We start from the raw sequence: 71191 nt of genomic DNA, 5'->3' as shown, positions 1-71191 counted from the left end.
CTCCATTTTCGTTTTTCTTTGCTTCCTTTAAGTTCGAGAATTGAAACCCAAGGCTAGTGGGTGAGAAAGATCAAGTTTTCAACTCCTTTCTTCTTCCCGGATTCAAAAACGGAGTTATGGATTTCAAAACCGTCAAACACAAACCTCCCTAGTTTCATCTAGATCTAAGATTCGTTTCACGAAGAGATAGAAGGGAAAGTTGCTCACTACCATGCTACGGTGCTAGGGAACTAACTTTGGAAGCGACGTTGCGAGCGGAGATTTTACCGGATTTACTCGCGGTACCATAATCGAACGTAAAAGCTAACGTGAAGGTAAGGGCTCCTTCCAAACTTTTAGTTTGCATTTAGGGACTTATATGTGGTTGTGTGGAAAGGAATTTGTTAGGGTTGAAGTTTTGATTTGGGGGAAAATGAATCTAATGCTTTATGGGTAAAATCTTAGAGTTAGGTTTTGGTTATATTGATGAATGTTTCGTGGAAAACGAATTTAAACTCATTTATGTATGATTTTGAGTAAATGAAACTTGTTGTGTTTGAGTGGTGGATTGTGTTGATTTGTGTTCGTCGTATTTGACGTGTTCTTAATTAATACTGATGAAATTTGATGTGTGTATGGTTGGATTCTGTGGAGGAATGAATTGATGTGTTTTGGTGTGGATCGTGGATTGAATTTGATAATATGTTGAGTTTGTTTTGTGTGGAATTTGAAAACCATTAGAGTTAAACGAGTATTAAGAATGGGGAATCTCTTAATGTCTTGTTTACTTAATGTTCGTTTTGAAAATCGTTTAAGTTAAATGAGTATTAAGAATGGGGAATCTCTTAATGTCTTGTTTACTTAATGTTCGTTTTGGAAATCGTTTAAGTTAAAAGAGTATTAAGAACAAGGAATCTCTTAATACTTCTGTTTGCTTAATGTTTGTTGTGAAAATCGTTTAAGTTAAAAGAGTATTAAGAATGGGGAATCTCTTAATATTTATGTTTGCTTAATGTTTGTTGTGAAAATCGTTTAAGTTAAAAGAGTATTAAGAATGAGGAATCTCTTAATATTTCTGTTTGCATAATGTTTGTCGTGAAAAATCGTTTAAGTTAAATGAGTATTAAAGATGGGGAATCTTTTAATATCTGCCTTTACTAAATTGTGTTTGTCCATGAGAGACTGCACTGGTGTTTGTCCGTGAGAGACTACACCCTGGTAAATTGTGTTTGTCCGTGCGAGACTGCACTGGTGTTTGTCCGTGCGAGACTGCACTGGTGTTTGTCCGTGAGAGACTACACCCTGGTAAATTGTGTTTGTCCGTGAGAGACTGCACAGGTGTTTGTCCGTGAGAGACTACACCCTAGTAAATTGTGTTTGTCCGTGAGAGACTGCACATGTGTTTGTCCGTGAGAGACTACACCCTGGTAAATTGTGTTTGTACGTGAGAGACTGCACACGTGTTTGTCCGTGAGAGACTACACCCTGGTAAATTGTGTTTGTCCGTGAGAGACTGCACAGGTGTTTGTCCGTGAGAGACTACACCCTAGTAAATTGTGTTTGTCCGTGAGAGACTGCACATGTGTTTGTCCGTGAGAGACTACACCCTGGTAAATTGTGTTTGTACGTGAGAGACTGCACACGTGTTTGTCCGTGAGAGACTACACCCTGGTAAATTGTGTTTGTCCGCGAGAGACTGCACAGGTGTTTGTCCGTGAGAGACTACACCCTAGTAAATGGTGTTTGTCCATGAGAGACTGCACTTGTGTTCGTTCGTGAGAAACTGTACGTCTAGGATTTACGCCTCTCGCAGAGGGTTATGTTTGGTTTGGAATTGTGTGATAGCATGTTTGATTGCAAAACAATTTCGGAGCTCATGATGTTTTGGTGATTGTGTTATAAGTGCTAAGTGTTATGTTTTGGGAATTGAGTGGCTTCTGTTTGGAATTTTCTCAGGTTGTAAGCAAAAGCCCCCGTCATAAAAAACCCAGTGAACGCAACCTAGTTACGTGTTTATGGTGTTAGCTGAAGATTTTAAGCCTACGGACGAAATACTCTTAAATTGTGGTGTGCCCTATTCTTAGTTTGGATCTTGATGGTCGTTCATGGTCCACCGATCGTGGCTCGAATTTTGGTTCTGGAAAATCCACCACAAATTCCAGTTGTTTTTTTTGGAATTTCCTCTGGTTGTATTTTTATTCGATTTCTTATTGATATAGGTGTTTGTGCATGAGTTGTTTTATTACTTATATAGTGAATATGGATTATGTACATCTCGATTTTCTACATAGATTATGTACATGTATTATGAATATGGACTATGTACATGTATTATGTATTTGTATTACTTATATTATAAATAAGGATTATGTACATACATTATGTATATGGATTATTAACATTGAATATGTACATGGATTATGTATATAAATTATGTAAATGTATTATGTACATGTATTATGAATATAAATCATGTATATGAATTATGAATATGTATTATATCTATTACGGCGCGAATTTTCAAATCGCCGAATACCTACAATTTTCGAGTGGCTTCTGTTTGGAATTTTCTCAGGTTGTAAGCAAAATCCCCCGTCATAATAAACCCAGTGAACGCAACCTAGTTACGTGTTTATGGTGTTACCTGAAGATTTTAAGTCTACGGACGAAATACTCTTAAATTGTGGTGGCCCTATTCTTAGTTTGGATCTTTATGTTCGTTCATGGTCCACCGATCGTGGCTCGAATTTTGGTTCTGGAAAATCCACCACAAATTCCAGTTGTTTTTTTTTTTTGGAATTTCCTCTGGTTGTATTTTTATTCGATTTCTTATTGATATAGGTGTTTGTGCATGAGTTGTTTTATTACTTATATAGTGAATATGGATTATGTACATCTCGATTATGTACATATATTATGTACATGTATTATGAATAAGGACTATGTACATGTATTATGTATTTGTATTACTTATATTATAAATAAGAATTATGTACATACATTATGTATATGGATTATGTACATTGAATATGTACATGAATTATGTATATAAATTATGTAAATGTATTATGTACATGTATTATGAATATAAATCATGTATATGAATTATGAATATGTATTATATCTATTACGGCGCAAATTTTCAAATCGTCGTATACCTACAATTTTCAAGTGGCTTCTGTTTGGAATTTTCTCAGGTTGTAAGCAAAAGCCCCCGTCACAATAAACCCAGTGAACGCAACCTTGTTACGTGTTCCTTCTTCCCCGCTACTGTACTTCTTCTTCCTTCATCTCTCCGCGTTGTACTTTTTTTTTTCCCTCTTAGTACTTCCTTATTCCCTCTTCTCTCCTTCATAACAATCTTCTTCCTTAATCATAACCATAAACTCCAACTTCACACCACCACCTTGTGTGATGACGAGGAACACAAATGTATACTTTGTTTGTGTTGCATTGTTTGTGTTTATGGTGTTAGCTGAAGATTTTATCATACGGACGAAATACTCTTAAATTTTGGTGGCCCTATTCTTAGTTTGGATCTTGATGGTCGTTCATGGTTCACCGATCGTGGCTCGAATTTTGGTTATGGAAAATCCACCACAAATTCCAGTTATTTTTTTTGGAATTTCCTCTGGTTGTATTTTTATTCGATTTCTTATTGATATAGGTGTTTGTGCATGAGTTGTTTTATTACTTATATAGTGAATATGGATTATGTACATCTCGATTATGTACATGTATTATGAATATTGACTATGTACATGTATTATGTATTTGTATTACTTATTTTATAAATAAGAATTATGTACATACATTATGTATATGGATTATCTACATTGAATATGTACATGGATTATGTATATAAATTATGTAAATGTATTATGTACATGTATTATGAATATAAATCATGTATATGAATTATATATATGTATTATATCTATTATGGGGCGAATTTTCAAATCGTCGTATACCTACAATTTTCGAGTGGCTTCTGTTTGGAATTTTCTCAGGTTGTAAGCAAAAAGCCCCCGTCATAATAAACTCAGTGAACGCAACCTTGTTACGTGTTCCTTCTTCCCCGCGCAGTACTGTAGTTCTTCTTCCTTCATCTCTCCGCGTTGTACTTTCTTCTTCCCTCTTCTTAGTACTTCCTTCTTCCCTCTTCTCTCTTTCATAACAATCTTCTTCCCTAATCATAACCATAAACTCCTACTTCACACCACCACCTTATGTGATGACGAGAAACAAAAATGTATACTTTGTTTGTGTTGCATTGTTTGTGTTTATGGTGTTAGCTGAAGATTTTAAGCCTACAGAAGAAATACTCTTAAATTGTGGTGGCCCTATTCTTAGTTTGGATCTTGATGGTCGTTCATGGTCCACTGATCGTGGCTCGAATTTTGGTTCTGGAAAATCCACCATGTCAAAGGTTGCAACTAATGATCATGCAGTCCCTCAAGTTCCCTTCATGACGGCGCGGATTTTCGAATCAGCATATACCTATAGTTTTCTGGTGGCTTCTGGTTGGATTTTCCTCAGGTTATATTTTTATCCGGTTGCATTGTTTGTGTTTATGGTGTTAGCTGAAGATTTTAAGCCTACAGAAGAAATACTCTTAAATTGTGGTGGCCCTATTCTTAGTTTGGATCTTGATGGTCGTTCATGGTCCACCGATCGTGGCTCGAGTTTTGGTTATGGAAAATCCACCACAAATTCAAGTTGTTTTTTTTGGAATTTCCTCTGGTTGTATTTTTATTTGATTTCTTATTGATACAGGTGTTTGTGCATGAGTTGTTTTATTACTTATATAGTGAATATGGATTATGTACATCTCGATTTTCTACATGTATTATGAACATGGACTATATACATGCATTATGTATTTGTATTACTTATATTATAAATAAGGATTATGTAGATACATTATGTATATGGATTATGTACATTGAATATGTACATGGATTATGTATATAAATTATGTAAATGTATTATGTACATGTGTTATAAATATAAATCATGTATATGAATTATGAATATGTATTATATCAATTACGGCGCGAATTTTCAAATCGTCGTATACCTACAATTTTTGAGTAGCTTCTGTTTGGAATTTTCTCAGGTTGTAAGCAAAAGCCCCCGTCATAATAAATCCAGTGAACGCAACCTTGTTACGTGTTCCTTCTTCCCCGCGCAGTACTATACTTCTTCTTCCTTCATCTCTTCCCGTTGTACTTTCTTCTTCCCTCTTCTTAGTACTTTCTTCTTCCCTCTTCTCTCCTTCATAACAATCTTCTTCCCTAATCATAACCATAAACTCCTACTTCACACCACCACCTTGTGTGATGACGAGGAACATAAATGTATACTTTGTTTGTGTTGCATTGTTTGTGTTTATGGTGTTAGCTGAAGATTTTAAGCCTACGGACGAAATACTCTTAAATTGTGGTGGCCCTATTCTTAGTTTGGATCTTGATGGTCGTTCATGGTCCACCGATCGTGGCTCGAATTTTGGTTCTGTGACCTCATAGATTTTCTAATTATTCATCATGGTTTTTAAATGTACTAATGTCATTGTTGGGTTCATATCCACGTCAAACCATGCTACAATTTATAGTTCATCTTTTGTTATATGTACTCAAATATTATTTCTAGTTATTTAATGTCAACCATATTTCCAAACATTTTCGTTTAATCCATATTAAACAAGCAAATGTATTTTTTATTTTTCCAAGTTGAAAAACTATCAATAAATATAAGGTGATCATATTCAGATTTAAAGACAACATTAAATCATTTTGAATAAATAATGCAAACATGTTATAAACATATTAAACCACAAACGTCATTCAATACTTCATAAATTCTTAACTTGAAAAAAGTTTACGTCATAATGAGTTTTTGTTCAAACTTGGAAATAACATAAAATAGTGAAGGTAGCATTGTAGCTTAAGTAATTACAGAGATGAAGAATCAAAGATAAAAACACAATTTTTATGCAGCAACTATGACAACCCCTCCTTCAACTTTGTTGCAAGTTTCCTTCTTTGAGCAAAAATCCTTCATACAAAAGCTTCAATGATGGATGATGGTAGCAAAATAGAAATGAAGGTTAGGATTCTCATTTTTAGGTCTGATCCACTTTGCCCTTCATTTAGTGCTTGTCTCCTTTTTATAACACAATTGGCTTTCTCTCTCATCCTTGTACCTCTAGTTTTGTCTTTTAGCTCACAATGTATCTTTTTGACCTAATAAAGCAAAAGTAGTCCAATTGTTCTTCCTTTTAGAACCTCCTAATACTAGGAGTATCTTAGAACCTTTGAATAAATGTTGGATGTATTTGGGACCCACACAATCTGCTTGCTTTGTTGCTCACAAGTATGGGCATCTTGCTATAACAACTTCTTGTAGCATTTTAATTTTGGAACACTTCTTCAAATCTTTCACCTACAAAATCACACATCAAGCATCAATTTTTCTAAAAGAGAAAATAAATGACATAAAAAGTAAAAGAACATAAATTCTAAATTCTAATCACTTTTACTTAAAAGACAAACATATTATTATTAAAATTTGGTAGATATCTCTTATGTCTATGAGTTGTCACTTGCAATTCAACAATACATGTAGATCCACTTATCGCGTTCTACCATTGACTTTTAGTCCTAGGTTGATCATAACTTCATCATCAATTGGACCAAGTCGGCTCCTAGTGTAATCAAATGTAATTTAGACTTTGTTACGTTCATGGGCCTATATAAGATTGATTTTGGAATCTGCTTTCGCAATAACTCAAGAGCTTTTTTCTTTGGCTACACTTCTTGGACAAGTTCTCACTTTCAAGTAGTTGAAGGTGAAGCATATGCCTTCTTTAGGGATATCAACCTGCATCTGTAAGTAGAGATTCTTGTAGGGTACTTCCCCATAGGCAGATAATTTTTTCCAATAGGGATGAGGGATGACATCTTTCCAAGGGTAGTGTGGAGATTGAAACGGGAATTATATCTACCGCCCTTGTGGAAAACCCGTCTCCAAACAAATTACCTAAATACTAATATATATACAAATATTTTATGTTATATTTATTCATCTTTTCATACCATATGTGTATAAATTATTTTCATTTTTAAAATTCACAATAATGTCTTAATATTACATTTTATTTTATGGTTGAATTTCAACTTATTTACTCTAAATTTGATTGAAAATAATAAGATTTTATTTATTCTTTTTATGTTAATGAGATCCGACTGTGAAAATCTACTAGAACAAGAAGAGATTTAAAAACTCTTCGAGTCGGAGAATAAAATAACAGGAGAGTAATGGAGAGTAATCCTTGCACCCACCCTATTGCCCTCTAGTTATCACACAATTTGGATTTTTCAAAATAGTAGATTTTGAGACAAATCCCCACACTAATCCTTGCATTATGCAATCTAAATTTGCCATCGAGTTGACGAGTGTCTTTTGTATGTAGGCAAGTCAATAGGGTTGTTTACTTAATTTATGATTTTGGTACCTTCATTTTTTTTCTTTAGTAAAAGGGAATTCAATTCAATTCATTTCATTGTTAAGTAAAATAGAGAAATTAAAATTACATTTAAAAAAAAATATAATAATTAAAATTTGATTAAAACATAAAATTTAAAGACCAATACTATATTGAGAAAGAGTAATAGATTTCAAAATTATAAAACAGATAAAAGTGTAATTTAGACTTGTTTTACAAGTATACTTAAAATATGTCTCTTTATTAATATATTGTATGGCACCGGGTCGGCAGTAGCAGCCTAGCAGGAATATAAAAATCAGAAAAATTAGTCAAAAATAATTCTGAATTAATTCTCAAAAAGTAAACGTCTAATCCTAAATCACAAATACAAAAATAGTGTAACAATAATCTTCTATGCCGCCAAATACAATGAATCTTTCCTTTCTATTTTCCTTTTTATTTATCATTTTACAATTTCCTTTCATATCAACAACGTACCTAAATTTTAAATTTAAATTAGAAAAAAATTGAAAAAAAAAAAAAAGAAAACTGAAACCGATCGGAACATCGAAGAAACTCAAAATGTAGCACAGATCCACAACCGAAACTTCTCGATTCCCTAAGTTGAGTAAACGACGCCGTTTCCAACGTTTTCCGAAGGCGAGAACGCGAGAAACACGAGCGCCGCCATAATCCCGACGGGAAAGAAAAGAAGCACCAAAGGCGGCGGAGGAAGCGGCGGAAGCATCAACGGAAGAACAACCATCGACGCCGCAATCGCAATCAGAATCAAAACGGAACCTAAGCTGAAACAACGCACCATACTCTTTTTAATTTTTGATTAATCGTCGTTATCCTCACGATCATGTTCCGCCGTCGGCGATGAATTTTGCGGTTACGGCGAGGGCAAAATCGGAATTTCGAGGTTGTTCCGTTTGAGTACTGTTCGAGTTTTGGAATAAAATTGAAGAGAAAAGAGAAAAGTGAAAAGGGTGAAGAAGTTGGGTTAGTATTTATAAGGGCATGTGGCGCGTGTGATTCATTGGATTGGGTCTAAATCAGTTTTCAATGAACACAAGTGGTGTGGGACCCACGGTTATTATGATTTTTTAATATTATATATTTTTTTTTAAATTAGGAGTTTAATCGTTAAGTAATGTAAAACGAAATTTATTTAAATTATAATTATTAAACTGTTGTTTACAATTGTGTGTATATCGATAAATTCTTAAAGAAATAAATTTGATTTCCGACGGAAAAGAAATCTTGTGTACAGTGTGTGCTGGTCCTGCTACGAATCTACAGAATCCGAACAGAAGATCCCAATATATACACTCTTTGATACGATTTGTGATATTTTTCTTTAAAGTAAATCTTGTGGTCCGAACATTAAATGTATATGTATAGTGTTTAGATATAAATAAGAAATATCATTTTTAAACATTAATAAAAAACTAAATTTCTTTATTATTAGATACATTTGTCTTTTTCGTGTGTCACTGTTTGGAGAATTTGATATTTATTTGGATTTCCAAATAAAAAATATTTGAGTGCAGACATGCATAAAAAATAAATAAATGATATTTTAATTATTTCTCTTTTAATTTTTTTATTTGTTTCTGAGTCTAATATTTTTAATATGAGGTTTTGTTCATGTTAGAAAATCAATTTTTCTCATTTGTGCTGACTTTACTATTAATCAATATATAAAAATTGTTTAAAATTCTAAAGTAAAATTTTTTAAAAAATTTGTAACTTTTAATAAAAGTCATCATTTTTACTTATAAATGAAATAATTTTTTTTTAAAATTTCTTTTATAATTAAGATTCAACATTGGATTCAATTATAAATAAAATCAATCAATTGCAAATATATAAAGAATATTTATTAACAACATTTAATTTATTTGATGCAATAAAAAAAAATTATCGTTCCTAAACTATTCTTACTTTTATTTAATTTTGTTCACAAATTTGTTATGTTCAAGAATATATTAATATAGATAATAATGATATTAAAATAAAATCAAATTAATTAAATTTTATTTATCAATTACAACTATTTTACGTATGTTTGAGTTTGGAAAGAGTATTTTATAAAGAAAAACTAAAAATTAACAAGAATAGAAATAAAAAAGAATGATAAATTTAAAAGTAAATTCTTTAATATGTTAAAGTTTTGTTAGATACCCGTATCAAAAAAATATTAATTTAATTTGAAATAATTTAGTATAAAAAATTAACATGACAAATACATAATTGAATGTTGAATAAACATCAGCCGGTATTGAATTATATGCAAAATTTCTATAGAGTTTTTCGTCGATTTCAATTCATTTTTGAAGTAAAATAATTTATCATACAATTTTTGGTTAATTACTAGTAAGTTGTTTTTCAAAATGATCTATAGTAGAAGCGAGAGAATTTTGAATAATTAAAAGGCATCTAATAATGCGAATTATAAAAACTAAAATAAAATAAAAACCAAGTAACTGAAATTATATCTATATACCTAAATTCTAATCGGTCAAATTCGATTATACACGTCCAAATTTTGTAAACTTATATGAACCCACCAAATTTAAAATTAAGTGCCGAAATTCTTTGAGAATCAAATCCGACAAACAAAGACTCATAATATCAAATAAGAGCCACTTGTTGGCTAAATAAAATCAAATAAGTGCCACTTGTGACTACAAATTTTTTGACACTCTGTTGCATGAACCCTTTTTCCTTCAAAGTTAGTGTCTTTTGTCTTAGCTCCTCCTTCTCCTACTTTATGTAACTGCCCAAGAGATTGTTGCAACCAGCAAATCAATAAAATATAAGTAAATAAATTACATGTCTACTTAAAAATGATATCATGCATAATCCAATTGCATACTTAATTAACTATGTCTATACCTAATATATATTAAAAAAAATGCCACCTAATTAAACTCCACAACAATAGGAAGGACAGAAAAACTCAAAACTCAAAAAACTACAATACGTAATAAACATATCAAAAGGAGCTTAACACCAAAAGGAATCTCAATTATCTGATTATTAAAATGATTTGTCCCTCATGTAGGCATTTCAATTGATAATACAATTCCAACAACTTCATAGATAGAGTCCCAAGAGTTCAAAAGAGTCCACATAATTAAACAATAATTAAGCACGAACTTCCACGTCCGGTGGAGATTTCTCCGTCGACCTTAAATTCCATTTAACACAAATTTTGTGGGCATGGGTATGCTAACATCGATTAGGATTTTTTAATTTATTTTTTTATATATAAATATTAATATATTAGTAGTTAAATTAATTTTCTTAAATTTGAATACATGATTTATTTCTTATGATTTGTTTGACATCTCTTAACTTATCAACTGAACTATCTTCGCAAGATAGTTATTAAATAACAATTATTATATTACACAATTGTTGATCTAGACATTATAATATCAAATTATTGAAAAAAAAGCAAAAAATTGAAAGAGTAAAGAATCATTTTTTTTATATCAAAATCACTTTCGACTTTGAAAGTGTTGGACGCATGGTCTCAACTGAAGTAACAATGTCGATTTACAAGAAAGGGGGATTTGAATTGTAAATGGACCTTTTAAAAATTCCTGTTGAAACTTAAGAAAAATACTCAAGATTGATCTTGGTTATAAAAACAGAAAACGGAGAACGTTCTTGGTTTTTGATGTAAAACAAAGAACATTCCTTGATTAGCTTAAAACAGAAAATCAGTTTATGTTTTATCTTGGTTAGTCAATTCAGTATGATAAATAAAGAGATAGGATAGAAAATACCACTCAAGAATTTTATCCTGGTTCAGCCAACGTGGGTTACGTCCAGTCCTCACACTGTGAGATTTTCCACTATGTGTTTAAAAACAAAGTACCTTCTTGATCTTACAACACCTAGTCTAGATCAACCTTGATCTATTTCAATCTCTATTACTTTCCATCCAGAAAGCAATAACAAAACCTATCTAACCTTGATAGAATGTAATCTTAAACAAACTATGAAGAAACTCTTATAGTTTGAGTTTTTACAATTTGATTGTTTTGACAAAATCTGAGATTTCTCAACTCTTGTTTGAGAATTGATTCTTTACAAAGGATCTAATGATAATTGCGCAAACTAATATATGAATATTGTTGAGACAAAATCTCAATTTAATGTTTTGATGAAAACAAACAAAAAGTTAATTAAGAATTCTAATTATGATTCTAAGTGTTTTGATATTTAACATGTGCATTTGAGTGTGTTAAAACAAGATAGGAATCAAACATCACAAATCAGATCAAAGAAAGCAGTTCTGGAAAATGCAGATTGATCTTGAAGCAATTCTGGAAAAACGCAGATTGATCTTGAAGCAGTTCTGGAAAACGCAGATTGATCTTGAAGCAGTTCTGGAAAACAAAGATCAATCCTGGAAACAATATTCATCCTATACTCTCATATAATCAACAAAAGATCCATCCAAGTCATATATGTTCCAGAATTTGAAGAATCAAATGTATGCTTCAATAAAGGCATATCACAAAGATCATTCTTCCTATAAAGCAAATGCAAGTACAAGACTACAAGTAGCAAAGTACACTACTGATTTGAACTATTATAAAGCCTGTGCACATAACAGAAAAGCATGTACTCAAGGCTGACATACTGACACAAATCACAGAGTTCAAGTCCAGTTCATCACAAACCAGAAGATCAATCTTGGATCGATCTTCTGATGCAGCTCATCAATCTTGCTTTTGGCAGAATTTATCCAACAACTCTTTTATGACAGCTGGTTCCTTTCCAACAGTCACATGAGCTGTCATAAGCCTTCTTGGAGTCTATAAATGCAGCTGCAAGTTGAAGAACAAAACACAACAATCAACACCAAGCAAAAGATCAATATTTTCAATCATACTCAAGTGTCTCAAAATCTTTCTTATAGTTTGTTGTTTTGTTTTAATCTTTGTGTTGTAATCATTTACAACTGAGGTCTATTTACAGAATATATTTCTCAAACAAGAGTTGAGTAAATATCAAGATTCTAAATAGTCTCAAATCCATCACTTTGTAACTCAAGGTTGTTTTGTCAAATCTTGAGTAAATTGTAAAAATCCTTTCATGTTTTGAAAGGTAACTTGTTAAAGCCTTTCCAAAACAGTAAGGTAGAATTGAAGAAATCCTTTCTAGGTAGAAGGGTAGGAATTGTGTAAAGATCAAGATTGATCCATGAAAACCAAGAACGATCTTGGTTTGAACATTTAGTGAAAAATCTCACGGTTGTGAGGACTGGACGTAACCCGGGTTGGGTGAACCAGGATATATCCTTGTGTGATCTCTCTTTCTATCTCTATCTCTATTTATTTTATGCTTTACAATCATATTTTATATTGATAAAATTGATATTGTTGTTTCAACAAAACCAAGATCGATCTTCATCACTGCCAAGATCAATCTTGGATTGAGATCTTATTTTTTTTACCTTCAATTGGCATCAGAGCTCGGTCTCAAAAGTTCAACACCTAACAAGTGTTAGAGAAAAGATCTAGAAAAATGTCAAAAGATATGTACATTGCTGAAGGAGGGTCATCATATAGACCACCTTACTTTGGTGGCATAGACTACTATTTCTGGAAAAGAAAAATGCAGTTGTTTCTGAAATCTCAAGATACAGGAATGTGGCGCATCATTACAGATGGAGATTTCGTACCAAGAGTCGACCAAAATGATTCAACCTCTGCTGAAAAGAAAGAAGCAGATTGGACAACAGAAGAAAAATCTAAGGTACTCCTAAACTCTAAAGCTCATTTATTCTTATCGTGCGCTTTGAGCAGAGAAGAATGCGAAAGAGTTGATGAATGCAAAACTGCTAAAGAAGTATGGGACACATTACAAACTCATCACGAAGGAACAAGCCATGTAAAAGAAACAAGGATTGATATAGGCATAAGAAAGTTTGAACTCTTTGAAATGAATGAAGGAGAAACCATTGATGAGATGTACTCAAGATTCACAACCATTGTAAATGAAATGCGCTCTTTAGGGAAAGCATACTCAGTACAAGACAGAGTCAGAAAGATCATGAGATGTCTTCCAATAATATGGAGACCAATGGTGACAGCCATAAGTCAGGCCAAGAATCTTGACGTACTCGGACTGGAGGAACTAATTGGAACATTACGAGCACATGAAGTGCTGCTACAAGAAGACAAACCAATCAAAAAGGTCAAAACAATAGCTTTGAAAGCATCTCAAGAAAGTACACCAGTACAAACAGATGAGGACTCAGAAGAAATCGAACAAGAAGATGTTGATAAAGAGATAGTTCGTCTTACAAGAAAGATACAAAGAATGTTGATAAGAAGGGATCAAATCAAAAAGGGATTTCTAGATAAAAAGGAATTCAAAACTGAAATAGATAAAAGCAAAATCATTTGTTTTGGCTGCAACAAACAAGGACATTACAAAACTGAATGTCCATTAAACAAAAAGGTGCCAAAGAAATTTCCTTTCAAAAAGAAGTCAATGATGGCAACCTGGGATGAATCTGATGAATCAGAAACAGAGAAACCTGAAAAAGCCAATCTGTGTTTAATGGCAGATATTGAAGAAACAGAGGTAAATTCTGAACCATGTCTTATATGCAAACAAATGGAAATCGAATTTGATAATTTATTAAATGATTCAAACTTTCTCATTCAAAAATGTAGTTCTTTTAAAGAAAGATTTCACAAAGAAAAAGAAGAGAAAGAGAAAATTCAGGCTATGAATGATAAACTTAAAGAGATCATTCAAAATCTGAAAGAATCTCAGCTCAAAAATCTTGAATTTGAAAAACCAGAAAACCAAGATCAATCTTCACCTCAAACGAAGAACGATCTTCTCAAGGCTGAAGTTGAAACTCTTAAAAATGATTTGAAAAATTTTATTAAGGCAACTGAGACATTTCAGAAAATCATGGGATCTCAAGTAGGGATTTTTGATAAAGCTGGGCTCGGTTTTGACAAAACTCAAAAAACCAAAATGTATGAAACTTTCTTTGTTCCTGAACTAAGAGAAGAAAAATGCAAAATCAAATGCTCATATTGTGACAAAATTGGACATTTAGAATTTGCATGTTACTTTAAAAAAAGGGATAACAAAAACAAGAATAGGAGAATCTTCAAAAGGGAAGAACATTTGACAGTAAAAACAGATTTTTCTGAAAAACTGAAAAAGCAAGAACGATCTTCAGATCGATCTGGAGGCTTATCAGAAACAACTAATGCCCAGTTTTTTAAACCAGTTTCAAAAAGAGATTCTTCTCAGTCTAAGATTGATCATTCTGAGAAATCATTTAACAATATGAAACCAGATTTCAAGGCTAACTCCCAAGGACCCAAACAAATATGGGTACCAAAATCATTACAAACTTGTGATGTAGGAACATCATCCAACAATCAAGAAAGAACATTGATACATGACCAAGGCATTCTCAATACACATGAATGGAAAAGTATGATGCCTCATCTCATTACAAAAATTTGGAGTGTCTATAACCCTTGGAAACATTAACAAATCAAAGGTACATGTATCATCTTATTTCGCTTCCATGTATGCGCTTATTATCATGTTCAAAATTAAAATGTTGTCTCTTGTAAAAGATAACAAAGAGCATAATGGCATTTTCCTTGTATTCTGATTTTTTTTAAGGGGGATATTAATTCTTTAAAATTCAGGGGGAGTTTTTCATCTAAAAACTGGAGTCTACTCATTGTTTTCAATGTGTAGTATACATTTCCTTTGTAAAATCCAAACCTTTTTGTGTTGACAAAGGGGGAGAATTATTTTAGATTTTATGTTTAGATTTTATGTTGGTTCAAAAATCTGAAGCATATTCTGAGGGGGAGCTTTTAAAGCTCTCTATGATTAAAATTAGAATCAAAATTAAAATCTAAATTAACATGTTTGTCATCATCAAAAAGGGGGAGATTGTTGAGACAAAATCTCAATTTAATGTTTTGATGAAAACAAACAAAAAGTTAATTAAGAATTCTAATTATGATTCTAAGTGTTTTGATATTTAACATGTGCATTTGAGTGTGTTAAAACAAGATAGGAATCAAACATCACAAATCAGATCAAAGAAAGCAATTCTGGAAAACGCAGAATGATCTTGAAGCAGTTCTGGAAAACGCAGATTGATCTTAAAGCAGTTCTGGAAAATGCAGATTGATCTTGAAGCAGTTCTGGAAAACGCAGATTGATCTTGAAGCAGTTCTGGAAAACAAACATCAATCCTGGAAATAATTTTCATCCTATACTCTCATATAATCAACAAAAGATCCATCCAAGTCATATATATTCCAGAATTTGAAGAATCAAAGGCATGCTTCAATAAAGGCATATCACAAAGATCATTCCTCTTGAAAAGCAAATGCAAGTACAAGACTACAAGTAGCAAAGTACACTACTGATTTGAACTATTCTAAAGCCTGCACAAGTAACAGAAAAGCAGTACTCAAGGCTGACATACTGACACAAATCACAAAGTACAAGGCCAGTTCATCACAAACCAAAAGATCAATCTTGGATCGATCTTTTGATACAGCTCATCAATCTTGCTTTTGGCAGAATTTATCCAACAACTCTTTTATGACAGCTGGTTCCTTTCCAACAGTCACATGAGCTGTCATAAGCCTTCTTGGAGTCTATAAATGCAGCTGCAAGTTGAAGAACAACACACAACAATCAACACCAAGCAAAAGATCAATATTTTCGATCATACTCAAGTGTCTCAAAACCTTTCTTATAGTTTGCTGTTTTGTTTTAATCTTTGTGTTGTAATCATTTACAACTGAGGTCTATTTACAGAATATATTTCTCAAACAAGAGTTGAGTAAATATCAAGATTCTAAATAGTCTCAAATCCATCACTTTGTAACTCAAGGTTGTTTTGTCAAATCTTGAGTAAATTGTAAAAATCCTTTCATGTTTTGAAAGGTAACTTGTTAAAGCCTTTCCAAAACAGTAAGGTAGAATTGAAGAAATCCTTTCTAGGTAGAAGGGTAGGAATTGTGTAAAGATCAAGATTGATCCATGAAAACCAAGAACGATCTTGGTTTGAACATTTAGTGAAAAATCTCACGGTTGTGAGGACTGGACGTAACCCGGGTTGGGTGAACCAGGATATATCCTTGTGTGATCTCTCTATCTCTATCTCTATCTCTATTTATTTTATGCATTACAATCAAATCATATTTTGATAAAATTGATTTTACTATTTTTAAAGCAAACCAAGATTGATATTGTTGTTTCAACAAAACCAAGATCGATCTTCATCACTGCCAAGATCAATCTTGAATTGAGATCTTATTTTTTTTACCTTCAATGAATATGAATCAGTAGTTGTTTCGCAAAAAGCAGAATGTATGATTGTCTCTGTTTTGCCGAATTTCAAGTATGTATGTGATTGATTTATGGATTTCTTAGCACTTGAATTTCTTGTCTTGATTCTGGATATTGGCCTTCTATTTATAGGCTGTAAAGGCACTGAATGAAGGTACACAAGAGCTATTGGAGAGGCTATGCTTTTTGACTAAAACATTATTTCAGAATAAAAATAATCCTTCTTTGAAATAACTTTTTGACTTTTTGACTTCTTGACGTTTCTTCATTGATCTTGGATGGTACATTCTCTGTCTTGAGTCTTGAGTGTAGCTAGAGAAGTTTGGAGAGGAATTACATGCTATTTCATATGAGATGCAGTGCTGCTGTTATTGTGCAGAAAACGGAGAATGATTAACGTTCTTGGTTTGTCAGTTTGAACTTTCTTGAGCTTCAATAATCATTCTGGAGTTCCCGTTTTAATCATTCTGGATTTCCTTTGCAATTGTCTTGTCATATGTCAAGATTGATCGAACTTTCTTGACATTTGATTTTTGGAGTTTGCAAACTGTCAGACTTTTGTCTGTCTTTGAGTCCTTTTATTTTTGAGATAAATAGCCTTTTTGAGCTTGGATGAATCCTGCTTGTTACTTGCCATGTACTGATTAGTTATGAATAAATTTCCAGGGCAGACTCTTTGTTAAAGAGATAGAAAAAATTTGACCAATATGCTGTGATGGACAATTTTTGAAGCTGGAGATCATTCTCTGTTTTGATGCAGAATGATCTTGTTGCTGTCTTTTCTGTTTTGCTTGATTTTGTTCTTAATTAAATCCACTCAAAAACACATGTTAAATTAACATAACATTTTAGAATCATAATTAACTTTCTTAATTAACTTTTGTTTATTTTTATCAAAACTTTAAATATAGAATTTGTCTCGACATCAACATTAATGAATTTTTTTACTCTCTCAATTAATTCTCCGTTAATCAACATATTCCTTAACAATGAATGCGAATTTCTTTTTTGTTTCTTGTGAAGACGTGACATAATTTTTGACACATGATACTCATATGTTGCATCGTTTAATGATAAGAGACCAAATTGACACGAAAACTAAACTACAATTTTTCAATTTCATTCAAATCGAAGAAATCCTAATCACTATAAATATCCTCCTACAAACACTTTATTCCTTCTATATATTGTAAGTCATTATCACCAAACCAATTGAAACATCCACCATGGTGAAGGATTAAAGTTAACTCATAATCCATACTAAAAATAGAAACACTTAGATAAAAACTCTCGCATAGCCAAAACAAACAAAACCACAACGATGAAAATAATTACACTCATATAACAAAGAGCAAAATAAATGGCAATTATTTGACAAGTGTATCGAGAAAATCGTCTCCATATAAACTTTTATTAATTTAACTACGTAACAAATTGTAAACACTTAACTGAGTAAAAAAATTGGTAAATGATTGTTTGAGTATAACAAAATAAAATTTAACAAGATAGAAATTACGAGGAAAACTATTAGGAATTTAAATCACCTTATTGTTATTATGTAATTATTAATTCACTGTTTTTAACAATCTAACTTATTTGATTACGTCAATTTAGATTAAGACAATTTTCTTGACTCAAAATACATTTCTTGAACCAAATGCAATAAAGGTGATTCTTGCAAAACCCTAACCCTACTTGATATTCTTCCTCAGGAATGTGAATTGTCAATCAATCGCTTTTAATGCATTGTTTGGGAAACTCAGATAAGGAATCTCACATATTTTTTGTAAAACTTGTGCAAAAGAAAAAGACTAGACCTTATCATCAACCGAATTTGAACGCGATTGATTCAACATAGATTGATCTTGCAATGTATTATTTGTCTTATCATATCTTGTAAGTTTGTTTAGAGTAGATGGACATCTTATGGAGAATTAAGAGATAGTCCTTTTTTTAAAAAAATTAAAATAATTCTCAAGAGAGAAAAATTTCCTTTTGTCAAGATCACTTAGAATTACAAGATTCGTTGTAAGATCATGTGTTTACCTCTTAAAGCGTCAATGTGATGATCAACAATGCCACAAAAGCGCAACACCTCTACTAAATCCACGTGAAAGATCACCATTAAAGAGCATCGTGCTAATTGACATCTATATATAGGTAGAGACACAATAATGTATATCTTCGTAACTAAATTAAGGAAGGCACAACAACTCACTCTTTTATGCCCTTTATCTTCTGTTTCACTTAGCCTTATTATGCCTCATATATTACAAACTCAATTCACTGATTATTTAATTAAATATCAATTCTATGATTAATCGCTCTATGTGTTTGACACTATAAGTTTCCACTAAACTAGCAATAATTTAAAATATTAAATATTATAAACAATGAGGTGATACTTAATTTAGTTACGAAGTGATGATACTTAATTAATGAAAAAAGTGATGATCCGAATTTAACTTTATCATGACCATAATTTATTGTGTTGTAATTGTCTATCGTCTAAATATCTTATTGAATGCAAATTATAATGTGTTTCACCCTTGTAATGTCCAATTATCTATTTCGCATCCTATAGTAGATGCATAAATAATAATGGACTCAATATCACATATTGGTTCATTCTAGCACGTCCATGCATTTCCACAGTCTTACACTATCTCGAGACACAAGACATAACTCCTATTATGTAGAAGAGACATATTTGATCTATACCATTCACACCCCTTCACATGGTTTGTTGCATACTCAATAACCACCTTTATGATTGTCTTGCTACAAATAATGTTTGATGGTCTTAAAATCTTCAACTCCCTATGTATGAATCGTAGTGATTTCAAGTCGAAACATTACTCACTATGATCGCATGAGAATCAATAATGACACTTACACAAAAATTATACAACATTCTCATTGTGGGTCAATCTAGTACAAATATTACTCATAATATTTAAATCTATGCGAAAATTTGATATCTCATATTCATCAAACGTGAGATATTCATCAGTTTACTCACATCATAGTTTGTATGTACTATTATCGTCATAATTAACAATAATATTTTGACAATAGATATTTTAAAAATATAATTTTACGATCAAATAACGTATGATTTTCTATTGAACAAATTATCTATTATAAGAATATTATTATATTCCAGATAATAACATAATAAGTGATAATAACTGATGTATATATATAAACAAAATTAGATATATAATCTAAAGTCATAATAAATAATCATTTATACAAAATATATTGACACTAGAGTTTATAGCCAACATGTTTGATAATTAATAGACACAATAGGATTTGGTTGTAGCACCACACACCTAAATAGTAGAAAGTGCATGAAAACCGAATGAACTAGAACACAGCAAAACATGACCGATTTCCAAGCATGTACTTCTTTGACAACGACACGAGCCATGAGGGACACGTACTTCTTTGATCGATTTCCTTCTCTTGTCTGATTTTTTTTAGTTCTTGTTCGATCAACACCCAAACCAACCACTAAATTTTGTAAAAAAAAAAAAGGGAAATATGTTTAAATCTCTATAAAATTGTGGAACTTTTAAAGTTAGATCATATACAAAATAGTAAAATGAAAAAACGAAAAACAATCAGGTTATATGATAAATTATTTTAATATATATTAATTCAGGATTTTTTTTAAATTCAGAATTGATTTTTTAATTAATATTTATAATAAGATAAAATATTATTCTTTTTATTTCTTTTAAAAATCATTTGTATAATTTAGAATCACTCTAAAAATATTTCCATCTAATCCACACTTTTTATTAAAAAAAAGGTGTTTTTAGTACTTCTCTGTGAGAACATAAATATCACGAATTGTCATAAGCACCTATTTTTATAAAAGGTGGGATTAAAAATTGATAAAATGCAGTGATGAATAATAATATTTTAAAAAGCATTTATTTAAAAAATTCAAATTACAAAAAAAAATTAAAAAATAAAACTTTAAATGAATTTATAAAGAAAGACACTCTCATTTTATAAATTAATTTTGTAAGAATATAAATTAAATTCATTATAAAAATTTAATGTAGTATCAAAAATCAATATAATTGACTTGAGTTACCTACAATTTATACACATTTATCAAATTCAGTAATACTGAACATGACAAATTGTATTGAAAAAACTCAAAATCCCCATTGTTAAGATAAGGTCCCAAAAAATATTTATAAAATAAAAAAACATTAAAAAAAAATATGTGGACGCTATTGCGAGTTCTGATTTAGGGCGTAATAAAGAGGCCATTTGTTACCGCTCATTTCATAAGCAAAAATATATTTTTTAACAAAATAATTATTTTCAAAAGTTAGCATATGTTTGTTATAACTTTTTGAAAAAACAATGCGAATTTGAAGAATTATTTTTTCAATTATATCTAAAACAAAATTTGTATTTAATAGTTTATAAAAAAATTCATAATTTATTTTTTAAAATAGTGATTTTTATTATAAAAATAAACAAACTCAATATAACTTCCTTTTAAAAAAAAAAATCTCTAAAAAATAATATAAAATAGTGAGAGAGGTGCCAGACAAAACTAAAATAAGAATATAGACAAAATTATTTAATTACTTGTAACAACATAAATAAGTAAGAGGGATACATGACGCTGGATTATGTCCGTTAATATAATCTTATTTTTCAAAGTAAATATATAATTACATCTCATAATATAATTCTAAAACAATATTGAGTCCATTTGTTACAATCTTTTTAGAAACTTAATTTTTATAATATTCTATTTTTTTTTTTGTTATAATGCTTTTAAAATAAAGTTTTAAATAAAAAATTAATTTAAATAATTTATTATAAAATATCTTTTTAATTATTGCATCTATTTGTTATAATTTTTTTTAATAATAAAATTTCAAACAATATTTAAAATAAGAAGCTTTTTATAATAATCATTTTTTAGAAATACGTTTTTTACTAAAAAAAATATGTTATTTTTATATATCATTAATATTAAAATCTCTATTAATAAATATATAGGATATTGAATGTTAAAATGAATTGTTTTAATACATAAAAACGAATTAAAAATAACTTCTACTATTTAAATAAGTTATAATATAAATAAATTATAATAAAAAATAACATTATATTGACATTCATCCTCTTTTACTATACTGGAAGACAACGTAGGATATTTTTTTCAAAAATGGTTCAATTACTGATTTGTTCTTTGAACATATATTTAATATGGTAAAATTTTATGTATATATCTTTAAGTTTTAACTCAATTAAAAAATATCAATTTTATTAAATAAATATTTTATTTATAGTTTGAATTAAAAACTTCGTAAATAAATTATATGTAATTTTTATGGTAGTATTTATCATAATTTTTATATATAAAAAATTACTATACTTAGATTTGGCTAAAAATGTTGTAACTAAATCACTTTGCAAGTAATTAGCTAGTTTCGGCTAATGTGATGAGTCATAAGACTACATCCTCTTGCAATTTAATTACTCCATCTTCCAGTAGGAATGTCTTAAATTCAAAATAAAGACTCTCTTTTAGATTCAATGTATGTTAGAGTCAAAAACAAATTAGTACAAGTTTTTTTTTTAGACAAACAAATTAGTACAAGTTGTACAACATTGTTACTGTGCAAAATTTGAATTTTATCATACGGTTCAATGCTCTTACCTATTTAATAATTACTGCTTTTCACCTACTTGCCTAAAAAGCAAAACTAGAAAAAGCAAGCTTGCAGAGCTTGTGCTTTTATGTTCAGTACTTCTATCTCAAATAGAAAATATTCTTGAAATAAAAAATGTGATTTTGAATACGGTGTACTTTAATTTTGTTTGTATTTTAAAAATGGTGTTTGAGCTCACACAAATAAAAATAATTAAAAGAGAAATAATTTAGTTTTATTATTTAATTTTTTTTATTTGTGTGAGGGTATCTAAATATTTTTAATTTAAGATTGTGCTCAATTAAGTATATCTCTTTAAAATTTTATTAGTTTTAGAAAATGAAAAATAGAATAAATTCATATGGTGTTAGAAATAATACAAGTGATACTCAAAATGGTGCATTCATCTTTCCAAATAAGTAAATGTCCATTGCTATGACTTTTGTGGACTACGTGTCTTTAACTGCATCTAAAAATATCAGTAGTACTTTTTATCTGCTTGCTCAAATGCGTTCAATGCGTTCAATGTGTTCACATTTCACAATTTCATATTGATATTTTGAGTTTTTGAAAAATAAATAAATTTGATACAAATATTACTTCTATGAATTTGTTCTGTTTCAAAATTATTATTATTATTATTATTATTATTATTATTATTATTATTATTATTATTATTATTATTATTATTATCTCCATTTTATATCTTCTTTCATATTTTATTTAATTTCAACGTCATTCTCAAATCAATGAGAGTCACATTTAAAAAAAAAAAATCACAATGAATGTCACTTTTAAATTTTAATATAATATTAATTTTTTTCCTTCACTTTTTACCCTCTAGTTAATAGGATAAACTACATTTTTAATTCTTTAAATTATTTTTTGATTTTTTTTTTAAATTTATTTTATTTTGATTCTCTTAAATTAAAAACATAAGAAACAATTAGTTTATATATCTATCAACAAAATGATCAATGGAAATTTTGTTCCTCCACCAAATAGACCTTGTATGAAAGTCTCTCCATGGAATACAGCTTGTATGAGTATAACTCAACTCAAAACTCCTAATATTTTGAAGATCCTTAATCCCCTAATTATCCTCTAAGATGCTTGGAAGGCATACGGTTAGGTTTGATTGAAATTAAGAATTTGAAAAAGTTTTAAATTGTTTAGAATCATAAAGAAAGAGGGAATTTAATATTATATATATGGTTCTATTTTATTTTTCTCTCTAACTCGCATTATTCAAAAATACTTTAAGCATGTATCTGACTTTTTTCTTTTATTTTCTATTCTTGTATTAAAATGTTGTGAGATATAGTTCAAATATTTACTTTGAAGAGTGCGAGAAGTCTATATACTATAATAATTTTCACACAGTGTTATTCTCTAGTTGTCGTTTAACAACAGTCGTGATTTTAGAACTTCCATGTTAATTTTTTTTTTATGTTTTAATAGTTATTTAAATTTCTCTAATTCTTTATTTTCCGAACACATATATTTTTCATCAAACTCAACTAACTTCTTTGAGTCCAGCCCTCCACTCAATACAAAAATTCATTATAATTTTTTTAATAGCATTGATTATCTTTTTTGGGGCTTATATTAAAAAAGAAAACTTCACTTCCTAAAATTGTAACTGTATGTAGAAAAACTCCTTGAAATTTACGCTTCATGAAAAAACTTTTCAATTTTGTCTAACACCAAATAAAATATTCCCTCTATCAATGAGCAAATGTTAGAGGTGTTGATGTGTTATGTTAAGTGACATTGTGACACATAAACATGGATGACACATCACAAAGAATATTTTAAGAGTAAATAGGAACATTAAAGAGGCTAGCGGCTAATTCTTCTTCTCTATTTTTTTTCTTCTTATTCTTAAACTCTCAAATCTTAAAATCATCAAATCCCCAAATTCTCAAATTATTACTGTCACAAATGATAAAACTTTGAAATCATCAATACAAATTGTTAAATGAGCAAAATGCAAACTTCAAATGCATCAACCAATGATACAAATGTCAATTTTGAATGCATTATACGAAGACAAAGAAAACTTACCTCAAATGATGATGATTTCGAAGGTAACGTCTGGAGATTTTGAAGACAAAAGCGATGGCCGGAGACTTTGAAGCAAACCATAGTGGCCGGAAAAAGATACGGACAAAGAAGATAGAAGGGATAATAAGGGTTTTTTTTTTAGGAAATGTTAGGGTTAACTGAATGAAAGAGTATTTTTTTTCTTCTTCTAGATTTTAATTTTAGATTATACGTTGTATTTTGTGCGTTTAGTGCTTTTATAGTGTGGCATACACGTTTATGTGTCACGGTGTCACTTAACGTGACACATTTAATGATGATCATTAACCGATAAGGCATTTTGCTTAACATTAGCCAAAATGAAAGAGTTGTTTGACGAAATATAAATTTCAGTAGACGAAGTGGTGATTTACGATCTTAAACAAAGTTAATTAGAGTGATTTTACTTTCCAATCATAAATGATGTTCTTTTCAACGAAATTAATATTTCTTTCCAACTTATTGTATCAGTAATGTAGCATTTATTAAATAAATTATTACACTATTATAAATAAAAGATTTTAAATATTCACAAACTAGGGACACATTACTCTTTCAGATTCTACAAAACTTTGAGGTTTACCTTTATCAGTAAGGTTGATATATTTGATTTTGGCTTCTACGACTTTATATTTGGTTATTATCATAAAAAAGAATGATAGGATGTCACAATAAAATGACAAATATTTTCCAGCTCATATTGAATTAAGATGTGAGTTCAAAATTTTCTATTGATGTGAGAAACTCATTTATTGGTCATTTTGTAACTATTTTAGTAAATGCTCTTTGAATTTTAAATTCTAAATGACTTGATGATTACTCCAATATCCATAATGACCTACAAAAATTTAGTAAAAAAATACAAATATGTAGGGATTGTTCCTCTAAAATGATAGTGATCACTCAAGTGATTGTCGAAGTCATGCCTAAAATAAATTTCATATAAACAAAATTATTTACTTTATTTTGTAATTATTTTAATTAAAAGAATCTTAGAAAAATAATGATGTAGCAATAAAAGTCAAAAGAAAAGGGGATGCATTATGACTCCTTTTTGTTTTTTAATCCCCACACTTAATTATATAAACTCAAGAATAATCTTGCTAATAAGAGTTCAATGAGCATAAAGTTTTAGATGAGTTAAGTTTAGAAATAAAATAACTAAGTACAATAATAAGTGAAATGCGATATGTGAATACAAAATAATTAAAAAAGAAGAGATAGAAAGATCACACAAGAGATTTATATTAGTTCACTCAACACATGTTACATAATCTATGAGATTTCTACTAATGTGTTTGGTACAAAACATTCCGCCTTTGCACTTTCTTGATCATACTTTGATCAATTAAGACTTTCACATTTCAATAGTGAAAAAGATATTTACATGCACCTTTCAAACTAAAAATGATTTTTACAAACACACTCAGTCCATCATAGAAGAAAGACCTGTGTTATAAATAATGTGTATGATAAAAAAAAAGTGTTTGTGATCTAATGATTTTCAACTCTTTGTTTGATATTAATTAAAAGAAACAATTCAATAAGAATGATCCACAAATATAGTGAAGAGAGCTTGGTGTTTTGCTTTAGAGAAGAGTTTTAGAACTTGTGCTTAGACGAACAAATGTAGATCGATTGCAAATTGACTCTTGCATTCATCTTTTAATTGATATTCTTTTTATAGATGAAGATAGACTTTGAATTTTTAGTTTAAACTAAATATAGTCTGTCGCAGCCTAAAATTTCGAGTGTTCCTCGAATTCAATGAAGTCACCACCAAAATTTATTTAAAATAGGGAAAATATTGAGAAACTCTTTAAAAAAATGGTGTTTGAAACCAAATTTCAAGTTCGTGAGATGATTATGCGTAGGAAAGCTATTAACACCATACACATCCGTTAAAATACGATTATCTACAATTAATTGTTCAAAATTAATATTAAATTAAATAACCCGTGTCTTGAAAATTCAAGGATTAAAAAGATGTCACATCTAGTTAATCCGTTTAAGAATAGTTTTATTACTTTGGTTATAAAAATGAGCATTAAACCCCCAAGTTGTACCACTTGTATTATAACCACTCAAAGATTTAAAAAATGTCACATCTAATTAATCACGTTAAAATAATTTTTGTATAATTATTAATTTATTAAAAATAAAAACAAGTTTTAGAAATATTCTGATATAACAATTTATGTAAACATATAACTTGAAACACGATTTTATTTTTGGCAAGATTTTTTGTAAAATTTATTGATTTAATAAAATATAAATGCAAGCTTTGCAAACTGTCTACTCCGCCCAAACTAAAAAACTGAAACCTACTCTATTTAACGTGATAGATACATGTTTCTCCGATACATGTTTCAATTTTCTATAACTCAATTTTCAATAGATTAGTTTAACAATAATCTCATTTTTAAACAAATAAAAGGCATCATTCTTAAGCATTATTTTAAAGAGATAGAGAACAAGACAAACATGAGAGACGCATATCTATGTATGACAACGAAGAAGAAGAAGACGGTGGTCTGATAAAAGGCATCATTCTTAAGCATTATATTAAACATACTATTACTTATTTTTTGGAATTATTTTTAATTAGACTGATAAAATTGAGGTACTACATAGTCGTTGGTCAATCTTGTCATCTACAATTGCTTTCTATGAAACAATATTCTTGTGTGTACTTATATTCAAAACGTTCTTCTTCAAACCAATAATGTTCTTCCTTAAGTCTTGAAGGAAATTTGGACATGAAGGATGAATATATCCATTGAAAAACTGACCGGTTAGAAGCATGTGAAAATGTGACATCAACAATGCCTTTTCGGTTTTCTTGAGTTCTTTTGTACTAGCTTCTATGTCATCAATCTGGAGATTAATCATGCAGATCAATCTGCATGTGTTTTTTGCGATTGGACCTTCAATATTTGTCTTCTAAAAGTTCATTCTCTTTTGAGTTGCCCATGTGCCAATCTTATCATTCTTGGACATGCATTTAGTTTTCTCAAACTCTTACATTTTATCTTTTAATAAGAAAACTAGAATGTTATGCATTTATTTTGTCATCAATATCTTATTTGACATTACTTTACGAAATATTCGAAATCATTATATACTACATAAAAGTGTATTCTTATCTTGTTATATACTTGAAAAGACCACTTGATCTTGCATGAATATACATGCTTCAACAATCCATATAATAATTTGTATTCGTTTTATGTCTAAAAGAATACACTACAAAAATACAAATTAATAATTAATAAGAACAAAATTATAATTAATAAATATAATTAAATATTTTATTATTTTCAAAAAATTAATTAAGGTATTGCCTCAACAAATATTTGTATAGAAATTTTAGAATACTAATTTAGAAATTCAATATAATATTGGTCGACATGACTTAATGCTCCAATTTGTTATAGATTATTTTATACAAAAATAACATTTTTTAATTGAAAAATAATATTTAATGGTTTTGATTGTGCTTGCTTAAGCTTTTTAAATAATTAAAATTAAAAAAAAAAACTATTTTTTAATTGAAAAATCATCTTTAATGGTTTTGATTGTATTTGTTTAAGCTTTTTAAATTAATAAGAAGTAAAATAAGTTAAAATGAGAATCTATTTTTAGTAGCTTTTGAAAAATGTAGTAAATAGGAGTAAAAATTGGATTTTCACTATTATTATAAATACAAAAAACTCTAAAAACAACTCTCTTAAATGATTTTATTTAATATCACTGTTATTTAATCTAAAATAAATGAGCCAAATGTTTTATTTATGAATAGTAATAGTAAATATATAATACTTTCATGATCCATTTTACAAGAAAGTCACAATCGACTGTTTTACATAAATTAAACAATATAATAAATAAAAGAAAAAATGTGATTGAATTGAATTTAATTACTTTTATTAATTATTGATGTATTTTCATTATCATAAAAATTTAAAATGAAAACATAATAAATTAAAAGTGATGTATTTAATAATAATTAAATGGTATATTAAAAAAAATTAAAAGTTACATAACAAACTAAAAATAACACTCTTTTTATTTAAATTATTATAACAAATGTGACAATTATAATAGGACTCAAGAGAGTAAAATTTTTGACGAAAATATACCTAATTATTCATACTATTTTTAAAAGTTATATGTGCCTCACTTTCTGCGACAGAATTTTCCAACTCTTCAAACTTGAAATTGATAAAAAATTTAAAATGACCGATAAATCCTCGCTAATAAGCACGTGTAAATCAAGCCAATCAAATTAAGTCTTACCCGTCTTTAGGTAGACTTTTACCAAATAATTGTCAATTTCCATTAACTTTTTAAGATCAATTTGTGACATATGCTCCTAATTTGCGCAGCCGTAACCAACTTGTGACTTGTCACTTGTGCTTACAAAAATGGCAAGTGTTATACGAACATAGTTTAAACACAAAAGTAAAAGAAAATGTCACAACAAAATTTGATATCCCTTTGTATATGTAGTATAAATTATTTATACATATATTAAGATTTAAGAGAATATCAAAGTTTACATTTCATTTAAACTATCTTTGTTTTAAATTTTATCTTTTATTTATGTAATTAATTAAAATTTTCAAATATTTTTATATCTTTATTATATAAAAATACTAAAATTCATATAAAGTTTTATAGTTTTTGTTATTTTTATTGATAAAAAGAGGCCCAATATCCTTGCTTATACAACTACATGCCTAGGGCTTTTTATTTTATTTTGATAGTCCAATTATTTTTAAAAATTACTAATATATTTCATTTTAAAAATTATATATTAAACTATCTCTTTTATTAACTTAGTTAAAAGTAGCAATTTACAAAAACGATTTTTTAAGGAAACTCGAGTTTGTAACGATGATTTTTTTAATAATTTTTTTTCTTTTTAATTATCTGGAAATCATAATTCCAAAAGGTAACTTTGATGTACCTTTGAAAAATCACTATCTCAAAAGACATGCTATTAAAAAAAATGTTTAGGAGAGTTCTCATTGCAAACTCAATCTTTTTTAAGGAAGTTGTATTTGTAAATGACAACTTTTAACTTAAAAAAAAAATATTTTAGTATATAATTTTTAAAATAAATTAAAAATTGGAGTATTAAAAAAAATGTCCACAAGCCTACAACAAACTCCTCCTATTATTAGAAAAAAAAATCACACAATGTTTTGTGAAAGAGACGACAAAGGCACGGGTCATCAAATTTGACGAAAGATTCAATGTAAAAAAAAACAAAAGGATAATTCCCATTGTGTGAAAATGACATTTATAGAAATCAACCATCTGATCGATTACAAACCTACTCTTCGGAACTCATTATAATTAGACAACGTTTTAATCCTGGGACGTAAGGGCTTTTATATGATATGTGGTGGGTAAAATATTGCATAGGTTGGTTCACATTTCAATCCCCTAATCTCTATATATATATTAGGCTAAATTACATTTGTAGTCCTTTAACTTAATTTCAGGTAACGTTTTAGTCTTTTATCTTTTTTTTTCCCGATTTAGTCCTTTATTCCTAACAATATCAAATAAAGTATGAAAATATGAGTTTATTTGAAGATTTGCGTTACGAATTTGATGAAATTTGTATTATATTGAAGAATATAATTAATTTTATGAGTTTTGATTGAATTTTTTTTTTTTGAATTTTTGTATAAAAAGGATAACATTGTTGAAATTTTAAAACATAAAATATCAAATTGTCACTTAAAATTAAAATAAAGGACCAAGTCGGGAAAAAAAAAGATAAAGGACTAAAACGTTACCTGGGATTAAGTTAAAGGACCACAAATGTAATTTAGCCTATATATTAATAAGGGTGAGGATATGTTACAACATTGAGAGTACATTATTATGTAAATTTAAATATTGTTTAAGTATTACATTGGAGAGCTTTCACACACGTTGATTAACTTTCAATTCTATAAATATTAAATTCTCAGATTGGATAATAGTTTAATTATGAAATAACTTCAATCAATTTAAAGAGTTTCAAACTCTTGTTAAAAGTACATTAAAGTTGAATATAATTCTCAACTCTCTCTCATCTCATTTTATTGTTCGACGCACTTCTAAACTATTTTCTCCCTTTCTTTTTGTCCCTTTGATATTTTGAGTGATCTTAATACTATTGACCATTCGGTCTCAAAGTAATTCTAATATCATCGCCCCTTCGATTTCTGAGCAGTATATGTGTTGTAGTCTATTCGATTTACGAGTGGTCTTAATATCATACTTTTAGAGTGACAATTATGGTTATATTAAGAGTGCACTTCTAGAACGATTTTCTACAATACAGTAGAATATCGATACAACTTGTAATCGAATTAAGTAGTGCCGTAAAACGTTTTAAAGAAAGCGATATAGTTCACAACTCTATCCAATAATACCTTCGATGACTGAATCTTTTTTATTTTTTTTAAATTGTTTTTTCATCCAAAATCAACCGTTGACTCCAAAAATAGACAACTACACATCTCTATTATTCTAACATATAAGCAATTTTAAGAATATTTTTAACTTTGGCTTAAAATTTTGGGGCAAAACTCCTCACTTTCAAATTAAAAAAAAAAACTCACTTTCTTCACTACTTCCAAATTTCCCAATATTACTTCATTTCAATTTAATTCAGTTACATCTTCCCTCTTCTACTCTCATTTTGTTTGAGTCCAAAAGAAAAACTCTCATTTTTGTTCTTCCTTTCTTCTCTTATTCTCATCTTCAATTTCATTTTCTTTGATCAATGGAAATTTATTTTGGCAAAAAACTTCAAAGTTGTTATGTAAAAAAAAAACCTTAAGAGTCATAATAAACTTTTATGCGGAATTAATATTGACCAACCTAAAATTTTGAAGATTATAATTTTCACATGCCTAAATTTGATGAAAAAGTCATAATCTTTCGCAGTAAACTGGTAGAATAAATTAATTTTTCTCCCTTTACCTATTTTCTAAGACACACTTAATGATGAAAATTTTTATGTGAATATGAGCAGAAAATGAGTGTCTTTAGGGACAGAGAATATGAATTTATAAATAGTGTTATATAATTTGAGACCATCAAATATCATATTTAACGGGTGAGATTGATTCTTGTAATATTTTAGTTGTTACTATCTCCTAACTTTCCAATTACTAACTCATATATAATATTGATATATTATACTAATTTATTTTAGGCCAATAAATTGAAAGGTTACAAAATGTTAATATTTTAAAATACTTTTCTATCTCAAGCTAAGAAGAATAAGAACACGGGTATGAAGATCAGGGCTCATCCATAACTTGTGTAGACTGGACCACTACACACGATCTTAAAATTTTGAAGACTCCAAAATATTAATTCTATATTGTCAAAGTTTACAAATAGTCTAAAAATATAATACAATATTTTTCACTCATTTGTCTTTTTCATTCTTTTTTATTCCTTCATATCATCTTTAACAAACTACCATTTTTTCTTCAACTTTATCACCTGAACAAATTCAATATCCTGGTATGCCAAACAATTTTCATGGTAAATAACATGATCTTTTTGAATAAAAAAACATTTTTATTTTCCATCACATTTCCCTTCATTTCATCCTTAACATAGTATAATCATACTTTTGTTAACCATCATTTTACTAATTTCAACATTACTTTAAATTCAGTTAATTAACTCACAGTTTGATGGGGGATTTTCAAACAAGTGACATATTAATGAGTAGTTATGTTTTATAATTTTGTATTTCCTTTACAAATTGTAGATGGAATGAATATTTTTATTAATCAATTATTTAAAATATGGTCTTCACATGTTAATTAATTAAAAGAGAAATATGTGTTATTAATCCAGTTACAGAACAAAATATTGGTAATTGATGTAAAAATATTTTATATTAAGTGTTTAATTTTTTTAATTGTATTTTAAATTACTACCTTAATATAATAAATTGATGTTTTAATATAATTTGGGAGAAGAAGTCAAGCTATAAAAAATATGAATCACTGCACAATCCGTGCGGATATGTTACTAGTTTATTCTAAAAGTGTCGTTTTACATTTTTTCGCATGTAAAAAATTATAAAATTATTCTTATTAATAATCGGATGTTGACCATTGTTATAAATAATTGTATAATATGATAAAAAAAGAGTAATGCTCATAGTTGACATGAATAATTAAGGTTTGTTTCCTTTGCAAGGGGCATGAATAATTATAAATAATTAATGTTCGAAATACTTATTTTGGGATATTTTTTATTAATATTCTCGTACCCTTTAAATATATTGGGTAACGTTTGAATATTTATAGAAAAAATTTATGTTATATTCCTAAATTTATATCTTATCTTCATATTTTAATAACATTTTCTTTTATTTTTAAAAAAATATATTATTTACACTCACATTGCAATAAAAATTCAATTTTATTCTTTTTTTTTTTAAAAGTCAAACTTTATGTTTTTTAAGAGATGCTTGTATTTCAAAAAACTTTTTATCTGAAAGATTGAAATACAAAATGTGTTTGAGAAATTTTAAAAAAAATCTAGAACACAAAATTCAATTTTTCTAGAAAAATTTATATTTTGGAAAACTTTTTTTAAAATTTTCTATAAGACATTTATATTTCAGAAAATTTTTTTAAAATATTTTTGAATACATAAATGTGGTACAAAAGACTTGAAAAAAAATTTCAGTACGCAAAGTTCATATTTTCTAAAATATATTTATGTATCGAAAAAGTTTTTTTAAATTTTCTGGTATTCAAAGTTTTCGAATATACAAAGTTCAATTTTTTAAAATACATTTGTGTACCGAAAAATTTAAAAAATATTTTCTGGTACACAAAATAAAAAATTTTAAAATACGTTTTCTAGAAAACTTTTTTTTTAAAAGTTTTCTTGAACTCAAGTTAAATTTAATGGGATAGAAAAAAAATTATTTAAAAAAAAAAAAGAAGAGAAAATAGATATATTGTATAAAATGTATAATAGACTATAAGTGTAGAGCTACATGGTAAAATTTCGTACTTATAGTATCAACTTGTTAAATTATCACTATTATTTTTATATATAAATAATATTTATATAATTAAAATATATTTTCGCACGATCATTCATATGAGTAGTTTTTATAAATTTTAGGGGAAATTGCATTTTTTTTCTCTAAATTCTCTTTAATTGACATTAAAATTCTCTCTAATTTTCAAAATGTACTTTCATCTCTTGTACTCATTAAAAAAATTGTGTATAATATTTTTTTTTCCGTCATACTTTCAACTCTATCTGTCATTTATTAAAGACACCAGAATATACACTTCGATTATACCACTAAGAACATAATCATACCCTTCAAAATTATAAATATCAAATGTATGGTCGTATATTTATAAATTGAAGCGAAAACTCTAATTGTATCATATAGTAAATGATATGAGTAAAAATAAGTGAGACAAAAAACAAGTATCTGATGCAGTTTTTTAATGACTATAAAGAAAGTGAATATTTTTAGAAAATTTAAAGAGAATGTTAGTGTCATTTAAAAAAAACTCAGATGAGATCAATGAAAATTTTTCTTAAATTTTATACTTAAGTAACTTTCTCAAATTATTTGAGTTTCTACAATAAAAAAATAAATAAATATAAGCAACAAAAGTACGGTAAACTAAATCTAAAATATCAACTACTGTAGCAATGTAAGAAGAAAGACTAGGGACATAATTAATAATATTGTAAAATATTTGTTGAGACAGCAAAATAATTATTCTTAAATTTATTTATTGGTTTTAAAAATATTAAAATATACGATAATAGTTGTATAAATATTGTGTCATATAAAAATCTTATTGTAAAGAAACATTTAATAATTTAATATTGTTGAAGTATAATGATATAAAATTATCGATGTTATTAGTTGAACAATTTTTTTGAAGTATAAAGTTAAGGTAAATGGGAGATTGATTTTTTTCTAATGTTTATTAAATGTTGTCATAAAAAAAACTTATAAAAAAAATTACGTAACCACTCAAACAGAAGAACTCCAATGTAAATATTTAACCTACCAAAAACTGTGGAGTGGGATTTTTTATGAAAAAGAGTGACATTTAGCTAGAATACACAAATAATAAAATTTTTAATATCTAAGTAATTCGATTGGTTAGTTAATCAACGTAACTTTATTTTATTAATATTTGTTTATAAAATATAGAAAGAATTGTTTTTTTATTCTAAATTTATCATTGGGAAACCGAGAATCAACACCATATCACGACTTGAAAGACAATAATTCTCAATTCCCACAAAATTACACAATCCCATACTTGTCTTTATAATTAAGTCCCCATGAGTTGAAATATGATCAAGATTGAGATATTGTATTGAAAGATGCTCCCAAAATCCAAGAATGCTTTGAGTTGGAAACTGAAAATGCCAACCCAAAAGTTATGAAACAAGAATCAATATGGGAATGGGAGTGGGAATTTTTAAGATGAGATTGATATCTCTAAAACATGGTGGATAAGAGCTCCCATTAGGCAGGGGTGTCCAAATTCATTGCATTTCCTTAGTTTGTGTCACAATGGAATGGCCTTCTGCCTTTTGTTATTATTAATTAATTTCGTTTCTAAAATTGTAGTTCATGAAGCAAATTGAATTTTAAAATTAAATAATCATCTATAAAATTGAAAATTCATAATAACATTAGGATGTTTAATATAATTTTATAGACTAAATTCGTCGACTCAAAATAATAAAGATTTAATTCGTATGTACTCTTACACAATCAATTAATCATAAAAGTCAAATAATTAAAATCGTTTGACTTTTATTCTAATTATTTTTTGAATTACATGTACTTTTTAAATTACACATTGACATTATATGAGAATTAAATTATATAATAAACCATTTTTAATTTTTGTGATAATTTTCAAAGAAAAATTAGTAGGCTCCTAAAATTTTAGAAATTAATCAATAATTCATTATTAACATAGTGACCCAAGTGGTAGATATTTAATAAAAATTTCTAAGATATTCGTGATTCGATCTTTAGTAGGTGTTTATGAAGAAAAATTATCAGAAGAAGTAAACATCTTAATAGGATAATAATTACTTCAAATAATTAATCTCTATAATTATAGATATAGTATATTTTAGTTTATCCAAAAAATTGATAATTTATTTCCGTGTGCTTATAGCTTGCTATTTAATTTATTTTAATTTTCAAACAAATATTTAAAGATTAGTTAACCGTAAAGTCTATATAATTAAAACACTTTCTTACCCTAAAAATTAGGGCCCTAATTACATTATAATAGCTACATTTTTTAAAATATCAAATATTATTAATTAATTGTTAATTTTATTAATAAAAAAAAAAGTTGAATATATAACATTTTTATCATTCCAACGCTTTTAAACCACCTAATGATTCCCGACAGTCGTAACAATTTGAGGAACAATTAGTTAATTAGTTAACAAGTTAAAGATTAGTTAATGATATTAACTTTTGGTTAAAAAAAATGAAATCTGGTGCGTCAGAAACAAATAATGAGAATCACATTATGATGATGGATTGTAATTGCAAAAATTCATGGAATGGGAGGGTGGCAAGAGATGTGGGAAAAGAGAGAATATATTCAAGTTGGTGCAATCCCATATGATGTGTTATTTATCTTTATTTGGCTTTGTGGCTTTGTGCAATGTATGTATCTCATCACGTGCCTTTTACTTGTCACCCACGCGCAAACTCCTTTTTCCTCTGTTTATTATCACTATTAGTAAATCACAGTTAATATAATAAATAACTTTAAAAAATTATAATTCAAGTCAACTATTTTTAAAAGTACGATGTTATGATTGATTGAGATAATAAAATATCTTAACGCCTTCAGTATATATGGATAAATTTGTATGGATCGTCACTTGTCAATATCAAAAATAGAATTTTTTTAAAAAAATTAATATATTTTACTTTGAAATTAATATATAAAGAGACTCTACTTACTTTGATTTTCAGGAGATCGCAGGTGAAAATATGATCACGTGAAAAAAAAAAAATTTGCCTTCTTCACGAGGTTGCATCTTAAGAATACAATCTTGAATAGTTTTTTTTTTAAGAAATGAACAAATATTAAATTGAAAAATAAAAATATTTTTTAAAAATAAATTATATTAATAAAATTAAATAAAATACATCAAAGTTAATGTGGTTGAGTAGATATGCTAGCAGGGTTTAGATAATGTTTTCTACCATAATCAAGGACCCGACATAACCAACACTTTATTGGTACTCTTTTTGTGGTGTTCATTTATGTTCTAAATCATTTACTCTTTGGGCGACATATACATTTGAGGATTGTGACACACCCTAAACCTTTTTGGCCAATATATTTTGTGTTGGAACAGAGGTTTGAGCGTTTCGCTGTAGACTTTTAGTACTGTTTTCACTTTGTACACATCAGTGATAAGCATCTAGAAATCATACTTTATGTTAGACATGTTGCTATCACATGTGAACAATGCATATATATAACTTGATATTTTCCACAGTTGCACCACTTGTTAGGAAGGTTGATAGTGAAATGACCAATTGGTTGCCCTTCTCTTGAACTTACCATCCCGTGGACCATTAAAGTATGATTGTTTCGATCAAAACCATCAACTCTATGATTAATGAACTTACATATTTCTAGTTTCATCCAATTCATGCATTTTTCTATGTATAACTTACCATAAGAAAAAATTGTTGTTTGTAGTTTTCCCATTGTTGGAAATAGTGTCCCCGTCTTTTAATAAGTTGTTTCGACCAAAACAGTGATTGGAAGGTTAGTGGAGACCACAACTCACATGTTTCATTTCTCAATAGGTGAATGCACAATAACTTTAGAAGACATGTTTATCTTTTAGAATTAAATGTTTCTAGTTTCTCTTTTAGCGGTTCGAATTTTGTGAACGTTAGAAATGTTTGTCAAACTTACTTATGAGTTATCCCACCTAAGAGATCAACAATGTTTAATTTTATTAAATTAAAATGACTCAAGGAAATATTTGATGATGTTGGTGACAATGCATCTATAGAAGAAAGTAAGCATCATGCTGAGTATACATCTTACGTGTGATTGGAGGGTTGTTGATGTTTGACAAATCCAACAACCGTGAACATTAAAAATATTTGTCACTCTTCGGGGATTTAAATAAAGCATCACAATATAGTTAGAATTCAACAACTTTAGCAACACTTATAAAGAATTTTGTCTTGCTACGAAACTCGGTGTGATGTATATAGCAGATTCTGCAGTGTTGTTACAAAACTTGGCATGGTATCGCAAGGTTAGTTCATAGAAGATGTTTTACACCACATCATAGAATGTATGAATTGGTTTAGGCAACACCAAATTATTTATTCATGTCGAACAACTTTTGTGTGATCCGCGTTTGCATCCGCCAACCTATCCTCATGTCAACTCAACCCCACAAGAACAAACCATGCACCAAATCGCATAACCGTCTTCATCATCGCCTCACATACATACCAAACCATATATTCCATATTATGGTTCACCACCACCACAACTAAAGAAATACCGACTCAATATTACATTATTTCAATGCCATAAATACAAACTCCCAGTTACTCGACAAAATGTAGGATTTTCTATAATTTATTTTAAACTCATTGCACAACTCCTAAGTCAGCTTATGCTATTTTTGTTTTGTATAATCCTGAGACTTAAAATTATATGTAGGCATGTCGTAATAGTTCTAATCCACACACAAATTATCAAAGATTTGAGTTGGATATATCTTCAATAATTAAGAACGACGATAACGATAATGATCAAAAGAAAGATCAACCAAGACAACCTCAAGTCGTTCAAGGAGCTAAACAAGTTCAACGACAACCTAAATGTAGAACTGGTGGACAACGTTAATTAAAATTTGATATATTTTGTTTGATTTTATTAATATAATTTAGTTTTTTTGTTATTATTTTTTATTAATTTAATTTTTTTATTTGTTAAAAAAAATCACCTTGAAGGAGGCAAAAAAAACTTTTATTTCACGTGGTCGCATCCTCGCCTGGTGACTTCTTGAAGGTAAAAAAAAGTAGGACATTTTTGTATATTAGTTTAAAAAAAGCGGATATAGATTAAAATAATTCTATTAAAAATTGGTGAATACTTGGGTACCTTAAATTTTATTGCGAATAATAATGCTTAATACTCAATACTCAATCAATTGACGATACATCATATTTTTATATTTTAGTATTTTTCAGGTAAATTTCAATTAAAAGATAACGATATCTTATGAGTATTGATATACATCTTTTATAAGTAACGAATAATATATTTAAAAAGTTTCACCCTATCGAAAAACTGCACCAAATCAATTGAATGTTTTTTTGTCCCGCAAGTACAACTTATCATATGATAATTGGAAAGACATTTGATAATTTGGAGCATAGGTTCTACCTGAAATTCCTCTCAATTTTAATAAATGTGTGAGTTTTTCTATTTAAATATTGGAGTGCAAAAGCATCACATGGTTACTTAGATATTTCAAATATGTTAGCACTCTTAGGTATCCACATATCATTTGAAGCACCTTAATTAATTATATTAATAATGATAAGCAAAATAAAACTTGGAGGACTAGACAATTACTCAAAGAATAAATAAAATTTGAAATTCCCAATAATTGCCTAATTACAAACCCCTTCATGGAAAATCCAATAGGATAAAACCAAAGAAGAGGGAAAAAAAAGTGCAATGATTGACAACAACCGACACCAAGAAATGGACAAAATCAAAAATTAGGAAGCCATATTCTATTAGAGAATAAGTCTTCTTTAATACATGGAGGCATAGAGTCCTACCAAATAAAATTAGTTATAAAAAAAATCCTCTAATAGCAAATTTATTAGTTCAATTGTTCCCCTTCTAGATAAAAATAGGTGATTCTGAAGCGACGATTTATGATAAATTGAATGAAATTACTCCATCTATTTCTAAGATGCCATGAAACTTTAGAGGTATCATTGAAAGATTAAACAATGATGTCAGAATAATACTCTTGTTGGGAAAATAAACAAAGATAAATTTTTAACAACCAAAATAGACGAATATATCGTGGAAACTCCAAAACCAGATAAAAAACCACGACCATTGTCAAATGACAACTGGAGAATGACACTATGTGAAAATTGTTACAGCATACAGACTTCTATCAAAACTCCTCATGGCTCCCATTACACCCAAACTCTCCAAAACAAATATTTAAACTACATCTCACAACACTTTAACACAAGAGTATAAAGGAAACAAAAGAAGTCATAATCATATACGAGCTTAAAGTGTTTCTGACTAGTGTGATTTGTAATGATGAACTTGAGCTATATATATAGCCTTGAGCTTCCTCTTCTTTTACAATTTCAAGAAATATGTGACTATTTCAATTTCCACAATTTCAATCAAAACTCAACAATCTCCACCTTGATTTAAATTGATGCATCTTCAGTTTTCATTGTCTATATCGACAACCATAGTTCAAAAGAATTGTCATTCTCCATCATAAAATGTATACTCCACTTGAAGTTAAATCACTCCAAGAATTTTCACTTGAAGCTAAACCACTTCAAAAAAAATCACTTGAAGCTAAGTCACTCCAAGAATTTCTTCTCCATGACGAAATCATGCTGAAAAAAATGGTGCAACTTCCATGTTGACTTTCTCAATAATTTCTTCAACAACCGACATAATTTTAAAGCACTTCAATGCCAACAAATGCACCTATGGCAAACAATATATTGTGTAATCTTGATTGTATCAACACATCAATAACTTGAATTTTACCCAAGACAAAATTGATTATTCCATCAAATTTCTCTATCCCAAACTTCACAGCGGAACTTGACATATTGTAACAGTATATTAGGTAAGTTCCTAAGAAAGAATAGGGAGCCACAAATGACCACTTAATAACCAAGTCTTTCCTTAGCCAGAAACTTGCCAAAACAACACTTCTAGAGTACAACCCTTCTTTTTTTATGTGCAATATTAGACAAAACTCCAACCACATAGCATATTAAGAATTATGTTTCCCTGGATCGAACCAAAAGCTTTGATGCCCAATTTTGAGAAAAATAAACAAACAGAGAAATTTTAATGACAATTAAAACACAAGAAAATAACACGGAAATTTCCAAACCATAGAAAGAACCATGACCATTGCTAAATGAATACCAGATAATAACACTATGTGACAATGGTTACAACATATAGACTTATCTGAAAACTCCCTATGGCCACCAATACACTCACACTCTTCAAATAAAATATTTAAACTATATATATCAACACTCTAACACAATAGTATAAGAGAAAAGAAAAAGAATTAGATTAAAGCTTAAAGTATTTTCTAACTATGACGATTTATAACAAAGAACTAGCGCCATATTTATAGCCTTGAGCTCCATCTTTCTTTACAATTCCAAGCAATGAGACTATTTCAAGTTCAACCAAAACTCAACAATACACTCCAACCATACATTACTCTAACCCCTTTTACTATCCACTCAATAGAAAACATGACAACAGTCAACTCAACATGAAGAGCAATCATGACTCCTAAGTTAGCTACAAGTCCACCTAGAAATGAGACATAATAATCTTGAAAAATTCATCCATAAGTAGAATTACTAGGGGAACCCTAGAAGCACCATCGATATTCATTTTACGCAAGACAACACAAAGGCTGTCATATCACTTCTTTAATCATTGGAGGATGTGATGCATGACAAGAAATGTGAATTTCTTGAGGATTCAAAAGTCACGCATAGAAGATCTTGTGCATCCCTTAGAGTTCATGCTTGACAAGTATGCACTTACTTTGATATTATGAATGACCTATTACAAATTCATACAATCATCTTCAAAATGAATTTTGTTCTTGCAAAACTAAATACTCCAAAAAAATATTGATAATAAGCGAAAGCACAACATCTTTAGTTTGTGTTCCCCAACTCAGTTACAAGCATCTATAATTGTCAAGGGAGTAGTGAGATTGACGTTTGTTGCGCAAAATTTTGCAAGTGTACGGATTTTCCAAGTAGTAGTATATAACATTATCGTATCCACATAGATTAATTTAACAACTACCAAACTAATCAAGATTTATATTATTTATTCTAATGAAAATTATTGTTGGTTTGCAATAACAAAAACGTAACAGTAGCATAAAAATTATGACAAGAGTATATACCAACACAACTTTGAATTAATGAAAAGTAAACATAGGGTCATGGTTTCACTTGAAATATCAATACCTAAGTCCTAGTTTTATATAAATTCTTATTTATTTTCTCAATTATCAATTCTCTTTAAAACTATTAACAAAGATTTATCACTCAATGTAATATTATTTTCTCTAAATTAATTCTTTGATTGATCATACAAAAAATATAATTAAGAGAAAGCATAAAAAACCAAGAGGTTGAGTGATTGAAAGATTAGTATCTATGTTTCATCATTCAAGAATCTTAATCTCAAGTATCCTATAGATCTACCAATTAATTGTAGTTGGTCACTGGTCAATTGATTGATTAAGGCATGCAAATGTCGGTCATCTCAAACATGTAAAAAAACAATAGAATAATTTAATTGAGATAAACAACAAAAATCTAAAATAAAACTAAAAATAGTAAAAATGTATCTTAATCACAAGATTCACCAAATACTCTATAACAGAGCCTAATTACTCATTGAAATGTAGAAAATAAAGCAAAAAATAGAAGTGTTTATCAATCAAGGGAAAAGAAATAAAACCTTAAAAGAGTATGAATTTTTGAAATTTGAGACCCTTAACTCCAACTCCAAACATTCCCAAGTTTCTGAAGTGTTTGTCCTTCTTTTCTCCTATTGGTTCATTTTTTACTATAGCAAGAACATCATAATTTTATTCAACAACCTTCCCTTTTCTTTGGCAACATTTTCAATCCAATCTCCTTGAAGTATGCAACAAACCTCTTTCTTGCATGCATAATTTGAAATATTAAACTTGATATTTTTCTGCTAAAAACTTAGTAGATTTGACCAATTTAAATTATTTTATCATCTCATGATTAATTATGCAAATACAATAAATAAATAAATAAATAAATAAGAGTAAGTTGAAATCAAAACTATAAAATAAGATAAAATAGAGGATAAATAACCTCTTAAAATCCTATAAAAATAGGTTTATCAACTTTGCAATAAAGAATTACTTAAAGCCAAGTCCAAATACTTATAGCAAAAGAGCACTCTAAGAAAAGATGTTTAACATTTTTTAAACTATGCCCATATAGGCTACAACAAGAGCCCAATGAAAGCATCTTTTAACTAAATTATTGTCCATTGCAATGACACTTGAAATGATTATCCAGAGCTCAAACGATTTTGCAGGAGAAATAACGGAACTCCAAATCAATTTACCCCATTTTGATGACTTACTTGAGATTTATAAACATCATTTAAGGTTATTTAAGGTTACCAACCCATAAGTAGAAGGATTCCAAAAAATACAAGGGACAATAGAAATAATAGGATTTTTGATATCATCGGCAAGAGTTGGGTATCTCATGTCAATGTCGTTAGGAATAAGCCACTTACCATTTTGAATAAAATCACCTTACTTGTGAGAAAAGGAACATCGTCATTAGAGATTTGCAAAAAATCACAAACCTTGTATCCAATTTATCTAATCAAAAGTTAGTCGAATTACCATTACTAATTTTTTAGGTTGTGCTATGTTGAATACTATTATACATACTCTTCATGGCATGCCAAATAGAAGATGATATATTGTGTTTAACTATTGTAGCATTTCAAAAAAAATTGTCCTAAAAGACTATAGCCGATTGAGAATATTTGAGATACTTCTAATATCAATCCTTAATATATAAATTTCATTGTTAGACTCTATATATAAAATGATAAAAAAAACTTGTACACAAATGTGAAATTTTATATTTAAATTCGACACATAATATTCAACTATAGTAATATCAACAAGTAATTGAATTAAACCTTATTAATTAACATAATATAATAAGTTTACTTGACTGCTTGTATTTCTTTTCATTTCCTATCGATTACACGCACAAGTTGACTAATACATTGCACTGCCCCATATTAGAAACTCAAATGTTTGATTTTATTATAATTAATTAATCTTGAAGTTAAAGACGTGTTTTCTTAATTAACTTAGGTTCGAACTTTTGAACTAGCTAGTAATTAGGCAAGTTAAGCAACCTAAAAGTAAACACGTAGTCATAAAACTAAAAATAAAGTAAAACAAAGCTTATCTTACTCTATGCTTTTCTACACGTGGTCTAATTTTATTTTTTTAAATTAAAAAGTAGCTGTATGCTTTTGTGTTAAAATAATTGTATATTTATTTTTTCTCATATCATTTTAGGCTACACTATCTTTCTATATTTATTTGAAGAATTGTACTTTTTATCTTTACGCGGTTAGTAATTGTCACGAATATTGACGGTAGTTAGAACAAAGATTTTTCGAACCGTTGTAAAAATAATATCGCAACAATAAATCTATGATAGTTGAAGAATTATTATAATTTTCAAATTGCGACGGTTGTAATGGTCATAGATAAGTCTTTTTAATTGTAGCCTCCTATGACTGAATTTTTTTCTTCTTGTTGTGGGTTGTTATTTATTTAATTTAGTGTAGTCTCTTAGTTAAATATATTTTCCACTAAAATTGGAGTCAAATGATATATTTTTACTTTACACTTTAACTTTTAATGTACATATCTCAATAATAATAATAATAATAATAATATATAATTATTGTCTCGTGAATATTTCTCTAAAAAATAATTAATTGAGTTTTTATTGTAGAATAAAATAATATGTAAAGATTAAAATACTCATATTCATAATTGAATATAATTGAAAGTAGGAGTATTTTTCTTCTCTCATAAAAATAATTTAAAGAAAGTAGATTAATCTAAATTTTAAACTACATATAATTACTTTCTTTAGTTTATTTATATTTATATTATAAGATAAAAAGAATAATTAAGAAAAGTTATGACAGAAGGACTATTTGATAGTGAGGATATTGTAGAAACAAATTAATAAATGTTGTTTTACTATTTTAAAATATCAAATAATCGAATATAGAGAGAGTATGTCATAATTTTCAAGTTATCAACAAGTCTGTGCAATATTTAACAAAAATTTAATACATTAAATTTTCTATTCTCCAAATATAATTCACAAGTGGAGAGCTTTTGTTAGCTACAATATTTTCCACTACTTGCAAACATTTTTGTGTGTGTAATTATGCCTAAGCCTCCAAGCCAAATTTCTCTATAAAATTCTCGTGAGTAAATTTGAAATTCTCATAGTTTATCTTCCACGCAAATTGATGATTCATTCTCCCAATAAAACATTATATATCATCACCTTAGTTAATTGATAATCCTTTCTCTCAATACAAAAATCATTTTTATTTATTAAACAATACAAAAATATTATGTCATATAATTCTTCTATCGTCTTTCCACTTCATATCTCATCTTTTAAAATTATACAAATTGATAATTTTTTCTCTCGATACAAAAGTCTATATTGTAATGTTATAACTCTCCCATTATTATTTCACATCATGTCCTTTAAAATAAATTTCTAATTAATTTTACACATTACATCACTTAAAATCTAGTATTTTTAGAAGAAAAAAACTAAAACCTAACTTATGTCAGGCCCTATAATTCAGCTAACAATCATGCTTCAGTTGACGGTTATATAATTTATTCATGCGACTTTCTCATATCATGCAATTGGACGTGGATGCCTCTATTTTGCTATGACTTTTCACGTTTTAGCCCAAATTGGTGCTTCTAACGAATCCAATTTATTCTCATCACATCGTTAATTTCTTTATTTAATTTAATATAGTTAATTAAAAATAGGTTAAATATTAGTCCTTTAACTTAATTTTATTTTTTTATTTTTATTTTTTTATTTAGTTCTTTTTTCTAATTCAGTCCTTTATAAAAATTCAAAAAATTCATCAAAATTTTCAAATAAAACCCATAAAATTAATTATCATCTTCAATATAATGCAAATTTCATCAAATTCATAACTTAAATCTTCAAATAAACTCATATTTTCATTCATTATTTGATGTTGTTGGAGATGAAAATATGAGTTTATTTGAAGATTTAATTAAGTTATGAATTTGATGAAATTTGCACTATACTAAAGATAATAATTAATTTTATGGATTTTGTTTAAAAATTTTGATGAATTTTTTGAATTTGTGTAAAAAAAAGATAAAGGACTAAAACATTAATTGGAATTAAGTTAAGAGATTACGAGTGATATTTAGCTTTAAAAGTAAACACTAACATCAAGGTGATACAAATATCAAGAACATGTCTAACATTCTTTTATTGTAGCTTGCATCTTCAAATGCATTCACCTCCTCCTTACATAGCTTAACATACATCCTATAGAGAGTAGTGAAATTGTATTTCTTTGCAACTACTAGACATCCTTTGGTGATCTTACATATGTCACCCAATGTAAGTGTGATAAACTTCAATATCCATGATTTTGACAAAAATCAAGTTGAGACGAATATCATGAATATGTATAACATTTTTCAATTGTACCTTGCACTCAATTCCAATTTCAAACTAGACATCTCTCATACCAACAGTTGTACATAATTTTTCATCTCTCAATTTTCTTGTACAAAATCACCAACAATATAAGATTGGAAGAACTCACGCCTACGAGGAACATGGTATGAGACTTCAGAATTAATAATCCAAGTTGAATCATAATATTCAAAGTTTGTGCAATTGTTGTTGTATTTTTATTGTTTTTCTTCTTTTTGTATTCGTCCTCTTTTGTTGAGTTGTCATTTTTGAAGAACTTTAAATTTCTTTTATGTGGCTTAAATTGTCACAATGGTAACATGTCACTTCTTTTGTAGTCATCACTTTGTTTCTTGACTTGCTACGACTCTCTAATATGTCACGCTTATAGAAATTTGTAGTTTGATTTCCCTTCCATCACTCTATAACTAGTGTTTTTGATTTAGCTGAAGAACCAATCAAATCATTCTCTTTTCTTCTAGCTTATTCATTTAAGATGCCCTATTTTACTGTTAATATTTGACAACTTTCCATTTTAAGCTAAATTGATCAATGTGGCAACAAGGACTTCACAATTGTCACACTCAACAATAACAAAGCTTGTGATTATTCATCCAATTTAATATTTGTGGTTGTTAATTTATTCATGGTATTTTAAAAAATACTTGTATGTTTTGCCATTGAATCCTAATATTTGAATATCATATTCACCCGTTTTTGAATTAATCATGATTTATTTTGTGCACTTTTTCACTCATACAACTAATAATTTATGACACACTTTGCGCATGCCAATAAACACTTAGGGCCAACTAGTGCCTAATCAAAACGATTTTCTTTCTATTCATCTTCTTCCAGTCACTGAAATTTATCATTGAATTTAGCGATTGCCCTCTCAACTAGGGGTGTTTGCAGTGCAACTTGGATCAATTTTGAGGTAAAAAAATCATTTGATCCAAAAATTAAAATAATCGCAGTTTGATTTGGATGACAACTTTAAAAGAATTTGATCAAGCAAACTTGATGAAGCAAAAATCATCCGATTCGAATTTGCAGTTGATCCATATTAAAATTTGTAAAAAAAAACTATTTTAGTACGAATATTATAAAATATAGTTAAACTAACAAATTAAATAGATAAATATTATTAAAATATAATTTAAACAAACAAATAATAATTTAATACAATATCTTATGTTAATAAATATATATATAAAAAAAATATCACTTGAGAAAAAGGTACAACTCTTGGTTCTACCATTCAGTTTGTGAAATAGTATATACAGATAACGTTCACACATTGAATGAATAGTTGCAACAATTTGGTGGTTGATCAGAGTCTTTTTTTCTCGCATGACCCAATTCGAATCCAATAGTTGCGCCTTTTCCGTTTTATTCAAAAACAAATCACACATAGGAATCAAACACGGGACCTTACCATTAAATATAAGATACACAACCACTGAGCCAATAACTCTATTATGTCAATTAAAAATGTTCATACAATTCACCAATATTTTGGAAATATCTCACAATCCTCCACCATTTTCAAAATATACTTAGTCCTATAATTTTAGAAATATCATGGTTTCATGTAATGGTATCTTACGATTTGAACCACTACATAGTAAGCTATGGGTTTCACTTATTCCAAATAGATGGTAGACAAGTCTTGAACCATTCATTCATTAGAACAAGTGTTCACAACTTACACATGAAATCTCGGTACCATCGAAATAATTATAATGATGACACATTTGATAAGACCTTGTGTCATATATCGTTTTGATGAGAATTTAAAAGTCAAACCCTTTAATCTTTGAAGCGGCCTCACTTCATCCTCACATAGGTAGACTATATCATAAATACACTCATAATATGTATTTCAGCAAATTTATGTTATATGTCTATTAAGAGTAAAACTCGGCCTTTCAACTTTATACTTATGGTCCAAGTACTTTTAACCTTTGAGATGTATCTATATTCAAGTACTTGCAATCACTCAAATAGTGTACTTTCATCATTGAACTCAAGACTTGATGTTACTTAAGTGTGAGTTGATTTTCTACCATTGATGTTTAATTAGATATGTGCTTGAGTCACATCCCCACTAATGTCTTCAACACCATGTCCTTTGTCAGACCTTTCGTCAAATGATCTGCAAGATTCTTTTTACTTCTTAAAACACTATGGATATTACTCCATTTAAAATTAAATCTTTTACATAGTTATGTCTTAAACCATTATATACTTGGCTATATGCTTTGGATAGTGTGGATTGACTATCACAATGTATGGATACCGGTGTTGAGACAAAATCTCAATTTAATGTTTTGATGAAAACAAACGAAAAGGTAATTAAGAATGTTAATTATGATTCTAAATGTTATGTTAATTTAACTTGTGCTATTGAGTGTATTAATTTAAAGATAAGATTTAAACAAAGCAAAGAAATCAGCATAAAAAGGCAAGAAATTGAACATACAATAATGGAGAATATTCTTAACAAAATCTGGAAAACGGAGAATGTTCTCGAGTTTCAAGAATGATCATCACATGTCCAAAATCAATCAATCTCCACTAGTTAAAAGAAGTTTTAGTCTCTAGATTTTACATCTATATCATTAGCACTTGGCAAGGAATAAATTGAGATGATCAGATTCAAAGAAACTACTTGAATCACAAAGAGAGAAGATTGCGAATTAGCAAGACCAAATAGATCTGAACCTTCTCCAGCTTGATTGTCAAGAACGAAGAACATTCTTAACATGATTCTGATAATTCTCCAGCATGTTAACATTAATCTCCATCATGCTAACATCATTCTCCAGCATGTTAACATTATTCTCCAACATGCTAACATCATTCTCCAACATGTTAAACATCAATCTGCATAAAATTCTCATCAACCTCCAAAATGATCATCAGTATCCAGAATGATCAGGTCAATCTTCAGAATGATCATATCAGTCTACAGAATGATCATATCAGTCTCCAGAATGATCATGTCAGTCTCTAGAATGTTCATACCAGTCTCCAGAATGATCATTACTCTCTAGAATTCTCAACATCATTCTCCAGCAGATTGTCATCATTCTCGAAGTTGTTTTGGCATAATCAAATCTCCAGATCGAAGCAATATCATCAACATATATATCAAGGTATAAAGTATCATTAAACACAAAAGAAATCTGATCAAGAACGAAGAAAAACACCCAGTCAAACAGATTTCATAAAGTGTTCAAAGGCTGAAATAGTTTTATTCATATATATTGGTTTTGGTCAAAACTGACATAACACCACCAATAGTTATTTTGACCATTATTAAATGCTCTAAAACGCCTATAAAAGGAAGGTCAAGCTCAAGGAAAAATTAGAGCTTCAAGTACTAATCAATTCATTACTCATTTCAATCATACTTGAATTACTATTTTGACCATTCAGCTTCTTTACTACCTGCAGTTAGGGCAATGAACTATGCCACCATGGTAGAGTCGGCAATGCAAGTTTGTTTCTTTGATCCCCAAGAAACTACACCTCCTCCAAGGTTGAAGATCCGTCCACTTGTGGAAGCATGATCCTTAACATAAGTTACCCAACTGACATCTGTATATCCTTCCAAAACTAAAGGATATATGTTATAGACTAAACTATAGTTAGTTGATCTTTTCAAATATTTTAATACTCTATTAATAGCATGTCAATGTTCTTTACTTGGATTGCTTGTATACCGACTGAATCTACCTATAGCATATGCTATATTGGGTATGGTACACTTCATGGCATACATCAAGCATTCGATTACCTTTGAATAATCTAGTTGTACCACTGGACTTCATTTATTTGGTTGTAAACTAATATTTTGATCAAATAGGATAGAAATAGGTTTGCAATTAAATTGATCAAATTTCTTTAGCACTTTCTCAATATAGTTAGATTGGGAAAAACCAATATTTACACCATCTCTTATGATTTTAATTACTAAAATCACATATGTTTCACCTAAATCTTTCAGTTCAAAATTTTTTATAAGAAAGTTTTAGTTTTTTCTACCTCATCTAAATTGGTGTCAAAGATTAACATATCATCCACATATAAACAAATCATAACACCATTTCCATTGTGAAATTTACTATAAATACACTTGTCATATTCATTTATTTTGTATTCATTAGAAAACAATTGGTGTCATTGTTTAGGTGCTTGTTTTAACTCGTATAAAGATTTAGTCAATTTACACACTTTATGTTATTGCCATTTGATGACAAATCTTTCAAGTTGTTTCACATACACCTTTTCATCTAACTCTCCATTTAGAAAATCAATTTTAACATCCATTTGATGACTTACAAACTTATATATAGAAGCCAGTGCAAAAAAGCACTCTTATGGATGCAATTCTTGAAACAAGTGCATAAGTATAAGAGTAGTTGATACATTCTTTTTGTGTAAACTCTTTTGCAACAAGTCTAGCTTTAAATTTATCAATGGTACCATTAACTTTCATTTTCTTCTTAAAGATCAATTTACAGCCGATTGGTTTGGATCCAGGTGGGAGGTATACTAATTTCCAAGTTTTATTCCCCATAATTGAGTCCATTTCCTCTTGAATGACTTCTTTCCAAAAGGCAGAGTCTTGAGACTTTATTGCCTCTTTATATGTGTATGGGTCATTCTCTAAATTATAGCAAATTGGTCTATAATTGTTAATGGAATCATTTATACCTTCTACAAGGAACATAAAGAAGTCTAGTCCACAACTTTTCTCTTTTCTGGCTCATTTACTTCTTCTAGGTTTTGAACATGTCAAAGTATCATTGTTAGATACATTATTTTCTAGACTTTGTACACTAGAAATGAAAATTTTCTTGGGATGTGAAATTGAGTTAGATCTATTTTCTTGAAAAAATGCATTTCTTGACTCAATCACTGTGTTAATAGGATGTGAGTCATTAGATTCAATAACCATGAATCTATATGCCTTGCTATTTTCAGAATAGCCCAAAAATACACTTTCAATTCCTCTTTCTCCTACTTTCTTTCTTTTTGGTTCAGGAACCTTAACAATTGCTCTACAGCCCCCAAAATTTTACATAGTTAAGGTTGGGTTTTCTTTTCTTCCAGAGTTCATATGGGTTTATCTTCTTCCTTTTATTATGAACTCTATTTAGCAAATAACATGCAGTTAGCATGGCTTCACCCCCAATAACCTTTAGATAAAGCATAATAGAATAACATGGCTTCACCCCCAATATTTTTCCTCTTTGCAATTCCATTTTATTGTGGAGAATATGGTGATGTTATTTGATGCACAATACTAGTGGACTCAAAATACTTGTCGCGGCCTAAAATTTCGAGTTTTCATCGAATTCAATGTAGCCGCCACCAAAATTTATTTTAAAATAGGGAAAATATTGGGAAACCCTTAAAAATATAAAATAAAAATAAAAATGGTCTTTGAAACCAGATTTTTGAGTTCGGGAGTCGATTATGCGTAGGAAAGGTATTAGCACCCTACGACATCCGCTAAAAACGGTTACCTATAATTAATTGTGCAAAATTACATCAACTTAACTATATTCATTTTTCTTTATTATTAAATATGGATATAAAATTATTTTTTATAAATATGATTTTTTTTGAGATAAGAGCGCGTTTAAAAGAGTAAAAAAGGTTTTATTATTGTGCTTGACAAGAGTGTGATCTTGCTCCTACGTATCTCCCGGTGCGATGGAGAAATCAAAGCTATGTAGTTCTTGGTATAAAATGTGAATGTGTTGATTGCTTTTAAATAAATTGTATTTTTGTTATTTTAAAAAAAATTAATTTTGACAAACATAAAGAAATAAACTTGCTTGATTTGAATAATTATCTTAAAATATGAATTTTAAGACGATCGAATTGTACAACTCGTGTCTCAAAATTCAAGGAGTAAAAAGATGTCACATCTAATTTACTCCTCTTAAGAATATTTTATTATTTATTTTTAAATTGAATTTCAAAACAAACAAATAGTTTAATTTGTATCTTAACAACTCCAAGATTAAATAATAATAATAATAATAATAATTTAAATAAAATTTTAAAAAAAAAAGTTTTAGAGTTATCAAAATATATAATTTGTATTGTGTAACTCCGAGATTAAAAGATTTTAATAATTTTTATGATTAATTTATTTATGAATTTTTAGTTTATTAAATTATTTGTGATTATGAGATTTTGAACCATCAAATTGTCACAATTTGTGTTCTAATAACTCAAAGATTAAAAAGATGTCACATTTAATTAACCTTACGATATCCGATTATAGTCTTATCTTTACCCTTTTAAAATAATAATAATAATAACTGATGTTAAAAATTAAATAAATTTAAATAAATCTACGAAATAAGCTCAATAATAAACACTCATAAAAATAAAATAAACGGAAAAAAAAAAGTATAGACTTGTATTGTTATTTATTAAATAAATAATAAAATAATAAAAAAAACCAGTTTAATAAAATAAAAACTATATACAAATTGTGAACTCCTTCAAATACTTTTTAGTAAATCAAATAATGAAAACATAACTCATTTAATATTAAATAGCATATTAATATCATTTATAAGTGAAATTAATTATGTTTATTACTAATTAATTATTTTCATCATTATTTATATTAAATCCCTATTTATTTACCGGTGAATAGAAATAAGCCACGTATGGCAAGCCAGCCCATGACAAACTGTGAACGCAACAGGACACAACAGACCAGGCTGGCAACAGGACTCTGCAAGTTTCAGAAATGAAAAGCAAGGCATGTAAAACATTTCAATTAAAATGGTAGGAAAAAAAAACAAAACAAATTTGAACTTTCCAAACACAATCCAAACCATCTTATACAAAATCAGCGTAAAAATATCTCAGCCAAAATATCATTCACATGCGAACAAGATTTCATCTTTCAACTAAATAATCTCTAGATTCGAAATATAAAGTTTGAAAAGCGAAGAAAATACATGCCTATTCAAATATGGAAGAGAGGCGGTGGTGCGTGATATTGAAGACGGTGGTGGTGCACGGTTGTTGAAGTTAGAATGGCGGTGGAACACTCTATTTCTCTCTATTTTTTCTAGTTTTCTTAATACTCAAAAAACTGCCTTCCTCCTCTTTGATTTTTTGATCCCAATTTATAGCCTAAATAAGTGAACATCTATGTTCATTAGACAAATTCGAGCTCTAGATCTTCTATTGTTTCACACTAATTTTAGCTGGGTTTTACATTGTTTTTGTAACAATTTTTAAGCAAAGTATAATTAAGGAAATAATTTTTCTCAACCTTTTCTTTCTGTTGGTTTATAGGATGTTTATAGAAAGATGTTATAAAAATGAAGAAAATAAAAGAATGTACATTGAGAAGTGAAACAAATGCAAAGAAAATAAAAAGGTGTGTTGATTTTGCTAATGAAGTTGTGCTAGTGTTTGAGTGTTTGAGAGTGGTTGGATTGAGTGTTTGAGTGCTAGTGTTTGAGTGTGGTTGGATTGAGTGTTTGAGATGTGCTAGTCGATTGAGTGTTTGCAGCGCAAAAAAATAAAATGGACATATCAAAAATAAAATAAAATAGTAAAATAAAAAAATAGAATAAATAAATTGGCAGAAAATAATAAAATAAAATAAAACTGTGAAAAAATAAAATAAATAAAAATTATTTAATTTATAATTTCCTTTTTTATTTTATTTTATATTATTATTTTTAATACATATTCAAACTTAAATTGTAAAATGACGATGTTTAGACTTTTTTTTTAAAAAAAAATGATTGTAAAATATTTAATAAACATATTATTGTATTTTATTCTTATTATTATTTCAAAATGATTTTTAATTATTCGGACAAAATTGAGGTACTACAATACTCAAGATGATAGAACTCTCATCCCTATCACTTTTAAAACACTTAATAAAAGTTTCATGTTGAAGTTCTACTTGTGCTTTAAATATTTTAAATTTTTCTAAAACTTCATTCTTAAAGTGCATCAAATAAACATAACAGAATCTAGTGCAATTATCAATAAAAGTGACAAAATACTTTTTACCACCAATTGTAAGTCAACCATGTAAATCGCATACATCAGAGTGAATTAAATATAATACCTTAGAATTTCTATCAACTCCTTTAAAAAGTTGTCTTGTGATTTTAGTTAGCATGCAAGTAGTACATGAATTTGAATTTTTATCAAAAGTCGGAATTAAATTTGATTTCATCATATCATTCAATTTTCTAAAGTTAATATGTTCTAGTCGCATATGTCATAAATCACAAGACTCAACAATATAAGCATAAATCATATTATTATTATAGTTACTAACAACATTACATTTGAACATATTCTCATAAAGATAACCCTTCCCTACAAACATACTCCTTTTAGAGAGAATAAATTTATCTCCCTCAAATACACATTTGAAACCAAAGATATTAAGTAAAGGAACAAAAATCAAGTTCTTCCTAACATTAGTGAACATAAAATACATTTTTAAGAGTAAGTATTTTTCCAGAAGTGAATTCAATTTCCACTGTTCCTTTTCCTTTGACTTAGACAATTGAGGCATTTCCCATGTACAAAACATTTTCAAGTATCGGATTCGATTCCCACAAAAGGAAAAAAACTCGCTATTTCCTACGGAGAGGAAAACGGGGGTGAGAAGTTCGTGAGTAGCACTACCGGTAACAGTAAGGGCTGGGGTGTTACCGTCCTCATTTTCCCACTTTTTTCTTTCTCTTGTGTTTCTGTTAATGTTTCCACTTCCTTCTCTAGTAGTCTTGTTGTGTTCAAAACATACACCACCTTCAAAGTTGTAAGAAGGAATTTCATCTTTTTCTGCCAACAGATCAAGTTTCTTCCATCAAGTGATGCAACCATATTTGAAAATAAAATCGAACCTAAAGATTATTAGATATGTTGGTGTCAATTGTTGCACGACTTTAATAGTGAATTTGTTGTTGAAGATTATATGTAGCAAATTCCAAAGTGTGTTGTTACATTAATCTTTAGGTTCGATTTGCCTCCACAAACCGGATGCAAAGAGGTACAACTCTTGGTTCTACCATTCAATTGCCAACAAAATATATATATAAGAATGAGTTTTCAAATTCTCAAAAAGTGAATCACTATTTCAAAAAAAGTATTCTTGTTACAATAATGTGGAGGGCATTTGAGAAATTTGTCTTACCTTAGGTTAGACACGATGTTGGAATTAAAATTTTGGTTGGGCTGTTGAAGAGCCACCAAAAATCGTGGCGGTAAGGAATTTCATGGAAAAGGATTGGCTATCAATATCCCTGTGGTCGTCAACAGTCAAACAAAGTAATTTATTGACTGGATTTTTTTATAGTCAATTATGGATGAAATGATAAAGTCTCATTCAATTGAAATCAATGTTTCAAATTTAAACTCCAAAATTTAGCTGCATTAAAAAATTTGCAAGAGATTTTCACTGTAATATAATTCTAAACCACTTGATTCTAACCTACTTTAAAAATAAAATCCCCATGACAAAAGTGATAAAATCTTACCAATTAATGGAAATGATCAATAAACTTCCCATTTTATTTGCCTAACATGGCCAGATTGAAAGCATAAATGTTATGAAGGAATCTAAGCCCATCAAACTTTTAAAAAAAGTGAGTTTATCTTAACTCAACTAGGAATGAGAATAGGTCAGGACGATTGGCAGGAGTTTACAGCCTAGTCTACGTCAGGTTCAGGCCAGACCAAGTTTTTTTAAAAAAAATAGATAAGGCCAAAACTTCTCAAAAAATCTATTTAGCTAAAAAGATCAGGCTACAAGCCAAATAATAAGCCTTTGGGCCTATTAGGCCGACCTTTTTGTTATATATATATTCAACTTTTAGTAATTTACGAATATTAACTTTATTTAGTTTTTGACATATTTAAATGTATTATTATGAAATATAATTTAAGTATGATGGATATAAAGTCATATTCTTCAAAATGTGATGTTAAATATCAAAATATAACTTAATTTCATTGACATATTAACTCGTTAATCTATTTATAGATATGTTTGATTACTTATAAAAAAAAATGTTAAAATGAAATTGGTTTTTAAGTAGACTAACAGGTCATATCATACTTCTACCAAAGTCATGCTCAAGCCTAAAAAGTAAGCTTATGACAGGCCACAAATCAGACTTAGGTCTTGAATTTTTTGACAGATTAAGCTCAGACTTAGCAAAGCCTAACTCGACTCAGCCTATTCAACCATCTAATTCCTTTAGAAGAATTATTAGAAACCCGTCGAAAGGAGTGCAACATGTTCTCAATCTAATCTCCAAAGAAAACGAATATAAATGAATAACCTCAGCCACAAGATTTGTCAAAACTTAACTCTATATCTCCCCTGTTATATCTATACTCCCACAATTTTTTTTTAAATGTTAACTTTATCTTTGAAATTTTTTATTATTTTACAAATTCGATTTTTTTTTTACCATTCAAAGATTTTCGAAACAACCAATTTAAGTTTTGCAGTATGCAAAAGTTTTGCGGAAGTTTTCGAAAAAGTTAATTTATGTTACTCGGTACAAAAACTTGAAAACTTCGACTATCTAAAAAAAATTACAAGTTTTCTGTATAATGTTTTTAAATTTTTTTTTTTAAAATTATCAAAAAACTTGAGAGTTTCAAACTTTCCGAAACAAGTTGTGTATCGAAAAATTTGTGAAAATTTTTTCCAACACATACCTTTTTTTGTTTTTGAAAAAAAAAATTATTTTTAAATTTTTGAAAAACTTGGGATTTCAAGTTTTCCATAAGAAGCTATGTAATGGAGAAATTGAAAAAAGTTTTCAGTTACAGATAGATTTTTTTTTGAAAGAAAAAAATAATTATTTTTAAATTTCTAGAGAACTTGGTGTTTCAAGTTTTCCGAAACAGAGTATGTATCGGAAAACTTGAAAAAAGTTTCTGGTACTGAATATTTATTTTGAAAACAAAATTATTTGTAAATCTGCGAAAAACTTATGGGTTTCAAGTTTTTCAGAACAAGGTGTGTATCGAAAAATTTTTAAAAAGTTTTTCGGAAAGAAAGAAAATTTTGACACTCACTTATATATCAAAAAACTGAAATGATATTGTGAGTGAAAATGAAAACTTTTAATATTTATGAAGGTAAAAACGTCATTTTATGACATTTGTGGCGGTATGAGCATAACATGAGAGGACAATGTAAAATTTATCCATTTCAATCCATCCATTTAAAAATATGGATCGATCCAATTCATCCAACCTTATTTTAAAATCCAATGGATTACATTTATTTTTAAATGCAATCCAATAGACTACATATATTCATTTTAAATTATATAGATTTAAGAAACAATTATTATATAATTATATTTATTATTTCAAAAAATATATTTCAAAAAAATTATTTCTTTTTACACAAATATATTATTTGATTACTATTTTAAAAAATAGGCTTTGTTATATTATTTTAAATAAAACTGTTTTTAAAATATTATAAATAATTAATTATTAAATTAATTTTATTTATTATTATTTAAGAACCGATTTTATTTTATTATTTTTAAAAAATGTTTTTAAAATATCACTTTCTTTGGTAAAGAAACTTTTTTTAGAAAAACTGATAATATAAAAAACTTAAAAAGAAAAAACAGAATTATTTATTATTTTAAAATAAAAATAATAAATTAAATATTATAATTTATTAAATAATTACTAACAATAGGAGTTTATGCGGTGAGCGATCATCAGAGCTCCTGCCGTCCACTGTAGGAAGCCTTAGAAAACCGCCGTTCAGCACTGTAGGATCATCGCAGCGACGATTCCTCCGTTGCGCCGGCAACCACCACCTTTTTTTTTAAATTAATAATTCTGAAAATCTATTTTTATAAAATAGTATAAAAACTGTTTTTTTAGTACATGAAAAATTGTAGTTAACTTAATTTAGAAAAAAAAATTGCAGTTACTTTATAAGCCTTTGGTCTAAAAAAACAGTTTTTTTTTATAATAAAAACTGTAGTTAGTGTTTTTTTTTTTAAAGTAATTAAAAACTGTTTTTTTTATTTAGTAAAAAACATTATATTCTTTTTTAAACAAAAAATAAATTTTTGTTTGCAAACACAGTTTTTATAACTAATAAATAAAGTTATTTATTAAAAATAAAATAAATTATTAATATAGATATTAATTTATTGGAATATTTAAAAAAAAATCTTAAGTAGATTGAATGGATATTCAATTATCTATCCATTAATTAGGATAATGGATGGTTTTTATTTTTAGTGGACCATTTTAATGAATTGTAAATGGACTAAATGATGCTCATCCAACCCCATGTTTATCTATCCGCTCTCTAATAAAAATTAATAAATATTAGATGTTGAATGACATCCACCTCAATACATAGAGAGTTTTACCTTTCCCATGATCCCATGAGCTAATTTTCTTCTATCATAAACTCTACGACAGTAAGGCAACATTAAAGACTTGAAAGCGTGATTGGCATCCATATCGCGATATTAGAGATTTTAAAGGTCTTTGATATGGTTTAGAATCACCTTACATATTTTTTCACCTGAAATTTCAGGATGAATGAAATTTCCAGTAATTATAAATCAATATTGGAAATTTAAATTTTGAAATTTTTGGGAGTACCACCCGGAAATTTGAAATATCCAGTATTGGTTTTTAATATCAGAAATTTCAAATTTTTGGGTGGTACTCCCGGAAATTTCAAGAATGAAATTTCCAGCAATCACAAACCTTCAAAATGCTAAAATTCGAAATTTTCCAGCAACTTCAAAGTTTCGAAATGCAAACATTTGAAACTTTCATACAATCTGAAAGTTTCGAAATGAAAAAATCTGAAACACATGAAGTATGAAGTTTCGAAACTTTAGAATTGATGAAAAGTTTCGAAACTGTTTCGATGGTTTGGCATTCAACGAAACTTTCAAAAATAAGTTTCAAAGGTTTGGAATTGAAGGAAAGTTTCGAAATGCAATTTTTTTTTAGTGTTTTTTTCCATTTTTTTTTAATATTGATATATTGCAGTGCCTAGAATGAGAGGTGCATTTGGCCAAATTATTCGCAACATTGCCCGAAGCGTGGGAGCTGATAGTGGTGATGGCGTAGAGAGAATTCCACCAACAGCTTCAAACAAACGACGAAATGAAGCAAACCGTCCAATTAGGCAGCATCGTCGTAGACATGATTTCGTGAGCCTGCACAGATGGAGGAGGTTGAGGAGCAGTATGTTGAGCCTGCACATGATGATGCGGATGATGTTGTTGATGCTGATGATTTTGAGCCTGAGCAGGATCAGCAGCTCGGATTCCCCGGAGAACCAGTGGTGACATCTATGTTGACACAATATGAACACCATGTGGCTCGGAGGATATGGGAAGGAGAGGTATATTTTTAATTAATTAATTTAGAATAAGCATTTATGATATTTAGTATATATTTTTAAATAAGAATAAATATTTATTGTTATGTTCTTTAATTAATCACAGGATCGTGGGTCGTTAAAGGTTATTACTCATGGATCGAAGTTGAATAAGTTTTCTAAAGTTCCTGTGTCAGATCCTGTATTGCATTGGATTCGAGAATTTGGACTGCTACCTCTCTCTTCAGCTTATCTCACTATGGCTGATGTTGGTCTGATATCTGCCTTTGTTGAAAGGTGGCATAGAGAGACCAGCTCATTTCACATGCCATTCGGGGAGATGACAATCACATTGGACGACATGGCAAATCTTCTTCATATCTCACCTCGTGGTAAATTTTTTGATGCACCTGTAAATATGAATACTAATAATGCTGCTAGAGCTGCCTATGAGCACTTAGGTGCAACATGGGAGGAAGCACTAGCAGAGATTAATTATAATAAATGTGCCCAATATAGACTGCAATGGTTGCGTGATTTATATAGTCGTCTCATTCAGACTAACCAGTTTGAGTATGCAGCTAGAACGTACATGTTGCATTTAGTTGGCAGCACTATTTTTGCTGATAAAACACATACACGCGTGGAGGCGGAATATGTTAGTTTGTTTATTGAGTTAGATAGTTGTCGGGATTAATCGTGGGGTATCGCTGCATTGGATTTCCTGTATGTCAATCTGGAAGATGGAGCTGTCCACGACACTCAACAGTTGGGAGGTTACATGACCCTATTACAGGTATATATATATATATATATATATATATATATATATTATTTATTAAGTTGTGTTATATATGCCTTTATTTATGGTGCAGTGCTGGATTTACGAGCACTTCCCTAGCATTTGTAAGCGGGGCGATAGAGGAGCGGTTCCTGCACATCTTCTAAGAGCATGTAGGTGGACTGCGAAACATGTTGTTGAAGGCGGATTGATGACATATCGTCGGAGACTTGATGCTTTGTCGCTCGAGGATGTACTATTACATCATATGATGATGATCGAGTTAATCATTCGTTTGTCAAGATTTCGATGTTCTCCGGATACCTTCGATTTGGTGGAGTCTCAGTCATGTATCTGCCAGAGCGATGTCTTCGACAGTTTGGTCGTATTCAGTGCATTTCGCGTGACGTTCCTCGGGTGCTGAACATTATAGATTGGGAGTGGCAGTCTACTATGAGATCATCTGTAGCTGCCTTTCAGAGCCTACATTATGTTGCCAATTTTCCTGGAAAGATCACTACAAATTACTATGCATGGTACTTAAATTTATCACATCCTCTGATCCACCATCCACCTACTGTTGTTGCACATGCTGGTCCATCATCTTCTGTACATGCTGGTAAAGACCGTAGAGCAGATGAGCTTGCACGTAGGGCCTTAGATATGGTAGCTCCATTTAGTGAGATTCAAGACATATTAAGTGAATTATGCCGCTTGTATGACAATTAGTTATTGTGTTATGTAAGATTGTGTTATATAACACGTAAATTTTTAGTTATTGTGTTTAATTTTGTTATTTATGATTTTTTATTTTGAATTAAAATGTAAATGATAAAACGACAATGATAAAAAGATAAATGATAAAACGTAAATATAAAATGTTCAAACATAAATTTTAATCTTTGGTTAATGAAATACAAGATGATTTGATAAACGATGGATCAATGTGTTCCCAATGCTTCATACATCTTGCATAAGCTATTTCCCATGTCTTTGCACATTCACTACAAAAGTCACTCCATTTTTGCGAGGTAGATGGCAAAGGACAATCAGACTTCATTTTGATCTGAACAAGAAAATATTAAACATTAATTTATCTGAAGAACAAAATACTAAACATTAACTTATTAAACAACTACCAATGATAAATTTTACTTGTACCCAATGATTTTCATTTACGAATCTAATTGCTAGTAAATTGATAAGAGAAGACTCTTTGGATGGTGTTTTGTTTAGAGGAAAGAATGTTATATTTTGATTACGAGACAACAACACCAATATGACATTATATAGTGTTGCTATCACGTAACCCAAGTTTGGTATAGTCATCCACTTATTTTTTCCTTGACCACCCAATCCTGAAATTTTCAACGAGTTCTGCACTGATTCAATACTGTCATCGAACACATTGGCATAAAGGTCCTAATGTAGATGGATCTCTTTATCCAATTGTGTTCGATGTAAAAGCCAAGATTCTTCAGTCCAACTTAACAATGTTGCAATTGCGCGAAACCCACAATTTCCATCAGACACAACATCTATTATCTCCTTAATATATTGATGTATAAAACTAGGAAAATGTATGTTATATGATTGTCTTGAAGAACATTGTGCTCATTGATTTGCAGAACGTTGAGATGTTTGCCTTGCAGAACATTGTGCTGATTGATTTCTATAACGTTGAGATGGTTGCTTTGCAGATTGTTGAGAGGCATCAACATACTCCCAATATGAAGGATCACGAGGAGTATCAAAATCTTTTTTCCTTTTACTAGCTCCCTTGGTTCTCACCTTCTCAAGTGGTGCAAGTATTGATGTTGTATGTAGAAATACAAGTTCACGCACATTTACCCTGAATATCCTTTGACCAACAATATCTTGTTTCTTCATGTACGCTTTCATTGCTTCCACCTCTTCTGAAAAGTCATATTCTAATAAAGATTATTCATCCTTCAATTCATGCTCAATGCTTAAATTTCTCCAAAAAAACATGAATGCTATCTAAAGGGATAACATTATCAGATATCTGCAACTTTGTCAACTCACAAGCACATGGTAATCCATGAGTTGTTCTGATTGACCAACCGCATTTTGTTTTGTCAGTTCCTACAATCTTCACCCTCTGCAACTGTTTGTCAATTTTTAAAAAACATTTCCTTGATACACAGTGATGTAGACTTCGAAAAAATGGTGAATTATACATGTGCTCAACATCCATGATGGTTTTCTGAAAAGAAGATTGAATGATACATATTTGGTTCTTCAACATCATATTCACAACATCTCAACTTTTACATAAATCACCAAAACTAGTTTGTAGCATGTTTTTCAATCTCCAATGAGCAGACTCAACTCTACAAATAAATTAAATAATACAAATTAGGCTTAATTGCAGTTTTGGTCCCTCTATTTTAGCTGAATCGTGAAAGTAGTTCATCCATTTTATTTCTCCTCAGTTTTGCCAAAATTCATTAAAGTGGAGAAAATAATTAAAAAATTCTATTATTAAAATAAAATAAAATACATTAAATTGAAGAAAAAAATGAGGTTAAATAGATTTGCAAAAAGAAATGACTTGTTATATTATAATAACTTTCTCCTTTTTTTTTTCTTTTCGGTCTAATAAATAAAAATTAATAATAATAAAATTTGAATTTAATGTTTTTTTTTCAATCTGTGGTATTTTATTCTTTAATTTAATGTATTTTTTTTGTTCAATTTAATTTAATTTATATTATTAATATAATTTACTCTATTATTATTGTTTTTATTATTACTATTGTTATTATTATAAAAAAAATCCGTTGTGTTTTTTCATCCCTATTTTAAAATAAAAAAATAAAAATTAAATAAATTACATATCGAATTTTTTATTTTTCCAATTAAATAAAAACTACAAGATATTTTAAAAGATTGAAATTTCCAGTAAGATAAATGTAACTTCAGGATATTTAAAAAATTTGAAATTTCCGATAAGAAAAATGTAACTACTTGAATTTTCTAATTTCCAATAACATAAATATAACTACCGAAAATTTCATGGAACAAATTTCCGGTATTTTAAATACTTTACCGAAAATTTGGTGGCAAAATTTTCGGTAATATAATTGTACAACCGGAAATTTAAAATACAAAATTTTCAGTAGTGAATATTTGTGTACCGAATTTTAATGGATTATTTTATATACCGAAAATTTGGTTGAGGGGGTGAAATTTTAAAATAATTTTTTTTACCATTCTGTCAATAAAATTTTTTAAGACAATTTTAGGTTTTTAACAATTTTAGGGTGTATAAGATTAATTGTGGGAGTACAAACTTGTCCAAATACAACTGTGTTGTGAAAGTTGGCTTTTGTACCCCTCAATTAATCCTATACTCCTCATTTAAAAAATTTATTTTTAAATGTCCAAACTACCCTTGATAAAACTGTAAAAATTTAAAAGAAATTTTTTTACCGGAAATTTCAGAATGAATGAAATTTCCGGTAGTTATAAATGAATACCGAATATTATTTATAAATTAATTAATAAAATAAATTATATTAATAATAATAATAATAATAATAATAATAATAATAATAATAATAAAGTAAAGTAAATTATATTATTAAAATACATCCTAAAATTTTGCCACAAACAAAACGTGTCCCTAATATTTTGCCACAAATATTCATCCTAAAATTAAATGGTTGACTAAATGTGCCACAAACAAAACGTGTCCCTAATATTTTGCCTATAAAATAACAACATATTTTCTTAACAACTCACTCCTATTTTTAGGAATATTTTATAAAATAACAACTTATTTTCTTAACAACTCTCTCCTATTTTTATTCCGATCTAATAAAAAAATTAATAAAATATTGTTAATATAATTAAAAAATAATAATAAAAATATTTAAAAAATATATAAAATTTTAATAATATAATTTTCGGTATTCATTTATAACTACCGGAAATTTCATTCATAATGAAATTTCCAGTAAAAAAAATTCTTTTAAATTTTTACCGTTTTATCAAGGGTAGTTTGAACATTTAAAAATAAAATTTTTAAATGAGGGGTACAGGATTAATTGAAGGGGTAAAAAAGCCAACTTTCCTGTGTTGTCCCTAAGCCGTGACCCATTGAACTGTAGTGTTGGACTACGAGGCCCAAGAGCTCACAACCATGTCTGAGTATTTTTGTTATTGTTTTTTCAATTTTCAATTGGTATAATGCAAATGCTATATGCCATATAATAGAATCAATTCAATTCATGAATTATGCATAATGAGTGAATAAAAAATGCATATAAGTTGGCCGCTGAGTACAATTTTTTACAATAATATAATATTAAATAAACATATATAAATATACACCTCAAAATCTGGAACTACAAACTTATATATGTGAGTAATAATGAATATAAATGGGCCAACTGCCAATAATTCGCCTTAAATCTCTATATCTCAGCCAGCAACTCAATCTTTCCTTTCTCCATAACTTCAATCCTTTCACTCTGTTCATTAACGTCAACAAATCTGGTCAAGATGCATTCCAACCTTGGTAGTAGGTTGCATAAAGCTTTTGATTGCTTGCACGAGATCAGGCCCAAAAAAGCAATAGGCCAAATATTTGAATGAGAAAAATCAAGTTATGATGATACAAGATTCCATATACCTATAAAATTGCACCTCAGTTCTCATCAAGGGCAAGATCAGCAGGGTCTCCTATCCAAGGCCTACCTTCCCTCCATCGGAACCTTATTCTTAGTTTGCCATTTGCATCTACCCCTACCACCTGTCCTTTGCTGGCATGTGTCTCCATCCCCCATCCCCACCGTGGCGATACCAGTCCATCTCTGATCCTTACTTTGTCACCCACTTTGAATGGCCTGACCCGTTCCATTTCCAATGCTTTACAAAGCCATAACCTCTCCACAAAACAGAATGCCACCCATAAATTATCGTCTTCCATCCGATGTACAACCCCAATGCTTGAATGACTCACTTCCCCCCAATGGTGGGTTGGAGTTGAAATTGATGCTCTAACCTTTACCCAGTCTCCAATACAGAGCTCCTTCTCTTCTACCACCTCCACTTCTGATGGGTCCAACATCCATGTTTTCGAACCCGCTGGAGTGTATATTCGAAGCTTTCCATCAGCATCAATTGCTTGTATAGTCCCAATACTAGCATGGGTGTGCCCTGACCATCCAAATCTAGGTTGTTTTACATAATGTTTAACTCTAACCTTCTGTCCCACGAATAGTTTGTCAACTCTTTCAAGATGGGAACTAGGTCCTACCCATTTTTCTTGCTCCCCACAAAAGCCAACAAAAGTGCTTCTGTCAATTTCATCTCCTTCATACCCTATTCCTTGAACGACACCAACACTACCTGGCCCAATTGATTTCCAATTATTTGTGTTTTCTTTCAATCTCACCCATTCTCCCACTTCAAATATTTTTTCTGTCTGCAGATCTGAAGGATCGCCTTTCCACAGCCCCGGCAAACCAAAGAATGAGACCCTGACTTCTCCATCTGCATGAATACTGGTTATAATACCTTGAGATTCAGGCTGAGCTCCTCTCCAACCCCACCTGGGTTCAACCAAACCAGATCGGAACCTAACATACTGCCCAACTTTAAAGCTATGAACCTTTTCAACATCTGTATAATGAGTGATCCACTTCCCTTTACGGAAACAACAAGCCAACTCCAAATAGCCAGAATCCTGTACACTATGCACAACAGCTAAACTCTCTCTCCCAACACTATTCCAGTCATAACTCGGTCTAGTTCCCAGGCTTGGTTTAGAGCGTACCCAATCCCCAACCTCAAATCCCGGAAGTCGTTCTGCATCTCCAGGAGAAACTTTCCACAAGCTCTGCCTACCAGCGACCCTCACCTACAAACAAAACATTTAAATCACTTATTGACTGTTGTAACCTCAAGATGAAATACATATTAACATTGTCAATGAAATGTTTCATACAATGCTTGAGCAAATCCGACAGTGGAAATGGTCAGTGTTTTAGTATAATAATTTTCTCAATTTCTTACAAAAAAACATAGATAGCTAGGAGTCCCAACAAAGCTAAACTATTTACAAAACTTTGATTATAGCCATATAAAGTGGCAAAATCCCCCCAGATAAATGCTATTATATAGGCTTCGTTTATAAGCTTTAATACCAATCTTGGCTATCATTGTTTAGGTCCTATTTAGTTGTAGTTATGAAAGACACTTGATATGTTATAATTAGTTTGAAAATTATTGGTTTGGTTTCATGCAAAAATTAGAATATAGCAAAGAACTAAGCTTACATTGAGAGCACCATCCATGTCAATTCTCACTATTTTTCCAACAGTAGCCGGAGTTTCATTTGACCACCCAAGTCGTGGCTGAGAAACAGATTGCATCACATGAATTTCTTGTCCCACCTCTAAAGCAGGAACTTTCTCCACATCAGTGACTGAGCAAGAAAAAGGTTTACTTCTGAAGCAAAAGGCAACACCCATATCACCATCTTCTTCCAAGCTATGAATTACCCCAATACTGTTCCTTGTAATATCTTCCCAACCATATTTTGGAGAAGATACTGAAGCTTTCACTCTGACCCAATCTCCAACCTGCTTTCAAATATATTAATTAACAATTTAAATACAACACGACACTAATAAAGCATTACACATTACACATTAAATATAAGGTATTAACAATTGAAATATATTAATTAACAATTTAAATACAACACGACACTAATAAAGCATTACACATTACACATTAAATATAAGGTATTAAACTTAAAATAGAAGCAAATGGTCAACATCAACCAAAAGAATTGTCACCTTAAAATCTTCCACCTTCTCCATATCTGATGGATCAGCTTGCCATGGTATGGGTCGATTTGGTATTTCTATTATTAAGAGACCATCATTCTCAATCTCACTTATTTTTCCAACACTATGATGTGTCTCACCACCCCAAGCATATCTAGGTTCTGCGACTGATCGCTTCACACACACCCTATCACCAATCTGTAAGACAAATACAAGTCACGTGACAAAAACAGAACTTAAATAGTTAGTCAGAATTAAAATAAGCTTATATTCTTCTTACCCTAAAAGGAGGAACATGCTCAACCTCCTCTGGTTCACAATGCCATGGATTTGGAAGATAGCTCAATTCAATTAACAGACTACTGTCAGGTCGGATACAATATACAATGCCAATGCTTCCTGGTGTCACAGATCCTAATCCATGTTTTGCAGATGTAAGGGTTGGACGAATACGAACCCAATCTCCAACCTTGAACTCCTCAACCCGCTCCATCTCTGCTGGGTCAGCTTTCCATCCTCTGGATGCTCCAGGAAACCCAACACGGAGGATTCCATCATCGTCAACACATAAAACTGTCCCAATGCTGTCACGTGACTGCCCACGCCAACCAAACCTAAAAGAGACAATAGTCATCAGAATCAAAGGCAAATGGTTGAAAGCATGGCATGCACAAGGCCCAATTAACAGAATTTAACAGTAAAGGCACAAGTTTGCCTGATATAATCATTTCCTTCTTAATTTTCAGAGTCTGCCTTAAATTCCTATTGGCTATGAATCTATGATGTATTCTAGTCACTGAAACACTAAAATAAAATGTCGCTTGTCTTTTAAAATGTAAGCATGTGTTGAGATTTTGATATGATACATGCCCATCTATAACAAACTATAAAGTACATTCCATTTTGGAAGAGTCAATCCCAAATCCAACTTCAATGCTAATGATTGTTTCACCATTTAGTCCTGTAGATGATTAAGTTGATGATGACCTTACCCAAATGATATTATGATATTCATACTTGTGGTGAATCATATTGCCAGTGATTCTCAACTTGCTATGAATCATATTGTTGAATAAGAGAAAATGAGAGACATATGGTGAAACCGTGTGTCTAAACTACACAACAGAGTCTGTTTTATATAGGCTCAAGGCAATAAATACAAAAATAAATATGGGAGATATCACCCCTATTTACATGATATGTAACAAATATAAATATATTTTCAATACTCCCCCTCAAGCTGGAGTATATAAATCATATGCATCAAGCTTGTTACATATATAACTGATTCGAGGACCTCTCAGGGACTTAGTGAATACATCTGTCAATTGATCATTGGAATTAACAAAGCTAGTGGTGATATCGCCTGATTCGATCTTCTCCCTTACAAAGTGACAATCTATCTCAATATGTTTGGTCCTCTCATGAAAAACCAGATTAGAGGCAATGTGCAATGCTGCTTGATTATCACATATTAATGTCATTTGTGTTGTCCCTTCAAATTGAAGCTCTTTGAGTAACTGTTTCAACCAAATGAGCTCACGGTCACTAATACCATAGCCTTGTATTCAGCTTCAGCGCTAGATCTTTCAACTACACTTTGTTTCTTACTTTTCCAAGATATTAAGTTTCCTCCAACAAATACACAATACCCAGAAGTAGATCGCCTATCAATGGATGAGTTTGCCCAATCGGCATCTGAATAACAAACTATCTGAGTATGTCCTCTGTTTTCATAAATTAGACCTTTTCCTGGAGCACCTTTAATGTATTTCAAGATTCGTATCACAGCATCTCAGTGTTCTTGACAAGGAGAGTTTAAGAATTGGCTTACCACACTAACTGCAAAAGAAATGTCTTGACAAGGAGAGTTTAAGAATTGGCTTACCACACTGACTGCAAAAGAAATGTCTTGACGGGTGACCGTGAGATAGTTTAATTTACCAGCCAATCTTCTGTATCTCCCTGAATCTGAAAGTGGCTCCCCATGATTAGGTAGAAGTTTGACATTTGGATCCATAGGAGTGTCAACCGGCTTAACCCTCAATAAACATGTCTCTTCAAGAATATCCATGGCATATTTTCTTTGTGAAATTACTAAGTCGTCCTTAGATTGGGCTACCTCAATACCCAAGAAGTAACGGAGCTTGCCAAGATCTTTAGTTTGAAACTGATGAGATAAATGTTGTTTCAACCGGAGTATGCCCATTTATGACAATATCATCTACATATACAATCAAGTAAATGCACCCTTAGGTTGAGTGGCGATAGAAAAGAGAATGATCAGCTTCACTTCGAATCATGCCAAATTGTTGCACTGTTGTGCTATATCTACCAAACCAAGCTCGAGGAGACTGTTTAAGACCATAGAGAGACCTCTGAAGTCAACAAACCATGGTAGAGGACTTCCCCTGAGCAACAAACCCAAGTGGTTCCTCCATATACACTTTTTCTTCAAGGTCACCATGCAAAAAATCATTTTTAATGTCAAGTTGGTGTAGAGACCAATGTCTGATGGCTGCAATAGAGAGGAGTAGTCTAACAGAGGCCATCTTAGCCACAGGGGAGAAAGTATCACTGTAATCGAGGCCAAAAATTTGAGTGTACCCTTTTGCCACCAAACGATCTTTCAAAGGATCAATCTTACCATCAAGACCAACTTTCACCGTATAAAGCCAACGACATCCTACTAAAGACTTTCCAGGCGGTAAAGGAACCAATTCCCATGTACCACTACTCTGAAGTGCACACATCTCGTCAATCATTGCTTGTCTCCACTCTGGGTGAGATAAAGCTTCACCTGGAGATTTAGGAATAGAAACAGAAGACAAACAAGTATAATGCAAAGGAGAAAGACGATGGTAACTCAAACCAATGTAATGAGGGGATGAATTACGAGTAGGACGTATACCTTTACGAATAGCAATAGGAATATCAAGGGTCGGATCCAATAAAGAATGAGGTGGCGGTGAAGGAGCGTCTGGAATGACCTCGGTATCAAGAACGAGTGTAGGGACATGTACAACCAATGGTTGACGACAACGGTATGTCTGAAGAGGTTGTATAGTTGGAGGATCAACAAGAGGAATCTCAAGTGGGACAATGGGAGGGGCCACCTGAGGTGTCTCAGGTGGGGCATACGTAATAGGCTCTAGTGGTAAAAGAGAAGGTGAAATAGATTATGGTAGGTCCAGAGGAATAGTTGCAGACAAAGAAGCAGGAAGCAACTCATAGTATGTAATAGACTCAAAAAATGTGACATCAGCCGATATGAGATATCGTCTAAGATTAGGAGAATAACAACGATATCCTTTTTGGGACCGATAATAACCAAGAAAGACACATTTTAGTGATCGAGCTGAAAGTTTATCAAGGCCTGGAGTGAGATTGTGGACAAAACATGTAGATCCGAAGACCCGAAGAGAAAGTGAGTGAAGAGGGGTACCTGGGAAGAGGATCGAGTGAGAGACTTTGTTATCAAGAGCAAACGAAGGCATGCGATTTATAAGATAGCACGCCGTTAGAACAGCATCCCCCCAAAAGCGAGATGGTACATTACCATGAAGAAGGAGAGTACAAGTGGTTTCAATAAGGTGCCGATTTTTGTGTTCGGCTACTCCATTTTGTTGAGGTGTATGAGCACAAGATGTTTGATGAAGAATGTCGTTAGAGGTCATAAAATTTTGAAATTGATGGGACAAACATTCACGGGCATTATCATTGCGCAAAGTGCGAATGGATACACCAAATTGAGTTTTAATTTCCTTATAAAATTGTTCAAAAATAGAAAATAATTCAGACCTATTTTCATAAAAAATAACCAC

The 71191-nt window shown here is 29.6% G+C and overlaps 2 protein-coding genes across 2 annotated transcripts in view; one reads left to right on the top strand and one right to left on the bottom strand.

Annotated features, from left to right (window-relative positions):
* The first annotated feature begins 12180 nt into the window (after positions 1 to 12180).
* Positions 12181 to 38597, top strand: LOC140920349 (uncharacterized). Its single transcript, XM_073368609.1, has 3 exons — positions 12181 to 14086; positions 37879 to 37995; positions 38412 to 38597. The coding sequence occupies exons 1-3, from the start codon at positions 13022 to 13024 to the stop codon at positions 38595 to 38597; spliced, it is 1368 nt and encodes a 455-aa protein (XP_073224710.1). The 5' UTR covers positions 12181 to 13021.
* Positions 38598 to 64814: 26217 nt separating this feature from the next.
* LOC101489954 (E3 ubiquitin-protein ligase KEG) overlaps positions 64815 to 71191 on the bottom strand; it is a 20005-nt gene continuing 13628 nt past the window's right edge. The window contains 4 exon segments of the mRNA XM_012715231.3: positions 64815 to 66433; positions 66852 to 67157; positions 67377 to 67565; positions 67648 to 67981. Of these exon segments, the coding sequence (XP_012570685.1) occupies positions 65219 to 66433; positions 66852 to 67157; positions 67377 to 67565; positions 67648 to 67981 (2044 nt within the window). The 3' untranslated portion in view covers positions 64815 to 65218.

This window comes from Cicer arietinum, chromosome 5 (assembly GCF_000331145.2).
Source record: "Cicer arietinum cultivar CDC Frontier isolate Library 1 chromosome 5, Cicar.CDCFrontier_v2.0, whole genome shotgun sequence".
NCBI classification, from domain to species: Eukaryota; Viridiplantae; Streptophyta; class Magnoliopsida; order Fabales; family Fabaceae; genus Cicer; species Cicer arietinum.
This window is presented reverse-complemented; position numbering and strand designations above follow the sequence as displayed.

Excerpts from the sequence above, each read along its gene's own strand:
- LOC140920349 (XM_073368609.1), top strand. The coding sequence starts at position 13,022 with ATGTCAAAAGATATGTACATTGCTGAAGGAGGGTCATCATATAGACCA. Across the intron at positions 14,087-37,878 it reads CAGATATTGAAGAAACAGAG|TTAGAATTCAACAACTTTAG; the intron begins GTAAATTCTGAA and ends ATCACAATATAG. Across the intron at positions 37,996-38,411 it reads ACTTGGCATGGTATCGCAAG|GCATGTCGTAATAGTTCTAA; the intron begins GTTAGTTCATAG and ends AATTATATGTAG.